At 38.7% G+C, this 72,089-nt stretch overlaps 1 protein-coding gene across 1 annotated transcript; it reads right to left on the bottom strand.

The window, feature by feature from the left end:
• Positions 1-25,081: 25,081 nt before the first annotated feature.
• On the bottom strand, positions 25,082-50,095 carry LOC126348459 (39S ribosomal protein L11, mitochondrial). The gene is made up of 3 exons (XM_050002356.1): positions 49,869-50,095; positions 33,109-33,298; positions 25,082-25,431 (listed from the first exon to the last, which is right to left on the bottom strand). Exons 1-3 carry the CDS (start codon positions 50,001-50,003, stop codon positions 25,166-25,168), a joined length of 591 nt encoding a protein of 196 aa, XP_049858313.1. The 5' UTR covers positions 50,004-50,095; the 3' UTR covers positions 25,082-25,165.
• Positions 50,096-72,089: the final 21,994 nt, after the last annotated feature.

The following is a 72,089-nucleotide window of genomic DNA, read 5'->3' as shown; positions in this document are numbered from 1 at the left end:
AATGATTGAATTTACAGATCAATATCACTAGTGGTTCTGAGGTACCAGGTATCGACCCATACTGAAACACTCTTATTAGTACTTGTTGTAGCCTCCACAGGCAGCAATGCAATCTCTGACTCTGGCATCCAGTCAGTCACACAGATCACTGGGATCTATTATGCCACACCTGCTCAACTTGTTCACATAGTTCTGTAAGAGTTGCTGGTTGACAAGTTGCACGAGGCACTTCTTGTCCCATTATCTCCCACATGCGATCATTTGGAGACAAGTCAGGAGATGGTGCTGCCAGGGAAGTTGGGGTAAGTTTACCCTTTTTCAGTCTGCCTTCTAAGAATGGAGTCTGAAAAATGGCAAACTTACATTTCTGGCATATGTAGATTTAAAGTAAATTTTAGACAATGTTGACTGGAATACACTCTTTGAAATTTTGAGGGGGAACAGGGAACCGAAAGGTTATCTACATTTTGTACAGATCCAGACTGTAGTTATTAAAATTGAGGAACATAAAATGAAGCAATAGCTGGGAAGGGAGTGTAGTGGGGTTGCAGTGTACCACCAGGTTATCAAACTTGTACATTGAATGAGCAGTAAAGAAACTAAGAGAAATTTGGTATGGAAATTAAAGTTCAATGAAAGGAAATAAAACTTCAAGGCCTGCAAATGACACTGCAATTCTGTCATTGATGGCAAAGGATTTGGAACATCAATAGAACAGGAAGTTTCATATCAGTGCATACTCCGCTGATGAGTGAAAATCTCATTCTGGAAACATCCCCCAGGCTGTGGCTAAGCCATGTCTCCGCAATATCCTTTCTTTCAGGAGTGCTAGTTCTGCAAGGTTCACAGGAGAGCTTCTGTAAAGTTTGGAAGGTAGGAAACGGGGTACTGGCAGAAGTAAAGCTGTGAGGACGGGGCGTGAGTCGTGCTTGGGTAGCTCAGTTGGTAGAGCACTTGCCCGCGAAAAGCAAAGGTCTCAAGTTCGAGTCTCGGTCCAGCACACAGTTTTAATCCGCCAGGAAGTTTCATATCAGCGCGCAATCCGCTGCAGAGTGAAAATTTCATTCTGCCACTGATACAGTCTGAAAACTGGAATGAAGACAATTGTATTTGTATGCACCTATACGTGTGAAAAATGAATTGAATCACAAACCAAGATTTTGCACGAGCCAAAATAACCTTAAGATTGTACCACATTTGGCAATGAATGAATGTCTGGCTGTGTTACAACATTCAGCTTCTGGTAATCAAAACAAAATCTGCTGGCAATTGTTTTCTTAACAGATGCTGTTGGCAATGTCCAAAATAGATCTGATTGATTTTAGAATTCAATGAAATCCCCTTGTATATGTTGCTTAATCATCTCTTTGACAGAGGAAATAATTTTTTTTTTCATAAAACAGTAATTGATTTAATTTGGTGACCAGTTTCTGCACAACTGGTCTGAGTAATTTCTCAGTTGACTTTCAGCACAGTCACTTGATGGAATAGAATTTACAAACTACACACACTGCTATTTAATAGATACTTTAATTACATTTTATGGGCCTTTGTTAAGTGACATTGCAACGGTAGTTTCCCTTGGTTGATCCATTTCTGTGTTGCTCACATTAGCAATGCCTACTGGCATATGCAGCTTCACACTTGGCACTTCTCCGATCACTTTGAGTTCTTACAATATACCAGTAATGATTTCTTGAGTCTAACACATAACTGTATGCTGATGGCTTTGGCATCTGCACTTTGAAATATATAATTTTTTTCCCCAGTGGGATGGACTCACTTTCTGTAAGCAGTATGTCAACTCTGAATGGTATAACTACACTGCTACTCATTGTGTGCATTACCTCAGAAACACAAACACCTATAAGATTGACTTCTTTTTAGCTTCCTTTGCATCTGTGTCTGCCTGCAGTGCAGCATAAGTGGTCACTTTGTATAGATCAATCACATTTTAAAGTGGGAATGTTTTTCTTGCACTGGCTCGAGTTCATGGCACTCAGGCAGAAAGAAAAAGGTTCTGACATGTATGTTGAAGTTATTTCTTATCTATAATACTTTGTGCAGACAGAGATATTTGACTGCAAGTTAGGAAACAGACTGTTTGTATCCAGTAACTTTTTAATAAGACAGGAAAAACAATGGACGAAATGAAATTAGGTATTCCTGTATTATGGAAAGGCTGAATTACTGTTCTTTACCAATGTGTGTTTTCTGACTTAAACTGACATTTCCGTAATCCATATCTACTAGTGATTCTTAAAATAGAGGGAACCTCATTTCTCAGAGCACATTTCTGTTTGTATATGTTTGAGTTTGAATAGCAAGCAGTCTGTTAACATAAGTTTCACCCCCTAGAGATACTATGTGCTTGTAAACAACGGCAACTTGTACCCTCGTTTGGATTCGATGTTACATTGTATAGTCACTTGTAACCGGTTCTCAGATCAATACATGTTAAAAATTTATATTTATAACTTCCTATATTATCATGTCTAGTAATGTGCTGTGGTGTGCAACTAGGCTGTTAGTAGCCGACAGGTTTATTCTAACCGAACATTACAACTGGTTCACTACACACCTTTTAGTGTAACTGATAGTTTTGAAGTCCTCTGGTAACCACAAACAGAGATCAGTTTGTACAATTGGTTTGAGTTGAGGGTGCACTTGAAAAGAGACCAAGTCTTTTATTAAATGGAAAGACTGAATTAGCTATTATTCAGTTTCTTGTGTATGAATGCTCTGTCTTACTATGATTACGTGGTAACAAATGGGAAGCAAAACAGGAAACTCTTAATAGCTTGAGATAAGTATCAGTTTTGTAAAACTGTGTATTGATTAATGTCATGTACACCAACACTATAAACCATGAGAATACATGAACAGCTGTTATTAGCCAAGAAGTCTATATAATACATTTCATATTGTTTGTCATGAAGAGAAAACTAACATCAATATAACAAAATACTTCATCATTGAGCAATGTACTGGACTAATGAGTGAAGCAGGAGCAATACATCCTTCAGTAAGCAACCTATATGGGCCTTCTGATAGTTACACAGACAAGTTCTACTGAAGTTTTCATTTTTCTGCATACAGAAAGGTATCACTTAGTAAGCAATATGGTTTAGTGGGTTCACCAAGATTTGGAAGAAAATAAACAAAAGTGTTTTGCACCAGAGCAGATGCACAATGCCATATTGTTTCAAACAGACACAATCAACAAAAGAGTTTTTAAATTACAATGAAAGGTATCATGTAGAATGGACAAAATTAATTAAAAATTACTGGAAAACTCTAATGAGTGTAAAATGTAATGAAAGGATTAAAACTGGAAAGTGCAGCCTTATGGTTGATGTTTAGTACACAAGAACTACTATGAAGAGCCAAAGAAACTGGTACACCTTCCTAATGCTGTGTAGGGCCCCACAAGCACGCAGAAGTGTCACAACATGGTTTGGCATGGACTTAACTAATGTCCGAAATAGTGCTGGAGGGAAATGACACCATGAATCCTGCAGAGCTGTCCAAGAGAACAGCACAGAGCAAGGCATCCCAGATGTGCTCAATAATGTTAATGTCTGAGGAGTTTGGTGGCCAGTGGAAGTGTTTAAACTCAGAAGTGTGTTCTTGGAGCCATTCTGCAGCAATTCTGGACATGTGGGATGTCGTATTGTCCTGATAGAATTGCCCAGGCCCATCAGAATGCATAATGGACATGAATGGATGCAGTTTGCTTACATACGTGTCACCTGTCACAGTCGTATGTAGACATATTGTCACTTAGAAGAAGGTGTAATTAGATGAATGACAAACACTAGCTTCACTTAACGAAGGTTTATTCAGTACTTACACATACAAGAGTGCAGAACGCACTTCCTCCAGCCAGAACACATACAATATATATACAGTTACAGGACATTCCAGTGCAATGATTCTTGGCATTTGTGGATACTTATAGAATGTACTCGAAACGAATACAGAAATTAAAATTGTACAGTCCAGGTGAGTTTTGAACTCTTGGCCCTCCATGCAACAGTTTAGTATCATAACCACTACACCATCATGCTACTCAACTTCTTCTGCGACATTGCTCCCTCCTTAAGAGAACAGCGTCTCGGTGTTATGTTGTCCTAGTCCAGGAACGAGTCGTCAGTCCTGCATACTCCGACTCCTGTTGACTGATTCTTGCCCTTGCAATGATCTTGTTAGAACTTCTTTTGCCGCTATGCTCTTCATCACCTTTCTGCTTGATGCCTGTCCCTGGAGCTTCGAATTTACCCTGGCTTGCAGGATCCTTATAGGGCTTCATCCGAAGGACGTGGACCTTATCTCTGATCTTTCATCATCTTGTGTCGGGGTCGAAATCTTCAACTTCATAAGTATCATTAGACAACTGTCTTACAACCTTATAAGTTCCAGAGTAATGCCTGAGGAGCTTGTCAGGGAGACCAACCTTCTGAACAGGAGTGAAGATCCAGACAAGGTTACCAGGCTGGTAGACAACAGGCCAGTGGCTCACGTCATACCTTCGGCAATCGTTTTCTTGAGCCTGCAGTGTGCAGAGTCAAGCTAAGGTTAACACCTGGCCAATGTAATTGTCGTCCATGTCTTCAGGAGATCAAAACTCACCTGGACTGTACAGCTTTAATTTCTTTATTCGGTTTGAATACATTCTAGAAGTATCCACAAATGTCAAGAATCATTGTACTGGAATGTTCTGTACTGTGTGTGTTCTGGCCGGAGGCAGTTTGCTCCTCGCTCTTGTATGTGCAAGTGCTGAATAAACCTTCATTAAGTGAAATTAGTGTTCACCATTCATCTAATTACACCGTCTTCTATGTGACATTATTCTGTTGGAGGCGCTAGGTATTGGAACTTGTGGTAGTGCACATTATCGACAACACAGTGGCTCCCATCAGGCCATGACAGAGCTGCTGTTTACGTGGCAAGAAACCTGAGGTCAGGCCATATTCAACAGATCACAATCTAACGGAGACAGAAGAAGAAGATGCCACAATGACAGCAACTGTGTGCCACCACATGAGACATCCTTCCAGATTCTCTGGTGATGATGGCCACGATCCAAAACAAGTGGCTGAAGGTATATGAGCGTATAGCCAAATTTAACAAATGGGATGACACCATGTGTTTGGCTAACATATTTTTGTACTTGGAGGGAACTGCCAAGCAATGGTAAATTAAAGCTGTACAGTCCAGGTGAGTTTTGATCTCACGACCCTCCATGCAACAGTTTAGTATCATAACCACTACACCATCGTGCTACTCAACTTCTCCTGTGACAATATCACGAATCCCATATCAAACCAGCTGCACATGCCCCACACCATTACAGAGCATCCACCAGCTTGAACAGTCCCCTGGTGAGATGCAGGGTCCAAGAATTCATGAGTTTGTCTCCACACCTGTACATTTCCATCCATTCGTTACAATTTGAAATGAGATTTGTCTGACCAGGCAACATGTTTCCAGTCATCAACAGTCCAATGTCAGTGTTGATGAGCCCTGGCAAGGTGTAAAGCTTTTTGTTGTGGAGTCATCAAGGGTAGATGAGAGGGGCTTCTGCTCTGAAAGCACATATCAATGATGTTTCATTGAATGATTCACATCTGATACTTGTTGATGGTACAGCCACTGAAAACTGCAGGAATTTGTGAACGATTCTCTTCAGTTGTCGTCGATTCCATTCTTGCAGGGTCTTTTTCCAACCACAGCTATGTCTGAGATTTGCTGTTTTACCAGATTCCTAATAGTCACAGTACACTCGTTAAATGGTTGTACGGGAAAATCCCCACTTCATTGCTACCTCGGAGATGCTGTGTCCCATTGCTCACGCACCAACTATAACACCACATTCAAACTCACTTAAATCTTGATAACCTGTCATTGTAGCAGCAGCAGTTACTGATCTAACAACTGCATCAGACACTTGTTGTCCTTATATAGGGACTGCCTGTTTACATATCACTTTGCAGCCCTGAAACTATCGGAGCAAATTAGGCTGTAGTGCCGAAGATGTATTAGATATACTATTATTACCCAAGCTGTTTGGAAGAGTATACAACATAAATATTCATGAATTCAGAGAAATAAAATGCCCTAATCCTAAATATCAGGGCATGCGTAAGTCCAGAAAATAAACACTAAAGTGATGGCATGTGGAGAACAGTACTGCAAAGTTCCATTAACATGCTGCCTATCCAGAATTTCACGCATTAGATGGTGGATAAAGGGTTGGAAGCTAAGAGCAGTATTTTTACTGTACTATGAGAGTTTTCCATTCCATCAATATGTTTTTGTTGTTGTGGTCTTCAGTCCTGAGACTGGTTTGATACAGCTCTCCATGCTACTCTATCCCGTGCAAGCTTCATCTCCCAGTACCTACTGCAGCCTACATCCTTCTGAATCTGCTTAGTGTATTCATCTCTTGGTCTCCCTCTACGATTTTTACCCTCCACACTGCCCTCCAATACTAAATTGTTGATCCCTTGATGTCTCAGAACATGCCATACCAACCGATCCCTTCTTCTAGTCAAGTTGTGCCACAGTATTTTTGCTGTACTATGAGAGTTTTCCTTTCCATCAATATGTTTTTGTTGTTGTGGTCTTCAGTCCTGAGACTGGTTTGATACAGCTCTCCATGCTACTCTATCCCGTGCAAGCTTCATCTCCCAGTACCTACTGCAGCCTACATCCTTCTGAATCTGCTTAGTGTATTCATCTCTTGGTCTCCCTCTACGATTTTTACCCTCCACACTGCCCTCCAATACTAAATTGTTGATCCCTTGATGTCTCAGAACATGCCATACCAACCGATCCCTTCTTCTAGTCAAGTTGTGCCACAAGCTCCTCTTCTTCCTAATTCTATTCAATACCTTCTCATTAGTTACGTGATCTACCCATCTAATCTTCAGCATTCTTCTGTAGCACCACATTTCGAAAACTTCTATTCTCTTCTTGTCTAAACTATTTATCGTCTATGTTTCACTTCCATACATGGCTACACTCCATACAAATACCTTCAGAAACAACTTCCTGACATTTAAATCTATACTCGATGTTAAGAAATTTTTCTTCTTCAGAAACGCTTTCCTTGCCATTGCCAGTCTACATTTTATATCCTCTCTACTTCGACCATCATCAGTTATTTTGCTCCCCAAATAGCAAAACTCCTTTACTACTTTAAGTGTCTCATTTCGTAATCTAATTCCCTCAGCATCACCCGACTTATTTCGACTAAATTCCATTATCCTCGTTTTGCTTTTCTTGATGTTCATCTTCTACCCTCCTTTCAAGACACTGTCTATTCCATTCAACTGCTCTTCCAAGTCACTTGCTGTCTCTGACAGAATTACGATGTATCAGTGAACCTCAAAGTTTTTATTTCTTCTCCATGGATTTTAATACCTACTCCGAACTTTTCTTTTGTTTCCTTTACTGCTTGCTCAATATACATTTTGAATAATGCTGGGGAAAGGCTACAACTCTGTCTCACTCCCTTCCCAACCACTGTTTCCCTTTCATACCCCTCGACTCTTATAACTGCCATCTGGTTTCTGTACAAATTATAAATAGCCTTTCGCTCCCTGTATTTTACCCCTGCCACCTTCAGAATTTGAGAGTATTTCAGTCAATATTGTCAAAAGGTTTCTCTAAGTCTACAAATGCTGGAAATGTAGGTCTGCTTTTCCTTAATCTTTATTCACAGATAAGTTGTAGGGTCAGTATTGCCTCACGTGTTCCAACATTTCTACGGAATCCAGTCCGATCTACCCCAAGGCCGGCTTCTACTAGTTTTTCCATTCGTCTGTAAAGAATTCGCATTAGTATTTTGCAGCTGTGACTTATTAAACTGATAGTTCGGTATTTTCACATCTGGCTTTGGGATCCATCAATATAAATGCTATATCAGAAGGAAATATGCAATTTCCAAAGATATTTAACGTATATTAATATTAAAGGTAGCAAGCTTGGTTTGGTTTCTGTGGAAGCATACTGAGAATTGTCTTTGGAATCTTGATGTACAAAGATCTTGTTGAAGTAAGTATCAAATTAGAATTGTTTGAGGAGGAAATAAACTCTAATGCTGTGAAATACTCTGAACTTTTAGTAAAGTTAAGTAATAAGAACAGTAAATTGCCAATAATACAGGTGAGCCATTCAAAGTTTTCCCAGCACAGTAACGAGCTGCAAACCCTCTATGCACAACACAGAAATGTCTGCCATCCTGCCAAAGACCCCACTGTAAGCACGTGGGCAAGATGTTCAGACTTAGTTTAGTTTTCCTTGTTTAGAGGTCCCACTGCTGTGATCACATTGTATTCACTTCTGTGGCCACCAATGCCTTAGTGCCACACTTTGCTAAGCTTGAATCATGCATGTCTGTTGATTAAATCATTTGCTCTAAGTAGTTTGGCTGCTTCTTTAATTATAGAATCCATGAATGTGGAGGTGGTTGGTGAGATACTTGATGCCATGAACTGTACTAGACAGTGATCAGCTACAGCAGATTCTTCAAGTTGAACTAGTCTGGCGAGTCATTTATGTTCATTGCATTTGTCTTCGACATTATGACACAATTGTCCATTGTATGATTCCCAACACAGATACGAGTTCTTTAAAATTCTTGATCTCAGTAGACTGAGGTCATCTTTTGCAGAACACAGCGTTGTTTGCACTCATGCTGGAGAGCAGAAGTCATATTCCATTCAGGAAGACAATACTGGTTGAATTCTCCATGTCTTCTGGCTGCCCATGTTGTTCAATGTATACTGCTCAAATTGCACTGTGAATATGCTTCTCTGAGTACCCATTCTAAATAAACACAAAGTGGAGATAGCTAAGCTCTACTGACAGGTTCTCAGGATTGTAATAGAACATCGTAGAAGAACACTGACAGCATCCCAAACCCAGAGATAATATGATTAAATATGTGCATACACCAGTAGTGTAAAAGTATTGTGTGTTCACTTTTCAGTTGTACTTTGTTCAAAGAACAAATGCTGGTTTCACAGCACTACTACCATCTTTCTTCTCCTGCTGCTCCTCTTGACTGCACATTAGGCAGAAAGTGGTCTCAATTTTTTTTGTTATACAGATTGTATCAAAAGAATCATCCAATTTTTAAAAAAATCATAATTATTATATTACTTGAGATATGTGCATGAAAAATGTACTGTTGGAAAAGGCAAACTCTTGAGTTACACACGGTTCCCACAAGGTAGCAACAGTGTGTGCCCACTTCAGTTGTAGTAAAAATGGTGTCGGGACAACAGAAAGCACTTTGTGTTCTACATTTTGCGCAGTACACGTCCGTATTAACTGTTCAGCATGACTTTTGTACTAGGTATGGTGTGGATCCTCCTTCAGCACAGAGCATTAGATGATGGCATGAACAATTCCGAGAAACTGGTCGTTTATGTAAAGGCAAATTGCTGGGCCATCCCAAAGTGTCTGACACAGACTTTGAACGCAGCGGCCATGGTTTCACAAGAAGTCTGCAGAAACCCGTTTGCTGTGCACCTTGACAGCTCAACATGCCACTGACATCCATCTCGCATGTGTTTTTGTCAACGTTTACATGTGAAACCATACAAAATTCATCTCCTGCAAGCTCTTCATGAAGGCGACAAACAACAATGCATGCTGTTCTGTAATTTCGTTCTTGGCAAGATGGAGGATGACAGTTTTCTTCTATACTGAAGTGCTTAGTGATGAGGCAACATTCCATTTAAATGGAATGGTGAACTAACATCATGTGAGAATATGGGGTACGGAAGAATCACATTAAGTTGTACAACATGAAAGGGACTCACCAAAATCTAATTTATTTCGTGCATTTTCATAGGAAAAGGTGTATGGTCTATTTTTCTTTGCTGAGAATACTGTTTCAGGTAGCACATATCTCAATATGCTTGAGAACTTCCTTTTCCCATACATGGAAACTGATTCGAATGACTTCATTTACCAACATGACAGGTCACTGCAATAATGTCATCTGGAAGTGCAGGAATTTTTAAAACAAAGGATTACTGAACGATAGATTGATTGCAGTGGATCAAATGATTCAGCCTTACATTACTGGCCTCCAAGGACACAGGACCTGAGTGTATGTGATTATTTCTTGTGGGGGTTTATAAAAAAGACTGTATATGTGCCTCCATTACCGACAACAATGAATGAACTGAGACATTGCATAACAGCAGCTGTGGAAGCTGTAACTGAAAATACACTTGCTGCAGTGTGGGCATGATTTTAATACCGCATTGACATATGCCAAGCACCTCAAGGGGGGGGGGGGGGGGGGGGCATACTGAACACCCACGGAAAGGTATGAAGAAGATCTTTTTGAGTTTCCTGTTCATCAAAAAACAAAATTCATTGTATATGTTTATTAGCTTCAGAAATATAGACATGCTAAATCAGATGATTCTTTTCAATACACCCTTTATTTATTATGATAATAGGCTATTTTCCTGTGTTAAAAATATGGTTCAGACTGTTGTTATTCTGACTGATTATGAATGCAGTAATTATTTTAATCTTATCCTCACAACCCCTATGTGAGAAATACATATGGGATTGTAGTATATTCCTAGAGCAATTATTTAAGGGCATTTTTCTTGGGATAGTTTATGTCTATCTTTAAGAGTCTTCCAGTTCAGTTCCTTCAGCATCTCTGTGACACTCTCCCATGGATTAAAGAAACCTGTGACCATTTGTGTAGCCCTTCTCCGTACACAAACAATATCCCCTGTTAGCGCTATTTGGTATGGGCCCCACACACTTAAAACTTTTGCTGCAGCATCCACGCAGGCACGCAACTCTCCAGTGCGGCCCGGCAACGTGCGAGTGCGGGCCGGTAAGACTCCAAAATGGCAGGTACCGGTCATAACCAATACTCCTAAGCACATCTGAGCTACAGGATGACGTCAAGACCTTGTAAGATCTGTAGGATCATATTCTATACTGACTTAATTATGACACCTTAGATGCATTACTTTAAATAAGCTTCAACTATATTGTGGTCATGTTTTGAAGTCTGTTTGTTGTCTGACACCTATAGGGGTCACACAGGCGTCATTCAAATGTTCATTAGCCACCATTACGGACAATATACGTTCGATAACTGACCACACAAAACAAAAGTTTACACGCTATGATGCTAGCTTAGACACTGCAACTAGACTGAGTAATCCGATAGTGAGCGCCGGCACTTATAAGCATCAGCAGCACTGGCTCATGGCTTTTTGTGACGCTTATAAGCGTCAGCCGAAGCGAAAGTGTTAAGCAATATTCTAGAACTGGCCACATGAGTGCTTTGTAAGCAATCTCCTTTGTACACTGATTGCACCATCCCAGTATTCTACCATGTGCTCTATCCATGACTGAACCTATGTGATCATTCCATTCCATTTCATATCCCTACAAAGTGTCACACACCGGTTTTTGTATGAGTTGGCTGATTCCAGCAGTGATTCATAGATATTATAGTCATAGGATAGTTTTTTTTTTCTTTCGTTTTATGAAATGCAAAATTTTACATTTCTGAACATTTGGAGCAACCTGCAAACTCTGAACCATGTTGAAATCTTATCAACATGTTGTTGTTGTTGTTGTTGTTGTGGTCTTCAGTCCAGAGACTGGTTTGATGCAGCTCTCCATGCTACTCTATCCTGTGCAAGTTTCTTCATCTCCCAGTACCTACTGCAACCTACATCCTTCTGAATTTGCTTAGTGTATTCATCTCTTGGTCTCCCTCTACGATTTTTGCCCTCCACACTGCCCTCCAATAGTAAATTGGTGATCCCTTGATGCCTCAGAACATGTCCTACCAACCGATCCCTTCTTCTGGTCAAGTTGTGCCACAAACTTCTCTTCTCCCCAACCCTATTCAACACTTCCTCATTAGTTATGTGATCTACCCATCTAATCTTCAGCATTCTTCTGTAGCACCACATTTCGAAAGCTTCTATTCTCTTCTTGCCCAAACTATTTATCGTCCACGTTTCACTTCCATACATGGCTACACTCCATACAAATACCTTCAGAAACAACTTCCTGACATTTAAATCTATACTCGATGTTAAGAAATTTTTCTTCTTCAGAAACGCTTTCCTTGCCATTGCCAGTCTACATTTTATATCCTCTCTACTTCGACCATCATCAGTTATTTTGCTACCCAAATAGCAAAACTCCTTTACTGCTTTAAGTGTCTCATTTCGTAATCTAATTCCCTCAGCATCACCCAACTTAATTCGACTACATTCCATTATCCTCATTTTGCTTTTGTTGATATTCATGTTATACCCTCCTTTCAAGACACTGTCCATACCATTCAACTGCTCTTCCAAGTCCTTTGCTGTCTCTGAGAGAATTACAATGTCATTGGCGAACCTCAAACTTTTTATTTCTTCTCCATGGATTTTAATACCTACTCCAAATTTTTCTTTTGTTTCCTTTACCGCTTGCTCAATATACAGATTGAATAACATCGGGGAGAGGCTACAACCCTGTCTCACTCCCTTCCCGACCACTGCTTCCCTTTCATACCCCTTGACTCTTGTAACTGCCATCTGGTTTCTGTACAAATTGTAAATAGCTTTTCGCTCCCTGTATTTTACCCCTGCCACCTCCAGAATTTGAAAGAGAGCATTCCATTCAATATTGTCAAAGTCTACAAATGCTAGGAACGTAGGTTTGCCTTTCCTTAATCTTTCCTCTAAGATAAGTCGTAAGGTCAGTATTGCTTCACGTGTTCCAGTATTTCTACGGAATCCAAACTGATCCTCCCCGAGGTTGGCTTCTACTAGTTTATCCATTCATCTGTAAAGAATTCATGTTAGTATTTAGCAGCTGTGACTTATTAAACTGATAGTTCGGTAATTTTCACATCTGTCAACACCTGCTTTGTTTGGGATTGGAATTATTATATTCTTCTTGAAGTCTGAGGGTATTTCGCCTGTCTCATACATCTTGCTCACCAGATGGTAGAGTTTTCTCAGGACTGGCTCTCCCAAGGCTGTCAGTAGTTCTAATGGAATGTTGTCTACTCCCAGGGCCTTGTTTTGACTTAGGTCTTTCACTGCTCTGTCAAACTCTTCACGCAATATCGTATCTCCCATTTCGTCTTCATCTACATCCTCTTCCATTTCCATAATATTGTCCTCAAGTACATCGCCCTTGTATAAACCTTCTATATACTCCTTCCACCTTTCTGCCTTCCCTTCTTTGCTTAGAACTGGGTTGCCATCTGAGCTTTTGATATTCATACATGTGGTTTTCTTCTCTCCAAAGGTCTCTTTAATTTTCCTGTAGGCAGTATTTATCTTACCCCTAGTGAGATAAGCTTCTACATCCTTACATTTGTCCTTTAGCCATTTTGCACTTCCTGTCGATCTCATTTTTGAGATGTTTGTATTCCTTTTTGCCTGCTTCATTTACTGCATTTTTATATTTTCTCCTTTCATCAATTAAATTCAATATTTCTTCTGTTACCCAAGGATTTCTACTAGGCCTCGTCTTTTTACCTACTTGATCCTCTGCTGCCTTCACTACTTCATCCCTCAGAGCTACCCATTCTTCTTCTACTGTATTTCTTTCCTCCATTCCTGTCAATTGTTCCCTTATGCTCTCCCTGAAACTCGGTACAACCACTGGTTCTTTCAGTTTGTCCAGGTCCCATCACCTTAAATTGCCACCTTTTCAACATCTGACTACATATTTACGCAGCCTCTTTCAGGCAGTACTTCATTATAGATAACTGCATCATCTGCAAAAGCCTGATTTCACTATCAACATTGTCTACAAGGTCATTAATATACAATATAAACAGCAAGGATCCCAATCCACTTCCCTGGAGTCTACTTGTAGTTACTTTACATCTGACAACGACTCTCCATCCTAGATAACATGTTTGTCCTACCTACCAAAAAGTCCTCAGTCCAGTCACAAATTTCACTTGATATCCCATATGATTGTACTTTTGACAATAAGTGTAGGTGCAGTACAGAGTCAAATGCTTTTCGGAAATCAGGGAATACTGTATCTACCTGCCTGCCTTGATCCAGAGCTTCCAGTACGTCATGTGAGAAAAGCACAAGATGAGTTTCACATGACTGATGTTTTCAAAATCCTTGCTGGTTGGCACTGAGGTGGTCATTCTGTTCAAGATACCTAATTATGTTTGAGCTCAGAACACATTCTAAGATTCCACAACAAATCAATGTCAAAGATATTGGACGATAGTTTTGTGGATCACTTCTAGTACTCTTCTTGTAGATGGATGTGACCTGTGCCTTTTTCAATAAGTGGGCACAGTTTTTGATTGAGGGATCTACAGCAGATGATAGCAGAGAAGCTAACTCAGCTGCAAACTCAGGGTAGAATCTGACTGGGATTCCATTGGGGCCTGCAGCTTCATTCAGTTTTAACGATTTCAGCTGTTTCTCAAACTCCACTAACACTAATACTTATTTCTTTCATCTTTTCAATGGTATGAGGATTAAATTGTGGGAATTCTCCAGGGTTTTCCTTTGTGAAGGAACACAGATTTTGCTTTGCTACCCTCAATTTCAATTTTTGCCTCTCATTCTCTAGGGCTGGTGCCACTAACAACTTTTACATTCGACCTGAATTTCATTGAGTGAAAGATCACTTGAGAATATTTTGTTATGGTAGTCATTGAAGGCATAACATTGCTCTCTTAACAGTCAAATGTGTTTCATCTAGCAACTATATCTATAGGCCTATGCTATGTTTTACACCTATTATACAGTGATCTCTGTTTCTTTAGGAGTTTCTCTACAGTGATTTTATGCCATGGAGGACAAGAAACAAATCCATCAAGGTAAAAATTGAAGCTGCATGCAGAGTCAGTATCAGGGGTGGGCATAAAAAGAAAATTGGATCCTTTTATCGCCCAACACACTCATCTCTTGCTGTAATCGAAAACTTAAAAGAAAGCCACAGTTCACTTGTACCTAAGTTCCCCAATCATACCGTAATCATCAGAGGAGACTTTAATTATCCAAACAATTTATTGGGAAAATTACAGTTTTGTTAGTGGCAGGCATGACAAGATATCCAGTGAAACTTTACTAAATATCTTCTCTGAAAACTACCTAGAACAGATAGTTAGGATCCCCACTCATGATGGAAATATATTGGATCTAATGAAAACAAATAGACCTGACATCTTTGAGGATGCCCATGTCGAAACTGGTATCAATGACCATGACATGTTTGTGGCAACAATGATTACCAAGAGAACAAAGGACAACTAAAACAAGCAGAAAGAGATTAATTTTATATATGTAGCATTTAGAGTTAAGTGTTGGGCTGCATGTTAGTTGCGTCACGTGTTACTGGGAAAAGAACCTCCTAGTGCTTATAGCACGTCAGCTGAGAAGCTGACAAATGAACATGTGCACAGGAATTATTCTGACAATCGAGAAATGGAATCAATAAAACAGAATCCCCTTGTCATAAAGTGAATGTGAATAAAATCACAAGTATGAAAAACTGAACTATGTTTATTAAAGGATGGGTTTAAGAATTAATACACTTGAGATTTGATGAGTAAATCACACACATATATAGTTCATAATATGACTGATAAGGATTAGGAGATATTTACACATATCACTTAGAATTCATCTAGGTAAGTACCAGTAAAATGGTCAACAATATAGGTATATTAGATTAAGAAAGCCGGAACCACGCGACTGCTACGGTCGCATGTTCGAATCCTGCCTTGGGCATGGATGGGAGTGATGTACTTAGGATAGTTAGGTTTAAGTAGTTCTAAGTTCTAGGGGACTGATGACCTCAGATGTTAAGTCCCATAGTACTCAGAGCCATTTCTTGAATTAAGAAAAGGGAAAGGATGAAAAAAAAGTTCAAATATGTTGATCATATAATAAGATGACCATACTTACAACATAGCAGAGTTGGAACAGTTTTTTTGGCAACACTTTAGGTGCAATATCTTCACAGATCTGTTAAGAGGTGTAAAACGAGACCTGAGGGAGTTGGGACTATACACAAGACAATGAACACTAGAGTCAAACATAGAATAAGTAACATCTTCTATTATTGAGAGGCTAAGCAGTGTAAGATGCTCTACAATGAAATTGAAAAATGATGGTGCAGTATATTTAAAGGCAACATGTTAGAAGGATTAAGGGTAAGTGGATCTGTGGAAAAAGACGACTACCTTAGGTCGGGTGGATCTGCAAACGGAAGGACCCTTCTAGGTTTCATGAAGGAAAGGTTGTAAACGGGCACTGGCATTGTTGATGGAAATGTAATTGAGAAGTATCCATCCTAGAATGGGATGTAAATGTGCACAGGGAGTTGTTCACCTTCAAGAAGCATTCTCCAGACTAGAGTAATGTGGTATGGACCTGGCTGATTGTACTTCATAAATTTGAGTATGGTCCCCAAACACCAGCATCGTCACGAATAAAACAGTGACATGAATAAAGAATAAATTTCCTTTCTTTTGCATCTATGGTCACAAATTTTTTGGCATCAGACTACCAGTTTCAGTCTATAATGACCATCTTCAGATCTGCAGCAAAATATGGAAAAAAACATAACTACAGTAGCAGATTGCCTACAGCTTAAAACAATAAAATAGACCATAATGAAAAGTACTACTGACATACATGTCCATTTGTGTACTTTAAGTATGAAGAGGCATACCTGTTTTATATAAACATGTCCTAATGTACTGGAGCCATAGTGCCATCATCAAATGTTAAACACAAAATCAGCACCAGGATCGTCAGATATATATGAACAACAGCATATGAGAAAGTCATCTTGTCAGGAGCACTACTGTTCAAAACAAACTGCCGTACAATAGGAACAAAATGTTTCTGTTGCAAGTTCACCAGATATCACTACTGTAGGCATACACATATTCTTCAATGATTAGTTGAACAACGTAAAATAAAGGGGGATACAATCAGTAAAGTCTGTAATGGGCTTATAAGGTGTAAGAGGCATTATAGTAATAAAAAGTGATGAAATAAAACACAACAAAAGTTAGATTGTTAGAAAGGGGAAGAGTTAAGAAACAATAATCAACATATTCTCAAGTGCCAATATTATAAAAAATAATATAAATAATAAACAGTTTTCAGAGTGCACAGAATAATATAAAAACTATAAAACAAGTAGCTAAATAAGCCACAATCAGGGGGACGGTGGCTGGGGAGGGGGGGGGGGGGGCAGATAGCCACACATAATCAGCACCCTATGTTAGCGCTAATGCCAGAATGCTGCATAGGCGAGAAGTGGCTAGAGGAAAGTGACCGCCAGAGGATCCCTCATACCCTGCAGCAAACCATTGCAAGAAAAGAATGATAAAACTCTTTACTAGTGCATGAACAAGATTATTTAGTTAATGAAGTATATTATATAAGCAGAAAAGGAACAAGAAAACAAAGTAAATATGTACGGTACTCTATACTACCTTAAACTCTCAACAAACTATATGAAAAAAGAGGCATTCAGTAATTAAAATAGAACATTGTCAAACAAAGCAAAGTAGGCATTGGGCACAAAATTGCTCTGCCAGTTAAACAGCTTTGTTGGTTCTTTCTTTTTTGATTTATAAATTTCAAGCTCCTCTGACGAATTACACGGCGGCCTTTTTACACTCTGTGATGAATACGCATACTATTCTCAGTGTTCTGCATAGAATGACCAGTTTCAGATAAATGCTGTCCCAAAGCAGTTTTTGTCTGTGGCTGTGAGCATTCTTTAAATGCTAAGTTAAAAGAGCAGCCCATTTCACAGATATAATATTTGTCTGTTACTGCACTCAATCCTGTATACTCCAGATTCATCAAATTTGTCTTATGTCATTTTCAGTTTATGTTTTTCTCACAGTTTTTAAGAGTGTTGTTAACTTGAAAGCCACATCTGACATCAGATTTCCTAAAACTTTTTTTCTATTTGCTGGAACATTTTGCCATTAAATTTCATAGGAATGGTTTTCGTTCTGCCTTTGCGCGCACTTTTTTGTTATACATTTCTTTAGCCTGCTTTAAGGGCACGTGACACCATTTACAGCAAAGCAGTTAGCTACCGTAATCTGCTTTAAAATGCTGAGTTCTTTACATATTTCGCTTTCGGTCAAGTGTAGACGAAGGAGCCAGTTAATCATGGAGTGAAATGGCCTTTTTGTATTGGTGAGGATGGCATGACAGCAAAGCAGTTAGCTACCGTAATCTGCTTTAAAATGCTGAGTTCTTTACATATTTCGCTTTCGGTCAAGTGTAGACGAAGGAGCCAGTTAATCATGGAGTGAAATGGCCTTTTTGTATTGGTGAGGATGGCATGAACTGGCATTGATGATACTATGTGTACAAATAGGTTTTCTGAAAGTCAAAAACTTATGTTTGTTGTCATCTTTCCTAATAGTAAGTTCACGGAATTTAATGGAGCTCTCTTTTTCAACTTCAGTAGTAATAGTTATTTTTGGGTGTATGCTACATATTGCTTGTGCAAATGCATTGACCTCATAGGTGTCGCTTTCTATCAATAACAAAAAGTCGTCAACATACCGTTTGTAATAAATGGGTTTATCTATTAACTGTGGAAACATGGCAACAAATTTACTTTCTAAATCATTAACAAAAATATCTGCTAAAGTACCAGCTAGACTATTACCCATCCTACGCCCATCTTGTTGATTATATATTTTGACATTGAAGGTAAAAAAGGCAAATCCTAGAAATTCAATTAGTTCTGTACACTCTACAGTACTAAACTTGCTATGGAATGTGAGATTACATCTAATAATGTCAATAGTTTCTTTTACTGGGATGTTATTGTAGAGGTTTTTTACATCCAAGAATGCTAATGTTGCATTATTTGGTATATGTATATCCTTGATTGCATTTGCCAGCTCTGAACTGTTTTTGACCCCAAAATAATTATTGAATGTCTAAACTGATTTAAGTTTATTTTTGAGAAACATTTAATTTATAGCATGGTGATGACATATTGTTCATAACTGTAGTGTTTTCTTGTTTATTCTCTGTTTATATAATATACTTCATTAACTAGCTAATCTTGTTCATGCACTGGTATGGAGTTTTATCATTCTTTTCTTGCAACAGTGTGCCGCAGGGTATGAGGGATCCTCTGGCAGTCACATTCCTCTAACCACTTCTCGCCTATGTGGCATTCTGGCATTAGCGCTAACAGAGGGCACTGATTATGTGCGACTGGCTGTCCCCTCCCCTCATTGTGGCTTATTTAGCTACTTGTTTTATAGTTTTTATATTATTCTGTGCACTAATAGGAATGGTAAGACTAGTATCGTCTAATCAAGCGAATGTGAATGATGTATTCCTTTGAAGAACAAGTCAATATGCTTCTCATTTACAGAGAATGCTGAAGTGATAAGGAATACCACTCAATCCATGATAAGAAGATTGCAGCACCGCACTGATACCAATGGTCATCACTTCTAACACCTTCTGTAAATGGGCATTAATGCCACCTTTTTGACCTACGTTTACCTTCCAAGACCTTATTGTTGCACATCATTGGATTTGTCTTGATAGCCACAATCAGAAAATAAGCACCAAACTATAGCATCCCATTATATGTAAAAAAAAAGGGGGGTGGGGGCACAGTTGAACTTCCTATCTCTGATGCGACTCCACCTAGCAACAAAAAACCATCATCATATTATGGCCCCTCTTGTCCTGTGCAGCATTTGTCCCACAAACTTTTCAGCTAATATCATACTTTCAGAGTTATTCTAGGTAGTAATAGTTAGTGACTCACCCTGTAAATGTTCTTTGCCATTAATTTCCATGCATGTTCTTTACTTTTGTTCACATGTGTGCTTTTCAAACAGGGCCGGCTTAATCGCCAAGCGACACAAGCTGCTGCTTGGGGTGCCAAACTGGGAGGGCAGCAAGAGGCACCACAACTACAAGATCTATATACAGTATGTATCACAATTAGTTGTAGCCATTGGGGTGCCCATGTGCAACACTTGTGTATACCCACAAGCTGCTGCTTGGGGTGCCAAACTGGGAGGGCAGCAAGAGGCACCACAACTACAAGATCTATATACAGTATGTATCACAATTAGTTGTAGCCATTGGGGTGCCCATGTGCAACACTTGTGTATACCATGTATATCCCTATTACTAGCATAAACTGACATGGGTGAAAGTGTAAGAGGGGACAGGGGGGAAGTTTTCTGTGTGTGTGTGTGTGTGTGTGTGTGTGTGTGTTTTTTGTATAGGGGCAGGGGGAAGATGCCAAATGGTACAACATGGTACAACACTTGGGTGGAAAAATGTTTCTGAACTGACCGGCTTCGGAATTGCATTAGTACAATAAAATGTTCCTTATGTTCTACTTCAATCTGTGATCAATTTGTTGAATTTCAAAGTAAAGAATGAAAGGTTACCAGTCCAGTCTACCCAGTAACTGTAGTTTGCTAAAAATTACAAAACAAAAAATAACTAAGTTTAGCAATTTATTTTAGCCAGAATTATGGCTTTAAATTAATTACTGCTTGTCGAAAAACTGAAAGGAAGAGCGAACTACAATACATGGCAGTTTCCAATGAAAACATAGCTTCAATTTGAAATGCTATGGGAATGCATCCCAAGTGAAATAAAGGTAAAGTCGCAAGTGAGTGATGCTAGAGCAAAAATAGTATTGTCAGTTCATCCAGCAATTTGTGTGTACTTGCATAACACAAGAACTGCAGAAGTTGCTTGGGACAAATTAAAAGAGGTGAATGAAGACTTCAGAGGATAACTGGTTTGCTGACTACATGCCACATAAATCAAATGGAGAACTGCAAATCAGAAGCAGCATACCAATATTAGCAAAAGGATAGTGGCTACTCACCATATAGCGGAGATGCTAACTTGCAGATAGGCACAACAAAAAGATTGGCACAAAATAAACTGTTGGCCAACAAGGCCTTTGTCAAAATTACACAACTGACGCACGCACGCACACGCGCACACACACACACACACACACACACACACACACACACACACACACACACACACCTCATTTTCTGGCAGCTGAAGCCAGACTATGAACTACGTTCTTTACTTGCCACAGTCAGTTAAGTAAAAATTTATTTTCTGTACAGGAGATAGTGGAAAAGGGACATTCCGTCACTTCTGATTAACAAAACAGTTGCATTTATAATAACAAAATAATCTATTTGCAACAGCAATGCTTGATAAAGACATGTACAAATTGGACCAACCAGATACTACAAAATGACACAAACTTGTGGCATAGGAGATCAAGAGCAAAAAGATTTGGTTGCAGCAGTAATTCTATGGGAACTGCTGAGCCTCCATGTGGTACATGTGTGCTTGGAGGGTAAACAGAAAACTTTATCATTCCAAGATTCTAACTCCAGAACAAAGGTATCCTTGAATTAATACAGTCTGACTTGTACAAACCAATGGTAGCAATATCAATTGATGGAGCCAGATACTTTGTGACTTTAATAGCTGATTATACAGGGGCGATATTTTTGTACACTCTAAGTGACAAACACCAAGAACTATTAGACTTTTCAAGAAGTTGGTGGAAAAATAAGCTACTTGCAACATTTGTATCTCACACACAGACAGTGGGAAGGAATATGTGGAACAAGGACTAGTAAACTTGTTAAAGGCCATAAGAATAATTCATCATAAAATAGTACCCTAAACACTGGAACAAAACAGTGTATTAGAAAAATATAACACCACATTAATACGAAAGGCAGATGCTTATTATCTGATGTAGGTTAACTACCAAAATCATATTGTGTGTGTGTGGGGGGGGGGGGGGGGGGGGAGGAAGCAGTCTCTACAAGTGCATACCTCATTAATAGATCAAACATCTTTAAAAAGCACGACACCAGAAGTAATTATCTGGAAAATACCTTGTGCATTTAAAAATATTTGGCAGCAAGGCTTTTGTTCATCTACCTAAAGCAAGCAGGTATAAATGGGATAAAAAGACGTTTACACATACTGGTAGCATGTCGTGAACAGAGCAAAGCGTATTGCCATATAATAGTGCCTACAAAGCTTCAGGAACTGGAAATTACTCCTGAAATTAAGCAAAATGAATCAGAAATAGCTGAATCTGAACCTATTACTAATGAGAAAGGTGATGACCAAGATGTATTTTACCCGGTCATCACAGTTCCAATGAAAGCAGCTGAGAATGTGAAAATTCATCAGCTACAAACAAAAATTCAAAGCAAAGTTGAACACTCAAAAGATCATCAAGAATCCTGAAAACAACATAGACGAATGATTATGTGACCTACTACTTCACAGATACAGAGAATTTGGATCCATCATCATTACAAGCAACTTTACAAAGTACACAGTCACACAACTAGCTTCAGGCAATCACAGAAGAATTGCACTCACATGCTGAAAATCAAATATGGGAAAAATCAAACAATGGAAAATCCAGGATGGAATAATGACAACATTAGGAAAAGCATAGTTGCACAATTCTCACAAAAATGACCACTCTCTCTGGCCACTGAGGCCGGATCGTGAACAACTGCTCCTGATGAGAGAAGCAATGTGGGTGGTGGAGACAAGGAGGGGCCCGGGGCTGGAAGTGGGCGGGATAGCAGTGCAGGGGTGGGGGAGGGCGTAGTGCTGCTTGTTGGAGCAAGCAAGAACATGGAGGTGGGAGCAGGACAGGACAGGGGTACTATGTGGAGTCGGGACAGGGACTAACAAAGGTTGAGGCCAGGGGCATTACAGGAATGTAGGTTATACTGCAGGGAGAGTTCCCACCTGTGCATTTCAGAAAGTTGGTGTTGGTAAGAAGCATCCATATGGCACAGGCTGTGAAGCAGTCACTAGATTGAAGTATATTGTGCTGGGCTACTGGATGGTCCAGTTTTCCATTGGCAATAGTTTGTCGTTGGTCATTCACCTGGACAGACAGCTTTCTGCTTGTCATACCCACATAGAACACAGCACAGTGGCTCCAGCTTCATTTGCAGATCACACGACTGCTTTCACAGGTAGCCCTATCTTTGACAGTGTAGGTGTACGTGGTGCTGGTAGTGGTCGTAATGGTGATGATGTTGGGAGGATATATGGGACAACTCTTGCGTCTAAGTCTGTTAAAGTGACATGAGCCATCAGGCAAAGGGTTGGGAGTTGGGGTAGACAAGGCTATTGCATAGGTTCAGTGGGTGGTGTAACACCACTGTGGGATGGGTGGGTAAGATAGTGGGTACAATACTCCTCATTTCAGGGCACGGTGAGAGGTAGCTGAAACAGTGGCATGGATGTGATTCAGTTGCTCCAGTGCTGGATAATACTTTGTCTTGAAGGGAGTGCTCCTTTGTGGCTGGACAGTGCAATTGTGGGAGGTAGTGGGTGGCTGGAGGGACAAGACCCAGGAAATCTGTTTCTGTACAAGGTTGGGAGGGTAATTTTGGTCTGTGAAGGCCTGGGCTGATGACAAAGAAGATGGGCAGCCAGTCGTTGGTTTTCTGTTTAAATTCAAGGTGTTATTACCTACAGCAGCGAGAAACAACTTGCAGTAGCTTTATCAACTACTGAAGCTGAATGCGTAGCCATGGCGTCAACTTGTTGAGATGCATTCTGGCTACAGAAGTCAAAAAAGAAATCTCTTCATGCCCTGAAAGTGACCCCATTAAACTTTATTGTGATAATAAATATGTATCTGGTGTATACAAAACAAGTGATTGCCGTGGAAGAATAAGACATACTGATATCAAAAATCATTTTATTAGAGAAAAGATAAAACTCAGGGGAACAATTCTCAATGCAGTAGAAGCTGGCTGATATGTTAACTAAATCACTCAAAAGAACAAGGCTTCTTCATATGATTAAGGAATGTCAATGTTTTCTTTATTAGGTAATGATTCCAGTGGAAGTGTTACAAATGAAAATCTATGCATCTGCTGGTTCTTTGCTGTTAATTTTCAAGCATGTTTTTCATTCTAGTTCATTTGTATGTGTGTGTTCCAAGTATTATGTGTGTGTGTTATAGCAATGATATGTTTCTCATATTCTACTTCAAAAGATCACTTTGCTTAAGTGTTTTACTGAATATTGAAGCAAAAAACAATAATAATAGTTTTTTATGTAACAGAATTAGCTAGTTCAATGAGAATGGAAGTAGGCATGATTAACTCCATAAGCAAATAGTACCATAATAAATATTAGTGGTAACCGTCTGAATTTGAGCTTCACACTGGATCATCAATCTTTTAATAATTATGGATGTATTTGTATGTTATTTTATTTGTTCATGTTTGGTTACCTAATATCAAGCCCTTGACACTGCCTGAATGTAAAACCAGTACCATGGTTAATATAATAGCAGGTATCACTATTATTCTGAATTAGTTATTGTGTGTCGAGAAAGAGAGCACACAATGTTTTTATTATAATCCTTAGTTATACTGGTAACAGATTTACTTAAATAAGATACCCTTGTTGCTCAGTTTCTCTTTAGCAAGCCAGTCTGTAACAGCATTCTTATTTTTTTGAGCAGCTCAAGCTGAAGACACTGAGGAAATAATTGTCTGCACTCAAGCACAACAGTCACATTCCAAAGCACTGCTGGTATTGTACCGACACCATCCATTGCATGCTGGCTCGAGCAGGCAGAAGGAAGTCGTCTACCTAAATCTGAGGTGAGGACTTTATATGTTATATGTCTTTTATATGTTATATGTGATATGTATTTTATATGCTGTATATCTTTTATACGTTATATGTCTTAGTGCAGCAATGAATAACTTGCATGGGTTGTCATGGTAGTGACCATGAATCTATATTTACTGGTCCGACCAATGACAAGAAATCACCTGAAAATTAATGTGATTATGGCTGTTAGTGCTGGCCACTTATTCACCATTTCACAACTTCATACGTCACAATTCATCCATCCTAATCATTTTCAACAAAGACTCACTTAGACAAAAATGTTACCTCTATATCTCTTGGGCTTGCAAAATTAAGGAGTTACAGGTGTAAAAGAAATATTTGTACATATCTCTTCTGTTTTTAATAACAGCAAACTTTCTTTGTACAACTACACAACACAGGAAGATACAAAGAGAGAGTGATTAGCCTGTTCTTAACATCCGAGCTTCCTTTTTCTCTTGAAGTTCTTTCTTCTGTTGTTCAACAACTTCTCTCCTTTCTTCCAAAAATTCACCATATTCAACTGAGTCAATATTTCTTGTTATTTCAATGCCACATGATCTTGCAACACCTACCAACATTATACATATTTGTTCTAAAGTATAACATGCCAAAGGAGGATCTTCTGATTTGATTTTTGCTATTTCATACAAATGCTTTAGTGTTATTTTTCCCGATATTTCTTTTCCTGAAACAAAAATCCATTTATAACTAAGCAGATCAAATGCAATGCAAGGTTGGAACTGTTTACCTCTAAATATTTATGAAAACATGAGGACTATTTCTAAAACTTCAAAGGGAAGTTACACTTTAATAATATTTCATGCATTTTGATGACATGGTCAAGAGCTAATTTTCTTATGAACAATAATGTTTCACACTCAAGTAGAAGTGAATTTTTTTATTTTGCCTAAAAACTCTACCTGTAATCGCGAGTGTCTCTGACTTCTTCTCATAATTGTTAATTCACTATTCTAGTGCCATGTGCTAAGAGGAGTGAGAAGGGGCATTAAACATTAGAAAAGTAGTTCCTTTTTCAGGACAAAATACAAGCATACAGGGCTCACAATAAACATACTTTACTGGTCTCGTGTTCAAAAAATTTGGTTTTCACTACTTTTTACTCACTCTCAAATGAAAGCTAAGTGAAAGGCTAAATGTGAAAAATAATCCAATTGTTCAAGAAAACCTCTTACAAGGAACTCCTTAAGTGTGAGGTCGTAAGTTCAATCTTTAGAAAGGCTCATTAGAAAGTGTTGTGCTAACAATTATGACAGGAAAAATATTAGCTGCCAATGACTCAGCATGTGCTCGAGGAAATGTATCTGAGAGGTCCAGAGATCAACCTTCTATGGGATGTATGTATTAAGCTCCACAAACTGGGTATCGTCAACAAACAAAAAATTGTTCAAAACAAACAATAAATTTGCACCATGAACACAAAATGAAAAATGGCGTACCACAGTGATCAAAAACGTTCGCACCATCAAGATCAAAAGAAAACTCCTTGGGATTTACAAATCATGCAGGATGTTCAGCTAGGTATCCACTCTTAAAGAATGCATATAGAATCATATTGGTTTAACGGGATGATAATAACTGATGGAGTGTGATGACATGCAACCAAATACGAAACAGTCTGTCGTGGAGCTTATGAAACTAGCTATCTTTTAAGGCATAGTTGCACATAGTGCAACACTATATAAGTACAGAAAAAACAAATCCAGAGGCTGAATTTGTCCTGTGGTTTCAGATAGTATGAACTGCAATGTCACGCGCTTCTCAGGAGAGAGAGTTTGCTGTAAAGTAGTATGATTTTTAAACACAGACCAGAAATCAAGCAAAAGCAAGTTATTTTGACCAGCTACTGGCCTAAAGCAGTGCTCATACCATATTTGTAGTTCTCTTAAGCCCATCATGTTGCACCTCTAACAAGTAACTCCTTAAGTGTGACGTTGCAAGTTCAATCTTTAGAAAGGCTCATCTGAAAGTGTTGTGTTGTTTTTTGGGACTATAATATTCCATACTGGCCTTGAAAGTCACACACACACACAAGATAGAATTGTGGGGGCAGAGCACATCCAATTTCTCACAGCACATAAATAACTTTCCAGCCAATTGACCATCCTGATTAACAGTCAGTGTAATTTTATACAAATATGTTAAAGCACTGATGTTAATTTATCTTGATACCACTCTCTTAGTACCCTAATATCCAAGGTTCCTTTCAAATCCATTTCCTCTTCAAATCCCAGTTTGTCAGAGTTGAATACAAATTCCTAATGAACAATGGGATAAGTTTATCTCAGCTACTACCAATTTTCAGGCTGATTCTGCAGTTTGCTATATCGAAAAGTTGATGCTTTGTATGAAACTTTGTTATCTTACATCTTCCAATTCTGGAGCACTGTTTGAAATTATGTAACCATCCATTGCTTCCCTTAAAATCAATATAATATGTTACATACAGTATGATGCGCATCCTGTAAAACATCCATGAAACACACAAACACTAGTTTTTGTAACAAGTATGCCTTATCCTCCCTCAAATATCCATAATTTTTCTTATGCACTACATGATCATATTGCTGTGGGCTTATTTGAAATCTGTTCATCACTAATTTTTTACTATGCTGAGGATTATCTTCCACGTACGTAATTATGTTTAGTACCCGCTCCTCGGACACTTATACTTTACTACATTTCACTGGAGACCTGATATGTGGCTCCCTGTCCAACAAAGACGATGAACTCACTTTCACTCGTTAGGCATGTATTATCGTCACTGTACTCCTCGTGTACATTGTCCACAGAATCGTGCATGACACCACCATACATTCCACTCACTCATCCCCCAGACATGTTAATATTTCTTCTGCCAATTCTTTCTTAATCTGTAAAATTCCTTGGATTTCTTTCTGATGAAACATCAACTTTGGCACTGTTGTTGCAGATGTAATACAATGTTTGCTCTGTTTATCTTTGCCATTGTTCTGCTTTGGATCAACACCAGTAACACTGTAATGAGTTACTTGTCAACTAAGCAGTTCAACTGCTATCCATAATCTCATGCTGTGCTCCTCATTGGATACCCCCAGTCCTTCCCCTGTTGTCATTAGCACCCAATATTGTGGGGCACTGAATGCCATAAACAAAACTGGCCTTTTGCGACCTCGCACTCAAAGGGTTCTTTGCTAGTGAGGCACAGTAAACTAACAAGGAGCAATTTCATGGTTATAGCTTGCATGACAGAGTCACTACAAACTGTGTGGCAACTAGTTGGAAGATAGTGATGGTGAATAACATCCAGGTACAGCAAAAAATTACCGAAATGAGACATTTTGGCAGTTCTGATGTAAGACATGGCACATAGGATTAAAAGGCATGAAAATTAGTATGGGGTCATTCCACATCAGAGGGACCAATATTAAAAAGTGTCCCCACTGAACTGTCTCCAAATCTAATGAAATTTGGTGTGAAGGTTCTACATGGTCTTTGATGGTTATATACCAAATTTCACACCAGTATCTTCTGTGGTTGAATTCTTAGGGGATTTTAAAGAGAGGCACTCACCTCTTCATCATGTACCAAGGTGCAAATGTGCCAGGTGTTTTTTTTTAATTTTTTTTTTATGTTCTAGCAAACATTTGCTTTAATATACATAGACAACTTCTTATGCTGAATTCCACCATGTCAAAAATTTGAGATTTAGCCATATCTAAATAGAGAAACAAGCCTCTAAAGTGGCAAAAAAATTTGTGGCACTATTCGGAGAGCCATGGTTGCCCAACCACTGCTACTTTTCGTATGAGCCAACCATGCCAAAACTTCAGATGGCTATTTCTACCTATGATGTCTATATATCAGACAAATTTAATTGGCACTGGGCGCCCAGATGGAAAGATATGCATCTGCAAAGTTAGCCCATTTTTTCTAATTGCAAATTTTAGGGTTGTTTGTGGTTTTTTTTTTTTTTTTTTGGGGGGGGGGGGGGGGCAATATCTCAACTGCGTCTTCTTCAATCCTTTTTTTCTTGCCACAGCTGGATAGAGCATACTTTAAGCTTTCAAAGCTATACTGTTTAATTTCTGTATCTTGTATATTGATGATTAAGAATACCTATCAATAGTAGGGAAAATGGATTACTAATAAATACAAAAATTAATATGATCTGAAGTTTTAAATAAAAAAAAGTGTAATTGTAGTGTCTTTTAATAGTATAAGATTTTCCTGTGGCTTAGGGAAAGTAACTATGCTGATAAGAAGTGTTTTACATTATTTTACAGTGTAAAATATAATAAAACCTCAGAAAGTGCTCTGAGGATTATAAAATATAGAAGATCATAACGAAGTGTTATGTTGCTTTAGAAGTTTTAACCCTACAGTGCATTGTCACTCTGTTTCCATTGGTATTCTAAAGCAGCAATAATTTTTTAAGGCCCTACCTTCACAGCAGTGATATACATTGCTGAATCACCACTTTCAATTGCTGCTTCCATTATTGGCAATTTTCAGTGTCAGTCTTTTGTACGGTGTAATCTTTGATGTTGACACTGTACAATCTTACTATTGAGTACTGAGTGTTTGAATAATCAGTAATCATTGTTGTAGCTGAAGGTACGCACTAAAACAATATGTTTAATAGCCTAATTAGTATATTTTATATAAAATCAATACTGACTATTGTCTGGAGTCATCACCATTCTATCATGGCAAAAGGGAACTACAATCAGTAAAGGACATGTCCCCAATTAACAAGGAGCTTCTTCAGTGTAGGTCTGAACTTGATTTTACTGAAGATGCCCAAATTTGTTCATACCAGAGTGCCTTGTTGACAACAAAATTTCAATTCCAGAAGAATTTCTACAACCCATTTGGTAAAGAAAAACAAATAACACTTGTAAATACTGCAATGTCTGATAGGTTAAAGTCACTGACTAATGATGTTTTTAAACTGTGTCAGAAAATTTGTAGCAAATATAGACATCAAATGCCCAAAACAATCATCCCACCAGGATAAGCAAGAATCACCATCCACAGAAGACGTTGGTGGCATCGATGCTTGGCTTTACTGCTAAAACTTCTTTATCATCACTTGGAGAATCACTACAAAAGCTTCAACAGATCAGCAAAAGGGATTCAATGGGATACATAAAGTGCAAATGTCAAATCCCGAGGCAGCATTACAAAGATAATTGCCATGGCTGTTGGTGTGAGCCAAGTAGTTACTGCTCAGATACAAATGGAAGAGTGTAATAAATGTAAAGGTATGGACGTCTTAATTGACCAACTTAAGATTAAACTTCAGACTTCAAGCAATAGCAGTAAAGTTCACATTTTGACCCTGGCCCCAAATAACTGCACTATTGAAAAAATGGCTAAAGAATTTGCTGTTTCAGCTAAGATGAAGAAGGTTTGGAAACTGAAGATGGAAAATGGGGGAAAAGCTCCTTCATGAAATGAAACAAAATGTCCTCACTTTCTTTGAAGATGATGACTCTTCTTGTTTATGCCCGGGCAAAAAGGACTGTGTTGTTGTAAGAATAAATGGGGAAAGATTCAAAGGAGAAATGCCTGCTACTTTGTAACTTTGAAAAATGTTCATTGCTTATTGTAAGCAATTTGGAAATGAACTAAGCTTCTCAAAATTTTGTAAGCTCAGGCCGAAATGGTGTAGTACAGCTGGTGCTTCTGGATCACACTCAGTATGTGTATGTGCAATTCATCAAAATGTCAAATTAATGTTGGATTCAGCAACATCCATTCAAGATGACTACAAGGATTTGACGGAAAAAAAAAAACTGTGAGCACTTTGGAATAAAAAAAATTGTGAGGAATGGCCAGGAAAAATGCAACTAGAGGCTTTTCTTGAAGACTCTTTTAAAAAAGACTATGATTCTGAAGAAACAATGGAATACAAGCAATGGGTCATGCTGACCCATGCTGGCAGAGAGACATTGGAGACTTGCCAGAGAACTGTTGAAGATTTCATGGAAGCATTTATTTTGAAAATTACCAGTTTAAGAAGCCATCAGTTTGAGTCAGAACACCAAAGTTTATACCTTAAGCAGCTACAAAGAAATATTGCAGAAAATGAATTAATTATATTGATAGATTTTGACAGATTTTGCTGAGAATTATTCATTCATTGTTCAGGATACTGTGCAAGGATTCCATTGGGAGAATAGTCAGGCCACATTTCATCCATCTGATGTCTAATTTGATGGCAACGAATGTCAGAGTATTAGAATTCGTATGATCAGCGACTGCTCTGTCATAACACCATTGCTGTCCATGCTTATCAAATAAATTTGATAGCATATTTAAAGGCAAACACTGAAAACATTAAGAACATTTATTGCTTTAGTGATGATTCAGCTGTTCAATATAAGAATTTCAAAAATTACGACAATTTATGCCTGCTTGAAAAGGATTTTGGCATCACTGCCAAATATTGACTCCATATGATTTATTCAAATTCTGTGATGATAGTATTCCAGGTGTAAAGCTTTTTTATGTACCAAAAGAAGGAATTGAAAAAATCTACCCAGATCGAGAAACAAGTTTTACCATGGGACATACAGTATCTGGAACAAGAGAAAATCAATTAATTGTAATCTTTTCAGAGTAAGCAGAGTTTTCAATGATTCTACAGCATTCACAGTTAATGCCTTCGAAGCAGATGAAGAAATTCCAAGTTTGCAAGCAGAATAGTATGTTACTTGATTGTATGGCAATTTTTGGTGTGTTGGAAACATGTGAAGTTTCACATGAACAACAAGATGTCGTCATCAGCTTTACGCACCCACAGAGTCATGCTCATTCCTTCCACTGATCGACTGCTAAAGATACCTGCTGGATTCCCGAGCAACATATCTTCATGACTTTGGAAGCCTCATCAGCATCATCACCAGGAAGACAGTACAGTTGTCCACAATCTGTCATTAACAAAATTGTAGAAGTGCTTAACCAAACATGGAACTGAATCTTTAGTATTTTTGTTCTGCAAATTTGCTGTGTTTTGTACTACACTTGTTTTCATGTCATGTGCTAAATTACTGTTTGAAACTGGCTTATACACTTGAATAAAAATAATTAATTATGGGACTTCATGAGCACAATATTTGATTTTTCAGTCTTCTCAAAGTGCTAAAATAATAAGTTTTGAAATGTGTTCTTACTCGTCAAACTGAAAGATCCAAAAATTAAATAATATTTCTTTGAAAGCTTAAAGCATGCTTTTTCCAGCTGTAGCAAGAAAAAGAGGATTGAAGAAGACACAGTTGAGATATTGCCCCCCAAAAATAGCCTAAAATTTGCAATTAGAAAATTTTGACCAACTTTGCAGATTCATATCTTTTCATCTGGGCATCCAATGTTAATTAAATTTGGTCGATACATAGACATCATAGATATGAATAACCCTCTGAAGATTTGGTGTGATTGGTTCATATGAAAAGTAGCAATGGTCAGTCAAACCGTGGCTCTCCGAATAGCGCGACAAATTTTTTAGCCCCTTTAGAGGCTTGTATCTATATTTAGGTAAGGCTAAATCCCTAATTTTTTCCACAATGTGATTCAGAATGAAAACTTGTCTGTGTATATTAAAGCAAATGACCAAATGTTTGCAAGAACTTTTAAGAAAGCCTAGCAAAGTTGGCGCATTTGCACCTTGGTACATGATGCGGAGGTGAGTAGCCTCTCTTTAAAATCCTCTAAGAATTGAACGACTGAAGATACTGAACTGAAATTTGGTATGTAGCCACCAAAGATGGATTTGGAGATGGTCAAGTGGGGACCCCTGGTCCCCTTGACATGGAATGACCCTATGACCTACATGGTCACAGTTTAAAATTCTCTGCAATACAAATTACAATGCACAATGGAAAGTCACAACTTGTAAAAGGAACAAAAATGGAGTGTCTCATGACCAGTATTAGATTCTGTCTCTTAAGAGGGAGAATGCATCACCCAGAATTCATCTGGAATTGCGTGGCTGAAATTACTTTTTTGTTTGTTGCTTCTATCCTGAAACTTTGATTTTTGTACTATCATTCATCATTCAGCAATATATTCTGGTTATGAATAACGCAAAACTGAGATGAAAAGAAATGTGACAACAACTACAATGAAATTTGAAAGCATGTGTCCAAAGACTCTCAATTTAAAATATGCAACCATAGATGTAACATATATGTACTGACTACTAACTATAAAACTGTGATTGTTATACATGACAAACATTTTAAAATTTTTCATGTTGACATTGAGGAAAGATTGATATTTGTCATTTAATTCACTCAATGTATCCTAGTACAGTTAGCAATGAAGTACAATTTAAACAACTACTGCCAAACCTTCGTACCTGGTTCCATAGCACCCCTTTGTATACCAGCAGCTTGTTTTAGGAAAAATGTAGCAGGTGGCTTATGCATAATAAGCTGATAACTCCTATCAGCATTAACTGTAATTCTACATGGAAGAGGTATTCCCTCTTTTAAATCCTTTGTTCTTTCATTGAAATCCTTGCAAAAAGCTGCAATATTGATTCCATGCTGAAGACAAAAGAACAATAGAATATCAGTTTTGTAATGTAAAACATAAAATGAGCCATAATACTCTCAAGAGGTCATTTCTCTTATGGTTGCAGACAAAAAAATTAGTTCTTTTCAGTATCAGAACAGTTATAAACTTAATGTGCCTAAGAGGACCCAACCAATGAACATCTTAATCCTGCACAACACTGTTCATTAACCTGCAGTATTGGCAGTGGGTGTAGTGGTATTAATAATTATGAAGCAATCATTGGAATAAAACACTACTTAAGACTGACATGAAAAGCTAGAGGAAAAGAATATTAGGGTTTTATGTACTGTTGACAACAAGGTGACTGGAAATTGATTTCAAGGTTGGATAGAAAAGGAAATCTGATGTATTCTTTTCAAGACAACCACCCGCAAATTTTTCTTTATCAGATTTTGAATGAGAATTCTGAGGGGGAGGGGGGAGGAAGCATGTGACAAGGAAATGTGAGTTATTTATTATTTCTTTACTTACATTCATATGTATGGTTAAATATTACATAGATTTAATTCTACATATAAATAACACTTCAATGTTTTAATAGGAACTTCTAACCACCAAGCTTATTCAGCAAATAGTCTTATTATTAATTGTTTCTTTTTTATTTGTTAATTATTTCAACTTTACAAAAACATCAGCAATAATGTTAGGCAAGAAAAAATTTAAGGTGTCAAACAAAGGAATTTCAGATTGTGAACAGCTTATGCTAAATAGTGCGCCACATGTATTACTCTGAGGAAGATTTTTAACCAGTAATTTAAGGCAACCTTGGTAAAAGCTTAATAACAAACATCTGTAGTGTCCAAAGCTTAAAATAATGTTAGTTTACTTTAGCTTCCATCATTATCAATCGTTTGACATCCACTGTTAAATAGAGGCCTTGTTAGACTTTTCCACACTTTGCAGTCTTCAGCTATAAGTATCCATGTTGCTCCTGCATGGCTTTTAATTTATTTTGTGATCATTCCCCAGTGCCACATACAGGATGAGTCAGAGGTGATAGTATTAGTAATTCTGAACAAAAACTTCACCTGGACAAATGCTCTATTCTGAATAGTTTCTGAGATGCAACACATTCAATATCACTTGTTTACGTTTTCCTCGATTAACTCAAAAAGTGCATCCTCCAGTGAAAACGGGTCACAGTACAAAATTAAACTACATAAGTTTCCGAAACAATATGCTGTTCATTTGTTCTCTAGGGGGTAATAGATTGTGAGAAGAGAGCATGAGAAAGTTGACAATCTCACACAACGCTCAGGCCTCTAACATAGATGGTTTATGTAGGCCAGGTTGAAGTAGTTTCACGACTTGATAGACACAAGTATCCTGTATTAAATTATTCACCCCAACTTCCTCTACACTACTGTGGTATGCTGTAAAGAATGTCAATATTTGAGTAATACCGAAAACAAACAAGAGTGTACATTAAATGCGTTCTCTCTATGAAACCATCCGGGATAGTCCATATGTCCATATAAATTTTTTTGTTCCGAATCACTAATACTGTCACCCCTCAAACCATGTACCTTTCCTCCTGACTCACCCTGCATATTTCTTTTCTTGTCCTACAGCTACACTCCATTCCTAATGGATCCTTGCTCCATGTAGCAACATTACTTCACGGTACCGCTATGTATCACAAAAATTCAGAAATGCTGCCTAATTCATGGAATCCTCCAAAATAGCCAGACTACAAAAATCCCATATCTGGATGCCAACTCTCCTTTCGCAAAGGCATTGGATGTTCAGATTCTGCCATTTATTGTCAAGCACAAACATAGCACAATGGAAACAAATTTCCATGGCACAGGCATCCTTGAGCTACCTCTTCTCCCTTTGTAAGATATTTCTGTTATACATTTCCAATTTCCTACGCATCTCCCTAATCCTCTTACAACTTCCAACAGTAAGAGAAGGCCTTGCCTTTGATGGCCTGTTCTATCTACCATACCCCTCCTAATATTCCGTAAAGGGCAAACAAATCCAGAACACCATTATTAATCTATTCAGCAGATCCTTTATCCAACAGAAGTTTTACTGCATTCCAAGGGCTTCACACTCAGCTTCACCCCAAAACTCAAACATACTGGACTGATCAAAAATCTACTCTCCTTCCTACACTGGAAACACACTTTTACCTTCAACCCTTCTTCTTCTCTCCCTTAAAACCCACATCCTTTCGTCTTTCCCACTCCTTCCCTCTTTCCTGATGAAGCAACCGTGGGTTGCGAAAGCTTGATATTTGTGTGTTTTTTATTGTGTCTATCTACCAGCGCTTTCCCGTTTGGTAAGTCACCACAACTTATGGAAGAGATACTTGAAATAAATATTTCATTTCTCAACAAATTATATCAGCATCACAATGGTATGCATTTCACACTTGAAAAGGACTTAATCTGCAATATTCTAAGAAAAGAATCAAAATGTCACACATGATATGGCGATGAAGACAGGACACAGGAGACAAGGGACAGGAAATGTGTTACTGGTTTTCTATTTAAATCATAAACAGCTGTAATTTCCAGGAGCAGCAAGAAACAGCCCACAGTAGCTTTATCAATTACTGAATCACAATTAAATAAAAAAAAAGAGCACTTCACATATATTAGAATAGTTCACAATGAACAACTTAATAATAAACACACACAAAACAAACACTATATATCCAAACAGTGCAGAATCAACAGCCTCTAACTGAACCATAGGACTGTTAGGCAAAATACTTGAAACCATAAATAGCACCAGATTTTTAGAAGTTTGGCCCCAAGAAGATCTAAAATGGCAGAACCACACACAACAAATAAATAAAAAAGCATAATTGAAATTGATTGAAACATTGGTGACTCATCAATCAATAATTCTATGCCTACCTAAGTATGCCTTAAAACAAGATACATTAAAAGAAAGCATATGGATGCTCCCAGAAGCACATTACAACATTTGTATGTTACATTTCTTCCGGATTTTTAAAATTTTATACAGTGGTTTAAAATATTTCTTTTTATGTGTCTTTCATGTTTGTTTCTCTAGTTTATAAATATGGATATATCTAAGAGCACTTACTTCCATAAAAGAACTATATGTATACATCTAGAAATATAGATACATAGTTTACAAGTATGGGCACAAATGAAAAGAACATATTATTAAATAAATATTGCACATCTTGAACTCGTCCATAATTAGTTTTGTTACACCGGTTGCACAGACAAATTATGTTGTACATCATAAGTTACAATTTTGTTAGTTCACAATCAGATTCGTAATAATAGGGCATCATTTTTTGTTATAAAAAAGAGCATCATATTTTTCATTATATACAAGAGCATCATATTTTTTTCATTATGTATGAATTCACTTGTGCTATAGAATGCTTTCTCTTTCAGCCATGTCTCTACCACCGTTTTAAATTTATTTTCATGCACCATGTGATATAGTGTTCAAAAATGTTTTGCCAGCATGTACAAAATTATTTTGGACTTCACTCAAACACATCCAAGGAATGTCTAATAAGTTCCTGTTTCTGGTTTCATATGAGTGTACATCTGACCTCACAAATGTAATATGTCCTACTTGCCTTCTTCATTTATAAAATCATCAGCACTACATTTGTGTTTTGAATATTTTTCAACGTTTGCACCTGTGGATTCTAGCTTGCAGTCCTTGAGCTCTGAATACATTTTATTGCTAAGCTTCAAAACCACATACATTGGAGTATTTTGAAAAAAATGTTAGTCTGTGGCAAGGTAATAAGTAATGTTGTTTGTGCCTTGTTTCATAAGCACGTGTAAACAAATTTCCTTCAAAAAGATGTGGTTTTTTTATCTCAATTAGAAGTGTTTCATATATAAACATAGAAGGAATTGTCAATAAATCAAGGCTTGGAAATACAGGTTTACATGATTGTCTATTGTTTGTTCCAGTCATAGCTCTGATAATTTTTTCCTGTAGCTAGGACATTCAGAGGTGGCTTCCTTTTTCAACACCCCAAAATATTATGCCATATCTTACAAGTGATGTAAAATATGCATGATACAGAAACGATCAATAAGCAATCCACATGATCAATCCATGCCAAGTTTCTGTTTATGGTCACTCCATGAAATTTAACAGATTCTGCAGTGATTAGTTCTCTGCTTTCATAACTTAACTGTGTTATATATACAACAGTTTGGTTCTGAAGTGTACAATTTGTGTTTTTGTTAGGTTTAGTTTCATAGCATTATTATTTATTGGCATTATCTGTATCACTTCAGGCAGGGGGTTACCCCAGAGTCTCAGTTGTTATTGAATTCAGCATATATTAAAATTCTGGAGTAAGTAAGAAAGATTCCCCCCCCCCCTCCCCCCCCCCCCCGAAAAAAAACTGCCTCGAGAACAAGCCTCCAAAGATGACACTGCAAACAACATTTTGAAGATGTGAATTTTGAAAAATTTTTAAAATGCTGTATCTCTGTAACAGTTATAGATATTAGAGTTTTTTATTTGAAAGATAATTTCTATATGGTTACAATGGTATTCTCTGTTTGAACATATCTGTCAAAGTTCTTTTACTGTCTCCTTTTGAATTTTTTAAATAATTTACTGATTTTTTTTTCTTTCTTTCTAAAATGCCAATTCAGAAAAGTTAGAATTTTTTCTGTTGATTAGTACCATGTAGTACTATATTCTCTGTAAAGGAGAGCTCCCACTTTTAAGTTGGACAGGTTTATTTATGTCTGTAGTGAAGTTGTTTTTTTACTAATTTCTTTGTTATAATGTTTATTTCTAATGCTTTTGTTGCAGTTATTTCTTATACTTTCTTTGTTGCAGATATTTCTTACACTTTATTGTAGTTTCTACTCAGTTTCTTTGTTGTGGTTGTTCATTGCGGGTATTTGTACTGTAGCTATTCAGAGCTAATTTGTTTACTGAAGAGGCTTCTAAGAAATCTGAGACCATCCACTGAGTGTGTATTCGTGAGATGATACAATTGCAGTGTGATTTGTGAAAAGGACTGTTTGAAATTACTTCTGACTGGGGCCATAGGAGAGCTAAGTGTGCTGACTATCTGAATATCCATACAGGAGTGATTTTATATGACACAATAAAAAAACACAAACACACACACAAAATTTCGAGCTTTCGCAACCTATGGTTGCTTCGTCAGGAAAGAGGGAAGGAGGGGGAAGATGAAAGGATGTGGGTTTTAAGGGAGAGGGTAAGGAGTCATTCCAATCCCGGGAGCGGAAAGACTTACCTTAGGGGGAAAAAAGGACAGGTATACACCTCAATCATTTTTTTTTTTTTTTTTTTTAGGAATGAATTAAGGAAAGAAGATAAGGATCTTTATTGTCTATAATATATCATACAATCACCATTAATCTTTATTTTACAATTGCCATTACCAACTTTGGCCCATATAAACAAGTACTCACCAGCATTTAATTTCTTCTTCTTCCTAGTACTCACAACAAATGGCATGCTTGGAACTAGAGTACCATAAGGCTGTTTAGCCAACAGTCCTGTAGTCTCCGAAATACTCCATGTCTTCCAAGTGAGGATATTAGCAATGCCTCTGCAACGTGCATGGCGTCGTCGCTGGCGGCGCAGTGTACCTGCCTATCGCAGCTTGAAGGCTATTGATATTGACCTTGCTGGTCAATTTAATAAGCAGCAGTTAATTGGAGGCCCCAATGTATTTCGTGGACTACATCTGAACTTTACCTGTGATGTACAGGCAGTGTTTGGAGGTAGTACTTGGCTCACACTTGCTGTTGTGTGGGGCAATCAAGCAGATTATGGTGGCCTTGAAGCTTTTCCTGATGCTAATATTCTCACTTGGAAGACATGGAGTATTTCGGAGACTACAGGACTGTTGGCTAAACAGCCTTATGGTACTCTAGTTCCAAGCATGCCATTTGTTTTGAGTACCAGAGCAATGCCTCTGCAACGTGCATGGTGTCGTCACTGGCGGCGCAGTGTACCTGTCTATCGCAGCTTGAAGGCTATTGATATTGACCTTGCTGGTCAATTTAATAAGCAGCAGTTAATTGGAGGCCCCAATGTATTTCGTGGACTGCATAAAGTGACTTAGAGCCTCAATATGGTAAAAACCTCAAAGTCCTGCTCAGACACACAGCCGTAGGCCATCCTAGTAAATGGCCTCACGAGTAGTGAGGTCTCCTTCTCAGGGTGATTAAAGTAGGTCATTAAATAACTACTTACCATACAGGGTCCTTTAAAAATCATCATTAATACCTGTTTATATGGGCCGAATCTAGTTCCAAGCATGCCATTTGTTTTGAGTACTAGGAAGAAGAAGAAATTAAATGCTGATGAGTACTTGTTTATATGGGCCAAAGTTGGTAATGGCAATTGTAAAATAAAGATTAATGGTGATTGTATGATATATTATAGACAATAAAGATCCTTATCTCCTTTCCTTAATTCCTTTCTAAAAAAAAAAAAAATAAAAAAAAAAAATATTGATTGAGGTGGTTATGGGTCGCGCCAGACCGCTCTAGAGATTTTTTTTTTTTAAAAAGCCGGGCCTCTGGTTTGCTCGCTACGCGGGTGACCTTGAAGCGGACTTACACACACACACACATATATATATTTTCGTGTAAACTCGTGAATACTATTTCACAGCTTCAGTTCCTTTCACCCATTACACAACCATCTCAGTTTTTTTTCCAACAACTTTCGTTTTATTCCCATTCCCGTTTTTTCCCACAAAACCGATCATTTTCTAGCAGCTTCCCACAGGTTTACACGTTATTATTTCTTCATCAAATAATTGTTAGCCTCATTATCATAACCTGCCAGTACATAACCAGTCCTTTGAATACATTTACACACATATTCTTCGAGATTTTATTCAAAAATTTTTTTCGAATTTTATTTTTTCGCCTATTATTTTTTCGAAACTTTTTTCGAAAAAATTTTTTTGTCGAAATTTTCTTGAATTTCCCCACCCTTTAAAGTGATCTGGAGACAACATAACTACCCAACCTTTGCACCCATTGTTGTTCACCAACCTAAGTTCAGCACATGATCAACATAGCTCATCTCAAACCAACACTTTTTCGACTTTTTTCACACCTTTATCTCTCCCTATATAAATCTCTCTTTACTTTCACTTTAACCTCATATTACCCCTACAACGACCCCATTAAATTTTATTTACATTCCCTCCGCAAACATGCCTTCACCCTAGCCAGATTACACTCCCATATTTTATTTACTCAGGCTTGTCTGACATTTGGCATTACTCCCAAAGGCCTCACACTAAAGTTCCCATCTCTGGCTGCAATCCTTCTTTCCATCAGTCCTTATACCAGTTCCAAACAGCACAATCCATAGCCCTCACCCGCCTAATCCTTCACCTATACATCGACTCGGCCAATGAACACACCCGTCAACTCCTATCCCAAATCAAAGTCCTCAATCTTTCCTCTCCCGCATCCACACCGGCTGTACATAGCATCCTCCTACAGGCCAACCGCAAATTAGAACAACATGCCACCCTCCACCTCAAAAAACTATCCAATCTCCTGGTTTCCCACCTCCGGAAAGGCAACTCACTCACCCTCCACAACCTTTCCAACAAACCTCAACCTCCTCTCATTGCACACAGACCCAGTCTCTCCCATCTACTCAATCTCCCACTTCCAGCTCCACTCCCCCCAACACCTCAAAATTCTAGTCAACACAATCTGGAACCACAACACCCCAATTCAGTAGTTAACCTTTCCTCCAAACCCCTCTCCCAATCCGAAACCTCTGTCCTATCCAAAGGCCTCACCTTCAGCCCCACTCCCAGGTTCAACCAAACTGCCCTTGTCAAGGATTTACTGTCCTACACTCGTAGTCTCTGCTGGAAATATCACTTTGCCACGAAGAAAAACAATCCTGATCCCACTCCTAATGATCCAACTCCCCAAGACACTATCCAAATTGAACCCTGCCTGCAACAGTTCCGTCCTCCATCACAGCGGGACCCACCTCCTCTTCCTCAAAATCACCCTCTCCAAACCTTCCAGGAATTTCTCACCTCCAGCCTTGCCTCTCAATCTTTCTTGAAAAACCTTAATCCTACTCCCAACATCACCACAGCTGAATCCCAGGCTATCCGTGATCTGAAAGCTGACCGATCCATCATCATTCTTCCGGCTGACAAGGGTTCCACAACTGTGGTACTTGATCGTCGGGAGTATGTGGCTGAGGGACTGCGTCAGCTTTCAGACAACTCTACGTACAAAGTTTGCCGAAGTAATCCCATTCCTGATGTCCAGGCGGAGCTTCAAGGAATCCTCAGAACCTTAGGCCCCCTACAAAACCTTTCACCTGACTCCATCAAACTCCTCACCCCACCGTCACCTCGCACTCCTACCTTCTACCTACTTCCTAAAATTCACAAACCCAAACATCCTGGCCGCCCCATTGTAGCTGGTTACCAAGCCCCCACAGAACGTATCTCTGCCTACGTAGATCAACACCTTCAACCCATTACATGCAGTCTCCCATCCTTCATCAAAGACACCAACCACTTTCTCGAACGCCTGGAATCCGTACCCAGTCTGTTACCCCCAGAAACCATCCTGGTAACCATTGATGCCACTTCCCTATACACAAATATCCCGCACGTCCAGGGCCTCGCTGCAATGGAGCACTTCCTTTCACGCCGATCACCTGCCACCCTACCTAAAACCTCTTTCCTCGTCACCTTAGCCAGCTTCATCCTGACCCACAACTTCTTCACTTTTGAAGGCCAGACATACCAACAATTAAAGGGAACAGCCATGGGTACCAGGATGGCCCCCTCATATGCCAACCTATTTATGGGTCGCTTAGAGGAAGCCTTCTTGGTTACCCAAGCCTGCCAACCCAAAGTTTGGTACAGATTTATTGATGACATCTTCATGATCTGGACTCACAGTGAAGAACAACTCCAGAATTTCCTCTCCAACCTCAACTCCTTTGGTTCCATCAGATTCACCTGGTCCTACTCCAAATCCCATGCCACTTTCCTAGATGTTGACCTCCATCTGTCCAATGGCCAGCTGCACACATCCGTCCACATCAAACCCACCAACAAGCAACAGTACCTCCATTATGACAGCTGCCACCCATTCCATATCAAACGGTCCCTTCCCTACAGCCTAGGCCTTCGTGGCAAACGAATCTGCTCCAGTCCTGAATCCCTCGACCATTACACCAACAACCTGAAAACAGCTTTTGCATCCCGCAACTACCCTCCCAACCTGGTACAGAAGCAGATAACCAGAGCCACTTCCTCATCCCCTCAAACCCAGAACCTCTCACAGAAGAACCCCAAAAGTGCCCCACTTGTAACAGAATACTTCCCGGGACTGGATCAGACCTTGAATGTGGCTCTCCAGCAGGGATACGACTTCCTAAAATCCTGCCCCGAAATGAGATCCATCCTTCATGAAATCCTCCCCACTCCACCAAGAGTGTCTTTCCGCCGTCCACCTAACCTTCGTAACCTCTTGGTTCATCCCTATGAAATCCCCAAACCACCTCCCCTACCCTCTGGCTCCTACCCTTGCAACCGCCCCCGGTGTAAAACCTGTCCTATGCACCCTCCCACCACCACCTACTCCAGTCCTGTAACCCGGAAGGTGTACACAATCAAAGGGAGAGCCACATGTGAAAGCACCCACGTGATTTACCAACTGACCTGCCTGCACTGTGATGCTTTCTATGTGGGAATGACCAGCAACAAACTGTCCATTCGCATGAATGGACACAGGCAGACAGTGTTTGTTGGTAATGAGGATCACCCTGTGGCTAAACATGCCTTGATGCACGGCCAGCACATCTTAGCACAGTGTTACACCGTCCGAGTTATCTGGATACTTCCCACCAACACCAACCTATCCGAACTCCGGAGATGGGAACTCGCCCTTCAGTATATCCTCTCTTCTCGATATCCGCCAGGCCTCAACCTCCGCTAATTTCAAGTTGCCGCCGCTCATACCTCACCTGTCTTTCAACAACTTCTTTGCCTCTGTACTTCCGCCTCGACTGACATCTCTGCCCTTAACTCTTTGCCTTTAAATATGTCTGCTTGTGTCTGTGTATGTGCGGATGGATATGTGTGTGTGTGTGTGTGCGAGTGTACACCTGTCCTTTTTTTTTTTTTCCCCCTAAGGGAAGTCTTTCCGCTCCCGGGATTGGAATGACTCCTTACCCTCTCCCTTAAAACCCACACCCTTTCATTTTTCCCTCTCCTTCCTTCCTTCCTGACGAAGCAACTGCCAGTTGCGAAAGCTCGTAATTTTGTGTGTGTGTTTGTGTGTTTTGTTCATGTGCCTGTCTGCCGGCGCTTTCCCGCTTGGTAAGTCTTGGAATCTTTATTTTTAATATATATGCCTGCCTGGGTCTGTACACATGTGGACCGATGTGTGCGTGTGTGCGAGAGTATACCCATCCCTTCTCCCCCCAAGGCAAGTCCCTCCGCTCCCGGGACCTGAATGACTCCCCACCAGCCCCTCAAAAAAAAAAAAACATCGCCTCACCCCCCCTGACGAAGCAACCATGGGCTGCGAAAGCTCAAATCCCGCGTGTGAGAGAGTGTGTGTGTGTGTGTGTGTGTGTGTGTGTGTGTGTGTGTGTGGGTGTATATAGAAAGAAACTTCCGGATGGAAAAATATATTAAAAACAAAGATTCCATGACTTACCAAGCGGGAAAGCGCCGGTAGATAGGCACAATAAATAAAACACACAAACACACACACACACATAGAATTTCTAGCTTTCGCAACCGACGGTTGCTTCTTCAGGAAAGAGGGAAGGAGAGGGAAAGGCGAAAGGATGTGGGTTTTAAGGGAGAGGGTAAGGAGTCATTCCAATCCCGGGAGCGGAAAGACTTACCTTAGGGGGAAAAAAAAGGACAGGTGTACACTCACGCACGCACACACACACACACACACACACACACACACACACACACACACACACACACACACATATCCATCCGCACATACACAGACACAAGCAGACATTTGTAAAGGCAAAGAGTTTCCACTGACGACTTCTTGTGTTCTAAATGTTTTGACAGCACAACAACAATGATAGTATCTGAACAAAGTGAAGCTCCCCGTGATGCAGGTGATCCAGATTTTGCATCAACAGAGGAAGAATTAAGTACCCTGATTCAGACAACTACAGAGGTAGGTGTTAGTCCTGTTAAGAAACCGTGGTCAGTGAAGTTGAGTCATAAGTTTTATGCATCAAGAAAGCACAGAGAGATTACTAAAGCTATGGGTGAATACACTACAGCAAAATTGACCACACTGTTTAAAGTAGAAACTCCATCTTCAGAAGAAAATGAACCAACGCACTCTTGCCAAGAATTGTTGACAAATATCAATTCAGCAATTATTCCACAGACATTTCCAAAGAAAACAATTTTTATCCACATTCCATCAGTATCAAAGTACACGGCAGACAAATCAAGAAATGCGAGGTCTGTAAAAGGAGTCTTGGAAGACCAGATCCCTATTATAGTCATCCTGTAGAAGCAACTGAAGTTCAAATTGTGCAGTCATTTTATCTGGAAGATAAATGGGGCTGTTCTCATCAGAGTGCCAACAGAAAAGCCACTGTAACAATTGAAGGTCAAAAAATTGTGAAAGTGAAGAGGCACATCACTTGCAGTATTAAAGAAAACGTTTGCAATTTATAAGAACAACTTCACATACTGGAATACCAAAATTTTATGCACTACAATCTAAGTGGGTAGTTCCATAAACACCTAGAGATGTCTGTTTATGTATGTACTGCATGAAATTTGAACTTACTGGAGCATGTTGCATATGACACCTTGGTTGGGTGTGTGAAGTCATTAGTAGTCTGTGATGTAAAGCAAGAGACTTGTGGTGACTGCCCTGAAAAGGGACACTTGGCCCGGAGGACGTAGCAGATATTTCTGCAGAAATTACATATGTGACACGGGAGGAAAATAAACTAATTAAGAAAACTGTTGCCTCTGACAGTTTCATTGATGAACTTCGTAAATGGTCAGTGAAAGCAGTAACATACCAGCATCTGAAGAAAGTGACATAACAACACATTGCAGAAGTGAAAGGGTGTGTACAGGCTAAAGAACTATGTTTATTACTTCACAGTGATTTAGCTGATTAAACGAAATTGTGGTGAATTTTATGCTACCACATGGACCAGCTTCTGGATACATGTTTCCAGCTGAAACACAGCAACGACGCTATCTGTGATCACTTCCTGTTCACAAAGATTTGACGATTATAAGTGCTCCAGTTCCTATTGGTTCAACAGGAAGTCATCACTCTATATCAAAGGAAGATACTGAAGCAGTGGAACACATTTTTAGTTCATTGACTGGCTAATTTCAGTACAAAACTGAGTGCACAGTTGTTGTATAAATTGAAACCTTTAAGGATTTAGACCTTTCACATACATTTTTGAACCATTTAAATTGCTTGAAAAATGAGTATCTTAGTCATCTTTCAAAATTAAAATTATGTTAAATAAGGATAGTTTTTGATTTTTATGAGCTTGTTATGTGATGATAGAACATGTTTTATGCATGGAAAAAATTTCAATTGTTTATAAAACATGCTTAGCCTGAAAGTGGAAGCTCTCCTTTCCAGGGAATGTAGAACTACATGGTTCTAATCAACAGAAAAAAAAAAAAAAATCAAAGTTTTATGGATTGGTATTTTTGAAAAAAAAAAAAAAAAAAATAATTCAGAACACTATAGTAAAAGAACTTTGGAAGGTAAGTCCAAATGGAAGATTTCTTTGTAATCATAAAGCATTTAAAAAAAAAAAAAAAAAAAAAAAAAAAAAATAAAAAATAAAATAAAATGTCTAGAACTGTTCCAGAGATATAGAATTTTAAATTTTTTCCCAAAATTTTGCATCTTCAAAATGGTACGCACAGTGTTATCTTCGGAGGGCTGTATCATAGAGGAGAAATTTTTTTGGAGGAAAAGAAACAAAAAAATGCATGTTCCTTACTTAGCCCTTAACTTTATCATATTCTGAATTCAATAACATCCAAGGCTATGAAGTTAAGATTTTTTTTTCTAGCCTGCCTGAAATGTTGTTGTCTATGCCTATCCAATTTTCGAGCTCTTGAAGGGTTTGTTTTGTTTTCTGTGTTAATTCTTCAATGTTTTTACAGCAGACTACTGCTGTTGAGTCATCAGCCTACAGGATCTTATCTGAAGTTACCTTACCTGGCATGTCATTTATGTAATACAGAAATAGTAACGGGCCTAGTACGGACCCCTGGGGTACAACTGCTTGAATTTCCTTCCAAACTGAGCAAAATTTCTGAACCTTATGATGTTTCACTACCTTCTGTTTCCTATTCTGGGATAAGATGTGAACCAACTTAAAGATTTGTCATGGAAGCCACAGAAGCTAATTTGAGGAACACCTGCTTATTGTTTACCATATTAAATATCTTACTGACATCACAGAAGATACTGGACACACTGTCCTTGTTATTGAGGCATTTGGTTATTTTAGTGATTAGTTCATTAATAGCGACATGCACAATGCTTTGGTCCTGCGAAAATCCATACTGAATATTAAAAATAATGTTTTTTGTTGTATTTTTCGGAAATACGGAAGCATCAGATCCTGCCCATCTGCTTTGACCCATGAGATCACAAATAGGCGGAATCGACCATGAACCACGATTCCAATAAGGCGCATATAAAGTCGTTACGTACACATTATGAGGACGAAAATACATCGAAAAACAAAACACACATTCCACAAAAAGCCTAATGACACTAATGGGACAAGCACGGGAAATAGTGGGGGGGGGGGGGTATTAGGTGGGGACAAACTAAATATAAACAAATTTAGACACCGATTCCCATACAAAACCACCCACAATGACGAAAAAAACCAACATCACAAAACCACTAGACACAATATCACCTGGAATCAGACACTTCCCTTGACCTATATAGCTCAACAGCAGCTCCCGATCTCATAAATTAGGACCTAACACTTCCCTTGACCTATATAGCTCAAAAACATCTCCCGATACCAATACCAACACAGCCACCGAGCGAGGTGGCGCAGTGGTTAGCACACTGGACACACATTCGAGAGGACGACAGTTCAATCCCGTCTCCAGCCATCCTGATTTAGGTTTTCCGTGATTTCCCTAAATCGTTTCAGGCAAATGCTGGGATGGTTCCTTTGAAAGGGCATGGCCAATTTCCTTCCCCATCCTTCCCTAACCCGAGCTTGGGCTCCGTCTCTACTGACCTCGTAGACGACGGAACGTTAAAAAACACTAACCTAACCAACACAGCCACACGTTGGGATCGAACACTTCCCTTGACCTGTTATCCTTACGACATCTCCACATACAGCCATCCCTGGTCCGAGACGCCGGAGCTCTAAGTAAGCCTCATTTCTTCATGACATATTGAACACTTCACGACTTCATCCAAAAATCTGAATAGTTGAAGAAATTTTATTAGAGACAACACACTGTCCCCGACGACTGAAAACTGTTGACCTGTGTCATATCCATACCTATCAAAGACATAAAAAAAGCAATTTACCAAAATTCACACAAGTCGCCACATCAAAACGACACCTACAAACACGCTACTCTCACAAACTAAATTCCGTGCCATCGTGATGTCACACACCACAACAGCCTTATGTCACGGGTCAAAGCTGACAGGTGGGATCGGACGCTTTGGTCGACCCTATTTTTCTAATAGGTTACACAATATTTGCTCAAATATTTTAGAAATAATTTGTGGTATTGATATTGGACAAAAATTTCCTGCCTCCTCTTGTCTGCCATTTTTATGGATAGGTAGAACTTACGAATACTTCAGCCTGTCTGGAAAGCAGTCCTCATCGAACAATTTATTTATTATGTGACAGAGTTGAGGATGCAATATAATCACATTCTGTCTATATTATTTTTCTTGGAATTTCATCCCAGTCAAAAGATTGAGATTTTTTTAGGGATTTGATAATATTAGCCAAATCACAGCAGGATAAATGAATAAATTTGAATTCTCCTCATCTGTGTCGCACTGTATTGGGAATTTGGGTGTGAAGGAGGGAGATCATCAGTTTTGTTAGAATTTATAAAATACCTGTTGTATTCTTCGCATATATGTCTGATTGTAATCACTTCCCCGTTATTTCTAATGTAGGGTTTAATGCTTTTGTTTTTCAGTGCTCATTCCAGTCTTGGCAATCTGCCAAGCTTCTGATTTATTTGTGGCATCTGATGTGTTTTTATTGTTTGCCATTTGTTTTGCCTGTTTAACTATTCTGCCAAACATTCTTTTGTATATCCTTACATAGCTGACAACCACTGAATCATGGTTGTTCATTACTTCCACACGCAGCAAAAAACAACAGTTCAGACACTAATTGAGTCTGTGTTCGTAGTATTATAAGCCAACTTGTTCGTATTAACATTTGTACTTACATGACCACAAACTAATCTGAACTTAAGAAATATAAGCATTGTATGTTAGTGTGTATGGATTTTTACTCACTATTTCTCTTGGTATTAAGCTGAAAGTCTCTTGTAAAAGGAAACTAACTTCATTTAACTGATGAGATTAATATAGATGTTGATATTATGTTACCTTCCAGATTAAACTATCCAAAAATAAAAATTAATTAAAACCTTACAGAGCCAAATGTTGTCCATATATCTTTAAAGAATATTTTGGAGCAAGGTACTGAACATTGAACATTCACAAACTAAAAGTATTCCATTCAAAATAACAGGCCTACACACACATTTTTGTGTGTGTCTGAGAACACCATTTATTTCGTTTTCAGTTTGAAAAACCTATGGAACAGAGCTTCTGCTTTGAAGCACAAACGGAGTAAAAAAAAGAAAGAAAAAAATGATGATGATAAAAGTAATTTGAACGAAAAGTAGTGTTTGCTGTTTGTGCGCTATTAGAGCACAACTGTATGAAAACGACATTTTTATACACACCTATACTACACCGGTTATGAATTATAGATTATTACTGATACTCTTTTTCATGGGCTAACAAGATTGTGTGTTTTTCGATTATGGGTATTAGTGCTGATCAGTCAAACTAGTACTTCTAACTTTCGGAAAATGATGTGTTTTGTGGTTTTTTTTATTATTTATTATTATCTGTAAAACCATTTTCATATTTTGGTTGAATCTGTGTGACTTTGAGGGGTGTGGTATCATGGTAAAATACTATCGAAACATAGATGCTGCTGCTACCGGCGGTACTACAATGAGCAATATCTAATAAAATTCAAGTTGACGGCGATGTTGGTTTATGAGACTCTCTACATCGTGGTCATCAGTGCCTGCACAAGTTCCCATTCATTCCATTTCTCACCACTTCCCGAATGATGAGAGATGATAAGGACACTCACAAAATTTAAGTTGCCTCTGATATTAAACATTTTGATAAACGACGTACGCTATGCATCAAAGGCTGTTGTACGGAAAATGATTGCGGTCACAATATACAAATTCAAAATCGTTTTTACCTGCCCAAGCATTGGTCCTAACGGAGGACCGGCAACTGCCATTCCTGCTGGGATATTGGTTCGAATTTTATTTCCATGTTGCACCTTGTCAACGGCCTTACGCAAGGTCTTCAGCCTACCAGCAGCTTTCGACATTTTTAACTGTTCACTGAAGTCTACTGCTCTTCGTCTACATTATTTACAAACATTAGGCATCTGTACGACGTTTCGATACCCTCGGGCAAAATCGAACGGAAATACTTTCGATAGTGAAAATGAAATTCACACAAAATATCTTCAAGAACATTGGTACAAGAAGAAAATGATTACCTTATAATTAATATCACTACTCACCATATCCTCACTGTCGACATTCACTTACCATGGAATTTTAGAAAATATCTTCATCTCGACTTAAGCCAATTTCTCCCTTACAAAGCAACCCTACTCCTCTCAATTGTACGATATATTTATTTTCCTTACGACTACAGTCATTCTAGACCTCTGTGCATACATTAAAATTTGTGATAACACGAAGCCAACATAAATTACCTCGTATCAAAAAGCATTTAGTCACCACGTCCTTTACGACAAAATCACACTTTCCGTCAAGTTAAAACAATACGCAGTACAATTATTTACTTAAGTATTTCAAATGGCGGCATTCGCACAGGTAGAAAATTTATAGCGACAGAACACAGCTAAACACACTATATATATAAATGTGTACACCCACACTGTAGATAAATGTGAACGTAATTTGTAGCTGTTTTCACTGAAGAGCGTTTAACGTATAAATCTCCACTCTACATTTGTTTACAATGTTATTAGTTAAGTGAGGAAAAAACGCAATAGATAATATGAAGAGACTCTACTTATTCTCTTATAAATATAGTTTGATGTGTTTATATTTGTGTGTTTTCGTCAGCAAGTATCAGTGAGCAGAAACATTGTCTCACTTCCTAGCACCTTACCACACAAAGCCGATCAAGAACATACTATATGAGCACTATAACTTGGCATGCAGACTACCTAGTTCAGACTTGTAGCAGTCAGGAGACTTTGTTGCCAAATGTGCAACATATCGTTAGCCGCTGTTGACTGCATTTTCGCGTACCTTGTTGCTGAGCTATGCTGTCGCTGTCTGTGTTTTGTTGCGCTATTTTCATTGTAAATTTTTCGAATAGGCGTAAGAATCCGGTTGCTGGCCCATCATTGTGTTTATCTTATACTAGTTACAGTTCCGTAAAGGAAACTAGTTATCAGGAGCTTGTAGAAGAATCACAGGTTTCTGTTGCCTGCACAGCGTACTTACAGTACATGGAAGTGGAATCCCCCTACCATCTGCATCACACCTCACCCGGCAGCATACCCTAACCGCTCACCCCACCCTCCAGAATTCCTGGTAGCCTGATGCCAAGTTATACTTTGTGATTAATGAACTTCACTTTAGCCATTAACAAAATTTATCCAACTTTTTCTATCACAGTTCATAAAGAACAGTTCACAATGGCCGTCACGTCACAGCACATCCAAAAATTCTACAATTCATTTCAAATGGTGACATTCACAATGACCATCGATCACTTTATGGCATCCATTTATTACCACGTCTTCGTCATTCACCAGCCATGGCTGGACAGACTGCATCAAAGTTACAATCAAGTGATTTACAATATAATGAATTACAGAATAACATCTAAACTTACGTTATGCCTCATTCTGTAGGTGTCTAGGTTTTCCCTTATGTATATGAGGCATAATAAAACATAGTGGCTATAAACAGTCATTATTCCCGATGTTCTGAACAATGTTCTGCAGCGTTCCTGGCTGCTGCTCGATGTAATAATTCTTATTGCCTTCTTTTGAAGTAGCAACACATCCTTGCAGTCTGCCAAACAATCTCATAGCTGCAACCCATACAGAATGTGGCTGTGGAACAAAGCATAGTAGACAGTTACCAGAAACTGGTCTGTAATGGCGTTTTTCAATCTTCGTAGGAGAGAGCTTCTTGCATACATGCACAGTGTGTCCATTCCATGAGAGTTAGTGGTTTATGGTGAAGCCTATCATTTTCACAGATTCTACATCGTCAGAGTATGTGTTTTTTCTAGGTTGCATACCATACACTGGGTTTTTCTTCATTTACTTTCATCTTGATGGCGATGAACAATTTTTTAGCGTTTTCGAAATGTACATCACATTTTGACTGCCTAGGAAGAATTTTCCTCTTTGGCAATAAGAGTGGTGTCATCCGTAAATTGTAGCGTCTCATCAACTTCACTTAGATGATTTACAAAAATGAGGAAGAGCAGTGGGGGCTATGACTGAACCTTGTGGCATGCCGTGTTCTGCCTTCTGCTCCTGGGATGTTGCCCCTGGGATTGAAACAATTTGCCTTCTGTTCTCCAAGAAAGACTGAAGTGTAGCTAGGGCTTTACCTCCCACATCATAGCATTTTAGTTTTTTGAGCAAAATATTGTGGGGGGATGCAGTCAAAAGCTTTGCTTAGATCGCACAGTGTGAGTGCCACAAACTCACTCTCCTCAAATGCCTGCATTACTTTTCTTAATAAGCCTAATACTGCAGTGGTACAGGTCTTTTCATTCCAGAACCTGTGTTTTGCATTGTTTTCTTCAAAATAAATTAGGATCTGATCTTTAATAATGGATTCCATCACTTTTGCTAGTGTAGGAATGATTGATATTGGCCTCAAAGTTGACTCATTATCTGGGTACCATCCTTGCAAGTTTCAAGAAATGTGGAAAAACTCTTACATATTGGCACTTGTTTACAGCTGTTGCTAATGGCTGAGCTATTTCTCCAATAATTTTCTTTAGGACAGTACAGGACATCCCATAGATATCTTGACTCTCAGAAGTTTTGTAGGATTTTACTATTTTCACTATGTCATTTGCATGTACTTTTCTTCCATGTTTCAAATTTACTGTGAGCTTTATTTTGTAAGTAAACAGAAGGATCTGTAGCCGAGTCTGGGATTTCAGCAACAGTGTTTTCTATAACTTTGGTAAAGTAGTCATTGAAGTCATCAGGACAGAGGAAGTAGGCTTCTTCCTATGTTCATTTACTAGAGTCCAGTCTGCTTTGCACGGATTATGGGCTTCTCTTATGAATCCATCATTCCCCCTCCTTTTAGTTTCTTCCACTTTTTTCTGTAAAATCTCTAGGCCTCTAATTGCTTTGTAACAATTGTTTACTGTTTGGATCTGTGGCTGCTTTGGCAGTCATTCCACATTAGAACAATGTTTTTTAGATTGGCTAGCTCAGATGTGTACCATGTTTTTACATTAACTATTTTCTGTTTTCCTTGTGCTTTACTTGTGTGGCTTTTATTTGGTATCAGCGGGAACATCTCATCAAATTTGGTTCTTCGTGTCTGGAAAAGAACATTTAAGGCATAATTGGGTTTTGCTTCTGTAATTAATTGTTGCTAGTTTATACTGGACAGTGAGGCATTGAAAGTGTCTAGTTTTTCTTTTAGCACTATTCTTCTGTGAAACACGTAATTCGATTGCCATGTATTTGTCTGTTGGTTACCTGAAGTCTTTGTTTGTAGTGTCATGACTAACTCACTGTTGTCTGTTACCATTGCATCAACTACTGTTATTTTGTAACTTCAGGTATCTATCTTTGTAATAATGGTGTTGAGGTAGGCATCACCTCAAGTTGGAAGTTGCTATAAAGACAACATAACTATTTACTAAATTCAAGAATGTCCTCTCTTTTGTGATGTAAACAACTTTACAAGTTCTCGAAATTTCCATTTGCTAAACAGTACACTGGAATAATAATCATATCTACTAGTTCTAAGCCAGCCAGTTCTAAATACATATCTGAGCAGTAATTTCTCAGGTCCCCACTCCTAGTGTTGAGATTTTTTTATTGGCATACACAGACACTCCTCCATGAGTGGTAGTTTCTCGATACCATGAGCTCACCATCTCTAGGTATTCAATGCATCTGTAATTTTCACTCTCTTCTTTGTCAAGCCAGTGCTCACATATCACTTCTGGCTTTGCATCTTCTACAAATACAGGTAACAGATCATATTTTGTTCGTAGACATTGAACATTTACACTAGCTTAAACTATGAGCGCATTATTTTGATTCCAGTTTTATTGACCTGGAGTCGCAATAGTAGACTCTCTCGTACTGCTGCCTTGAATGTTCTCCGAAGAAGAAAGAGAGAAAAAATACACCGCAATACTACACTCTTAGGCCATATAGAAATTTCCGTTACTTTTTCCTTTAGCTCGAAGTCAACACCAATTTTTGAAAATGCTCTTTAAACCTTTTGCAGCTAGTTTTTCTACTTCAAACTTATTGAACTCAAGGAAGGTTTTGCATAGGAACTGATTACATTTTCAGTTATTGTGCTGTTTCTAACTTTGCTCAGGTGAAACCAAGCCTTTTTTTTCCTCCGTATAGTTGTTCTTGTTTTTCGCTAGTGCCTATTATGCTTGTCTGGTTGTTTTTAACATTGAAATTTCTAGCTGGTGGTGTAGAAGATATATGAAGAATGGGTATTTCGAGGTTGTCATGAGTGGAGTGTTTGGGTCATGTAACTGTACCAGGGTACTTTCTTTCCTTTTTTGTGACGAACTTGTTGCCAATCAGTCTGGATATCACAAGAATGTTAGTTTACTGGATACTTCTCTGTGTTTCCCACAATGTTTTTATTTTCTTGCATTAGTTCGCTGATAATCCGTGAGTTTCTAGGGTTCACTCAGTGTTTCCCCAGTAACTTCATTTTCCGGGGGCAGTGTTTTTAGTTGTGTAATTTTCCACTGTGTATTGCTTTTCTAAACTACAAATTACATCATTTGTCGCGGGTTCATCGAGTCCCTCTGCAATTTGTTCCTTTTCTGAAGACATGGACTGCTTGTTTTGTTTATTTTCGCTGGATATTCCTGGGTTATAAGCAGAGTTTGATTGATCTTTTCCCAACCCAGGATTTTTAACATACTGTATTTTATCGAGGTTTTCTTTTACATCAGGATTGTCTTTTATGAGTATGTTCACTAGTTTTAATATTGTTCCCACTGATTCACTTAAATTTGCACACTGTTCCGTCTTTTTTGCCTCAAGGATAGGACTTAATGTTTGCATTTAGCTGGACTGCAGGATAGCTTCTGTGGAACGATCGATTTACCTGTATTTGCATATTTATAAATAGGTTTGGAATCGTCACATACCTCTGCAATTTTGGTTTCGCCATGTCCATTTGACCACTGTGTAGCTTCTAGATCCGTTGCAGGCAGTACCTCTTGTGCTGTTTCGATCTGTAGTGTGAGCTGACATGTTTCACAACGGAACATGATTATGTCCTTTGAACTTTCCACAACGCGCACTTCGCTGCTACTTAGCCTGACACAATCAATGTGAAATTGTTTTCGACACCACAGTCCACAAGCCATTATCATTTCGGTAGTTTTCAATAACGTTTTGCACTTTCGGCACAAATTACTTTCGTCAGTTGCCGCCACCCTGCATTATCAAAGTTTGTCAAGCACCAAGTTTTGGAGGTTGATATCATCTGTTATTGAGCATGTAACCCTAGAAGTTCATTTCCTTCTGATATACGGCCACTCTTTCATCCTCCAAACTTCATTTCACCAAGCTTTTGTTAGTTTGTGGTTTTCGTAGTTAACAACCGTTGTTATTCTATGTCTTCGTTATTTCTTGTCATTTTTTATAGGTTGAAAAGTGTTCAGAACATTCTCGCATGTTGAGATCTGATTTGACGTGACGGTGGTGTAATTGCCAGTGTGAACTGGCCTTTTAACTCAACTTCTCTCTCACTGTTCGGTAGCGGGTTAAAAGAATTGAATTGGTGTTATGTGGCGGAGGGCACATTATGTGCCACTGCATTATCTCCCTTTCCTGTTCCAGTCGCATATGGTTTGGGGGAAGAACGACTGCCGGAAAACCTGTGTGCGCGCTCGAATCTCTCTAATTTTGCATTCGTGATCTCCTCAGGAGGTATAGGTTGGGGAAGCAATATATTCGATACCTCATCCAGAAACCTGGACAGCAAGTTACAACGCAATGCAGAGCGCCTATCTTACAGAGTCTGCTAAACATCTCCGTAGCGCTATTTCGCTTACCCAATAACCCTGTGACGAAACAAGCCGTTCTTCTTTGGATCTTCTCTATCTCCTCTGCCAACCCGACCTGGTAAGCATCCCACAGTGATGAGCGGACAGTATAAATCCACTATGACTTACTGTTGCCGTGATATGATAGCCAGTGTGTACTGACATCGGGTTGTGCCACTCATTGTGTGAAATAGTTTTGTATATGTCTTTAGATTCTACGCCACTTGAGTTTCGTGTTTTTGTGAATGGTTTGATTGTGCAAATGAAAGTTTTGGCAGTTGCATGACTTGTGTCTGAGTTCTGTTTGCGTGAAATTTAGACACCAGAAAAAAGGTAAAAAGATGAAAAGATGTGATTTTGGTTTCTGAGCGACATTGCTGAAAGAAATTGTTGTTGTAGGAGGCCCTAGAAGCCTTTGAGAGCTTCATCAGATCAATTGATATTTCTTCCAAATACAGTTAATAATACAGCAAGAAAGATACTGTAATATATGAATAATTGTAACCAAAACTGAAATTACGAATCACACTGCATTTTTTTGCAATTGCGTATTTATATCTGATTCTCTGGTATATCTATAATGTCCCAGTATTCACAATTACCAAATTTGTTCCATCTGTTTGTGACACCCTGTAGACTGGACTTGCAGAACACATGTAGGTAAAGCATAACACCATTTAATTATGTATGGATTATTATTACTTAATGTGCTATGTGGAACACCATTACATTTTAATTTCATTTACAGTCCTTCATTGTGGTGTCATAGTACATGGTGAGGGCTTAAGACATTGATAGCACTCCTACTCTACCCAGTATTTACTCAATAGCAACAAACTGCCTTGAGTGGCCTGTACTTCCTTTTACCTTTTGGCCAACAAAAAATTCCATTTATAGCGCTTTAGGAACTGCATTTCCTGAAATAATTTGATGTTATACTATTCTGGCAATTTTCTCATTTGCTTCGCAGTTCTCTTGCAAAAGCTGGCAATTTCATCCTCCTCCTCACGCTGATGTGTGATTGAGCTTAGGGCAGTGGTCATCCAGTTCTCAGCCATATTTTATAATGACATATGGCTGAGTACCGTTAAACACACAAACACTTCAAAACTGACATGAGTAACTTTTTGAGAGCTATGCTTGTAAAAAAGTTGTGGGTGGGGAAGCACATTCTTGAGCTAATCAGCATTCTAATGTAGGTATGACTTTTAGTTATTTTGGGAAAGCTTTTTAATAAATTTTGGTCAGAAACATAAACTAGGATTAAAAGTGACTTCTTAAATGGAGCTGCTTGTAGAGGCAAACAGGTCAACATGAAATATTTATCTGAAAAGCATCAAAGAAAATTAATACATTTAGACAAACTGGTTTATGAGCTTACTCAGACAAATGCATTAGAGAGGAGATTACCAGGAAAAGTTCAATAACTTGGACAGAGCATTTCAATGAAATGAAAGATACAACTTCCACTGAAATGGATTTAGAGATAATCATAACTACGAAGGGGTGGGGGATCAAAATTATAACACCACTGGTACTTATGGGAGGAGTTAAGCGGGAAATTTCAGAAAAAGTCATTTTCATGAAGCAGGGGAGATAAGAGAATCACAGTGGAATAATAGAAATAGAAATGATAATATACTATATGACAGAGGAAACAAAGCTTGGGAAAGGGACAATAGGCCATTTAATCACAATAAATACGAAAATATAGATAATAATCTACTAAACTAAGGGTCATCGTATTGGGAGTATGTCAGTTTGGGCCTAGTAGAAACAGATATCAGGATAATAATTATAACAGGGACATTGAGGGGAACTTGGAGGAGAGAAGAAATGTTGAACCACACTGGAAACAAAAGAAAAGCAGGAATATATATGGAATGAGTAGATTACATTTTAATTACAAGTTTTGAAACGCTATGGGTACTGATATATGTGAAAATGATCAGAAGAAGCTTACCCATAGTGTAGAAATAGCACCACATGCAAATCTCTAGCAACTATTTACATTGTATCAAGAATTGAAATTTTAGTGGGAGGGGAGAAAAGTGGCGATGAGTTTGCTTTATATTAGCTAATGACTAATGATATAGCAGATGCAGACAAAGATTTTACTGTTTCCAATGTTAATGCTGTTGAACATTATAATGATGTACCTGGAGGGGAAGAAATTATTTTATACGTTAGTAGTAAAGTAGTGAGTTAAGAAGATGTATTATGTGATTGTGATGAGATAAGGGGTGAAGACAAAAATTACTAGTAATGAAGCCGGTGAAAACGTTATAGATGGCATGGAGGAAAAAACAGGAAGCGAGAGAGACTTATATAGATAATTAAATGGTATGTTATATGTAGAAGTTAATAACAGTAGAAGGTAGTTGCGAGGAAAGTAATAATAATTATACCCAGACAGGCCAGAGCTGTGACAGAAAGGCACATGACAGTGATTTTTAAAAGTTGACTACAGTAGAGCAGTAAACCATCATCCGAATGAAGAGTACTGTGGAACCTCCATAAGTAACCAATTTTAAAAGTGACTTGAGATCATTATAGTCACAAAAGACAAATGACAGAATAAAAGATACACTGGAAAGTTTGCGTCCAGAATGGTAGAAAGAGAAGAAAATCAATTCAGATAACTTAGAAGATACTAATACATCTTGAGTACCAGGCAACCAAAAGTAGAAAACATGTACAGAAAGATGAAGTAAAGGAAATGAGAGGGATCTCGTGTATGAGGAATAAAATAGAGATGATAGTGAGATACAGTGAAGTTCATATATTCATCTCGAAATGGTGGAGTGGGAAGATAATTGTTTAACTGTTACTGGAAATCCAATTTTTGGTGTGTCTAAAAAGTAAAAAGAGAGAATAAAGCACAGTCCAGATTTTGTTGAATTGCCAGTGGTGGGGATTAAGATTATATGAGCAATAAGGAGATATTGTAAAGTTGTGAATAAGCAAACACTACAGCATTTAGAATTAATAACGTACCATTTATCCAGAGATGCTTTGTGATACCTGATCTGAATGCCACAATTGATTTGGGGATGAAATGAACGGTAAAGGTTAAAGTAGGGTTTTGTTGGACAACTAAAGAGAAAAGTTTCATTGAACCAGGAGGTGGTACTTCCTTTCAAACCAAATTAATCACTATAAGTGACAATATCACTAATGAAATCACAGGGGTAAAATATTTAGATTATGAAGGATACATTAAAAAGAGAAAGATAGTTTAAATGAGAGGGAAGATTTGGAATATCATCGTCATCTAGTTGGAAAAGACGAGATACTTAATGAGAGTCAAAATGAGGGTTAGAGGAAATTTTTGTTTGGATAATGTGATATTTTCAGTTAGAGGACAAGGAGAGTAAAGAATTACCAATGTAAATTTAAGCTCAGACCTCATGAACTATTTTTATTAAACCATACGGAATGACAATGTGAAGAAGGAAAGCAATAGAATATGGATTACAAAAGATGGAAAGTTTGGAACTTATAGAGAGGAGTTGCCGTGAGTATAATAACCCATTCGCAATATGCAAACAAAATGGAGGGCCATTTTAATAAAATTCTAGAGAGAGAAACTTACCATCCTGCTATTGTATAATTGCAAAGATGTAAATTACATGACCTATCTTAATGTAATTTCTAATGTTAACCAGATAATATTAGAATCCAACTCTAGCAACTACACTGTTTTTCTATGTAGTGGCAGATCCTGTCAGTAATCAAAAAATCGAAAATCCAGGATGGGATGTAACAATAATATATAAAGGAAAGTTGCTACTCACCAGATAGCGGAGATGCTAAGTCACAGATAGGAACATCAAAACGACTGTCACAAATAAGCTTTCAGCCAACAAGGCCTTTGTCGAAAATAGACCCCCTCCACACACGACGGGAGTGGCAACTGGGTGGGGGTAAGGAGGAGGCTGCAGTGAGGAGGAGGAGGAGGCGGAGGGGTGGAGGGCAGTGAAGTGCTGCTGGGAAGAGGGTAGGTCAGCTAGGTGCAGTCCGGAGGTAAGACGGACTGCAGGGGAGAAGTGGGGAGGGGGGGGGGGCAGTGGAAAAAGAGAGAAGTAAAAAGACTGGGTGCTATGGAAGAATAAGGGCTGTGTAGTGCTGCCCATGGCCTTATTGCTGTTGAACACTCCCTTTCCCAACACCCAACGGATTTCAAACCAACAACCTTCTTTCTAGTCGCCATGTCCCACCATATCCTCAACACAATTACTTCTTCTTCGAAGGCATTACCTACAAACAAATCTGGGGTAGGGCAATGGGCACCTGCATGGCACCATCCTATGCCAGCCTCTTCATGGCCCATCTAGAGGAATCCTCCTTAAACATCCAGAATCCTAATACCCATACATGGTTCAGAGTCATCAATGACATCTTTAAGGTCTGGATTGAGTATGAGGACACCCTACCCACATTACTCCAGAACCTCAACAGCTTCTTCGCCATTTGGTTCACCTGGTCCCGCTCAAATCAACAAGCAACCTTTCTAGATGTTGACCTCTACCTCAAAGATGGCTACATCACTATATCTGTCCATATCAAACCTACTAACCAACAACAATACCTCCACTTCAACAACTGCCACCCATTCCATACCAAGAAATGCCTTCCACATAGCCTAGCCACCCACAGTCATCACATCTGCAGTAACGTGTGGCCCCTCTCAAAGTATATCAAAGGTCTCACTGAAGCCTTCACAGACCGTAATTATTCTCCCAACCTTGGGCAAAAACAAATCTTCTGTGCTTTATCTTTCCAGTCTCCCACCACCTCCCAAAATCTCAAATCCTAGACACAGAGTAGCATTGCCTCATAACTCATTACCACCCAGGACTCTAACAACTGAATTACATTCTCTACTTGGGTTTTGACTACATCTCATTGTGCCCTGAAATGATAAATGTACTTCCCACTATCCTTCCTACCTTCCCACAGTGGTATTCCGCCATCCACTGACTTTACTGAACATGTTGTGTCTCGATTTCAACTTGTTGCAGAAAATGGTGGACAGCATATTGAACATGTTTTGTGCCAGTCACATGGAAATTAATAATCCAATTTGATTTTGAGTGGTGCTTTATGTGCAGTTTTTGGCCTCAGGACAATTAACTACCGATATGAGCGATGCTTTTTATGCAGTTTTTGTCCTCAGAACAATTAAAAACCGATTTTGCCCATCCAGTGTAATATGACATTGTCATGGTGGATGGGCTTACGTAACTAACAGCATCACACCTGTACCCCCATGTACACTGAGTAGTGTGGCGATACCTGTAAGACACCGCTAGCCCACGCCTCTCGCGGTGTGCGTTTAACCCCATTTAAATGACGCGCCAAGCGCGCGCCCAGCGGCTGTACGATTAATTAAATAATCGGCGTGCTAATCAGAGTTGAAATCTCTGGTCCAGAGGGACGTGAAGAGGCTGTGGTCCAGAGAGAGAGTAGAGTCAGTCGAGTCTTGTTCAGTCTTAAGAGTCAGTCGAGCTAGAAAGTGTCTTGTGAAACGATCATTCTGTGAATAATATTAGTGTGATGATTTCTTTTATATGTGTTGTGTTGTCTTCTTCGATGAGTAAAAAAAAAAATAGGTAAAAATAAAATTTTGTGATGTCCATCAATAAGTTCATTCCAGTAAAAATAGAACCACTTCCCTTCACCTTTATTCACCCTTTTTTCTTTCTTTCCTTACAACAAATACAAAAACAAAAATATTATCACCCTCCCTTTTTTTTTAATTCCGGACATCACACTGGCGACCGTGACAGGACGCCAATCTTCGGATTTTACTGGAATGAACTTAACAAGGGCAAATTAAAGTAAAATCATACGTGTAGTAATATTTATTGTCTTGTACATTGGCTAAAAAACTGTAATTTTCTCTTTCATGCCCAATATGAAAACGAGAGCTAACGTTGTTTCAAGATTAACAAGATTTCTGCAAGCTTCAACGCAGTGCGGTGAGTAGTGCAAAAGCATTTGTTCTGCTATGCCATTGTCCAGCGTGCGCCTCCCGCCTATGCTAACTTTTATTCCCATTTCCCATGCCTTTCCCTAAACAAGAATCATACCCTTTGCCAATGGAATTTCTATTATTGTAACATTGAAATTCAACAGTAAGATATGCAGAAGTCATTGTTATGAGTCAATCCTGTTTGTTACGTCATGTCACCACTTTCAGATTAGCTACGTGAATACGGTTACAACCACAATAATAATTCAGACATTTTTGGAAATTCTATCAAGTAATAGTTATTACCGTCTAACTACTTAAATTTTATTTATCTTTTGTACTTTGCAAGCCATCGCCATTCTGGGTGTACTATTTGTATATTTCACGTTTGTTAATTATTGGCAAAAATGGAACAACAGCAACAGCAAACTGATAACGGTGATGCTACTGTATCATCAGCATCCCCTTTCCTAGGCTTTTCCAGCCCAGAATCTATGGAATTTACTGCAGGTGTATCACATCAAATAATACTAAGTAACGAAAGTAATTCATCAGGTGACACACCCAATAATCCTGACCCTATGGAAAACGATAGTAGACGTGTCCAACTAGGGATTTCCCACTCCGATCCTAATTTGCACAACTCTAGTGAAAAGAACAATGATCCAAACATTTATCCGAATCAGTACGGAATTTTAATACAACTTCTTACGCGAAGTATGGATAGCATCCTTAATGAAAGGTTTGATAAACTAGACACTAGATTTGATAAACAGGAGCAGAGTACAAAAGAATTAAACAGCAAAATCGATCAATTGTCTTCTGAGGTAACATCTACTCTGGAAAAACAGGCTAACCAAATCTCAGAACTTAATTCAAAAACGACACAATTGACCGAAAGTTTCAATGAATTGTCATGTCGTGTAAACACTCACGAAAATTCCTTTGTTAAATATCAAACAGTGACAAATTCCGAAATGCAGTCATGTAAAACCAAGTTGGATCAGGTCACGAACGCTCAGGCTCAGGTCAATGATCTAGTTCAGAATTTCGTGCAAAATCAAACCACCTCACAAAATAAAATTTCGATGGATATCGAAGGTATTACTCAACAAGTTAGCGTAGTATGCTTACAACAATTAAAAATGAAAGAAAAAATTTCCCATTTGGAGGAAAAAACAGAATCGCTTTCTTTAGAGTGTAACGCAAACATTGCAGAAAAATTAGTGCACGAATGTGGTATTTGCAACAAGCTCATTGAGCAAAGGGTAGAAACCGCTACAAAAGAGATTTTACACCAGGCCATGTCGCAGGTGCAAACCGAGACCAACACTTTAAAAAACCAAATTTCTCAGTTATTAACTCCCGATTCTAACGTAGTTACTGTTCCGCCTACAACCCCACTCACAACGAGTTCACCGCCTAATTTCACTGTGCAGTTTGTTCCACAGTCTAACAGCGAATCACTTGCGAGCGAAAAACATCAAACAGAGCCGCTCTCAGTGATCGCACAAAACAGTAATTCTCAACCACCCTTGTGCCATGAAGTTTCACCAGGGAACAATAGTTCAGGCCCTATAGTGCCTGCCGGTATTGTTGACGGTAACATGATTAAACATGCCTATTTTCCAACGTTCAGTTCCGATGATACCCAAGCGGTGCACCCGATTGTTTTTATTAGGTCTTTTGACGGAATGTTTCCGCACATCTGGTCAGATGCGGAAAAGATTTTTTTGTAAGTAATCTGTTGAGGGGGCGAGCATCCAGATGGGGAGCTGAAATAAAAAGGCAAAATTTAACTTTCAAGCAATTTGAAGAGGCTTTTCTGCAGGAATTCTGGTCAGAACATGAGCAAAAACAACTTCGACGTGAAGTTCACAATCCCGAACCATACAACCCTCGTAAAGAAACTTTGCGTCAATATTTTGAAAGATACCTGGACAAAACACTTTATTGGTCAAAACCGGCCGATCTTGCCGATGTGATTAACACCTTAAGAAGTCATTTACCCCTGCCTTACCGGACACAATTAATTGGTGTTCCGGAAACTAACATCAAGAAATTTCTAGATTATTTGAATGAAGTAGACCTTGTGTTTAGAGGAGATTCAGGGAATACTCCACATATTTATAATGCTAATTCCAACTCTCGCCAAAACAATTGCCATAATTTCAATCAAAATAACAACAGCGGTAACATGTGGAATGCAAACCCGCTTCCTCAAAATCAGGGGCAAAAATCACAACAGCCCAACTTCACACAATATTCGCAGCAATCTTGCGATCCCCTATTCCAAAATTCCAACAATTACAACAGTTTTGGTAATGGTCAATTTTACCGAAAAAGTAATACTAATGGCAACAGACGCTATGGTAGTTTCAACAACAATCAGTACTCCAGAGGCAACAACAACCGTAACCGAAACAACAACAATCAAAACAGACGTCAGGATGGAAGATACAACCCAGGTTATTTTGAGAGAAATTCGCCATATCAGCAGAATAATTCAAATTGTCAAAATTCTAGAGTCAGTTATCCACCCCCGCAGTGGGGAAACCCGAACTATACACCACCCAACTACAATTATATGTTTCCGAATGCACGACACTTTGTACCAACAAACAATGCTAATAATCAGGACTGCGGTAATCAAACTCCACCGAATACCAAACATGTCCATGAACAAAGGATAAATATTATTGAGGTAAGTGATGACCAAAATGCGTCGCCTAATAACGCGGCGGAAAACATGAGCAGACCGGCGTAAGCGCCCAACCCCCGGTCGAGAACGTGAGCACGGGCGCAAATAATCTTGCAAATTGTTTTTTGAGATTCCAAGACGGACACACTATGGAACATGACCTTCTTGCCGAGAATAATAAGTCTAGTAATAACGAGAAAGTAAAGGTAACGGTTCAGGCAACTGCTGTTTTATCGTTAGAGAAATCCATTGTAGAAGTGTTATTCGACACTGGAGCGTCAGCAAGCGTGATTTCTAGTTCCCTGTACTTGGATCTAGATAAAGGTTCTAAACTTCCGACGTTTCCAGTGCAGAACTGCCGAATCATCGGTGCCACTGGAAACAAATCAAAAAATGTCAAATTACAAGCTCTTCTAACTTTTGTTGTTTCCAACGTGCATTTTGCAAAAACAGAATCTGTTTCACCTTCTTCAACAATTTTCAGTAGTCTTTCAAGATAAACCTGGTATCATACGTGGGTATGTGTACAAAATGGATGTCAAACCCCACCTAACATTTTGTCGTACACACTACAATATACCGTGGTCTAAAAAACCAGCGGTTATGCAGGAAATTAACAGAATGCTACGTTGGAAAATCATAGAGAATTCGCACTCGCCGTATTGCAACCCTTTGTTGTCAGTTTCGAAACCCGATGGAAGCGTGCGTCTTGTTCTCGATGCACGCGAAATCAACAAAATTATTATACCGGTAAATACTCGCCCTGTAAATCTGGACGAACAACTCCTGAAATTTCACAAGGCCAAATTTCTGACTAATATCGACCTACGATCGTCCTACTACCAGGTTCTTCTACATCGTGAATCACGTAAATATACCGCATTTTTGTGCGAAGGACGATCATACCAATTCCGTGTTTTGCCATTCGGGTTACGAATAAGTGCAGGAATCTTTATCGAGGCGCTTGACGCCGTCCTCGGGCCAGATTTACTTTCACAAATCACTCCCTATGTGGATGATTTAGTTGTGGCGACTGCCACCTGGGAAGAACATGTCGATCTTCTAAGACAAATTTTGATTAAATTCGCCGATGCAGGCGTGACAATCAATTTGGAAAAATCAAGGTTCGCCCGACAACAGATTAAGTTCCTTGGCCACATCATCACGCCGGAAGGCATCAGGCCGGACTCTAAAAAGACTGAAGCAATTCGCAACTTTCCTGCACCCCGAACCAAAAAACAACTTAAAGCATTTTTGGGTCTTTCGTCATTTTTCAGAAAGTTCGTGACACAGCAAGCTCTTAACAGCCCACATCTTCTAAATCTTCTAAAGAAAAATTCCCTTTGGCGATGGACTACAGAATGTCAAGCCGATTTTGAAAAAATTAAACAATAATTAATCCACGCACCACTCCTCTGTCATCCGGACATGTCGAAAGACTTCTGCCTATCGACCGATACGTCATCTTATGGACTTGGGGCCATTTTGTTTCAACTGTCTGTTGAACATGATCGAACAATAGTAAAACCTATCAGTTTTGCCAGTCGCACCTTAACTGAATGCGAGAGATCGTATTCAGTTACGGAACGCGAGACCCTTGCAATTATTTGGTCTAAGCGAAAATTTCAATATTTTCTCTGGGGAAAACATACACGCATCTATACAGACCACCAAGCTTTATCATTTTTACTGTCTTGCAAATTACTTCATTCCCGGCTCACTCGTTGGTGTTTGTTGTTACAATAATACGATTTCGAAATTATTTACATCTCCGGCGAAACCAATATTGTTGCGGACGCTCTTTCTCGTCTTCCGCACGATGCGAAAAATCTTTCAGATTTGCATGAGCAAACTTCCGACTTTCAGGTCATGTTAATGTATGACGAATCCTACAACCGCTACTATCACCGAATCTGCAGGGATTTTGCACAGTTACAAGATGCCGATCCTAGGTGGTCTACAGTAAAAACAAAATTATGTCAGAATTCAAATTCTAATCTTCAAAATTACTACAAGATCAACAATGGTGTACTGTTTCATCGTTCCCATCTCGTGTCAGAGCGTTGGTTGGTATGTTTACCGGAAGCTTATGTTGACGACTTCATTTTGTTCACCCACAAAACCTGGGGACGTTATGGCATTAATAAATGTGCCGCCAAGATCCTACGCTTCTGCTATTTTCCTAACATGCGACGTAGAGTCCTGCAGGTCATTCGCAAATGTATCATTTGCCAGAAGGCAAAATATTTGAACAAACATGCATCAATTGAATTGCATCCCATTCTTCCAAAGCAACCGCTTGATTTGATTTCCGTAGACATTGGCGGACCCTATCCACAATCCCGCGGTGGTGCTAAATACATTTTGGCTATATTGGACGTTTTTACTAAGTATGTGAAATTGTACGCCTTGCGCACAGCCACTGTTGCGGCTATCATTCGACGCTTTTCGGCTGACTACCTAGCCCGCGTCGGAAAACCTGTCGCTGTCCTAAGGGACAATGCATCGTACTTTACGAGTGCAACGTGGAAATCATTTCTGCAAGATTCCGATATTAAACATGTTCTTACTTCCCGATTTCACCCACAGGGTAACCCCGTTGAGCGAATTTTTAAAGAATTTAATCAATTTATGCGCATCCATTCTTCTACAAAACATTCCAAATGGATAGAATACCTCGCTCCGTTCGAGTACATTGTGAACAATTTGCCACATAGTTCAACCGGATTCTCACCTGCCGAGTTATTATCAGACGAACCAAAAAAAAAAAACTCATGGTCAAGTCCCCTTGCCTAAGTTGTCTTCGAACGATATTTCTTTGCAGGAAAAGGTAAGGCAAGCTGCCATTACCCTGGCACACACTGCGGAACTCCGGAAGAAAAAATTTGATAAACGGGTCAGACTGACACGTGTGTTCGAAATTGATGATTTGGTATTGCTCACAACCCATCCCAAATCTACGAGGCTAAAACGTTTGCTTAAGAAATGGCAATTAGTTTACTCAGGTCCATACCGGATCGTCGATATTCCTCACCCTGGATGTTATTTATTAGCATACCCTACAACACAGAAAGTTAAAGGACTTTACGCCCACCACCACTTAAAGCGGTATGTAAAGTAAGAGAAAGAGAAAGGATGTGCTAGTTACAGCTAAAATGTTAGTGTTAATTGTTAGTCAATGCAAAGGATCATAACGCATTAAACTATAGCAAATCTACATTAAACATTACATGCAATCCAAGAACTATTTAATCTACGTTATATTTACTATGCTACGAATAATTTGACTACTAGCCAAGGACAACGAAGTTAGCGACCAAACTTACTCCTTAAACAGGCATTTTCTAAAACAGGAAACTATGTACAAGAAAAAAGATTTTATTATGTTAATAACTGTGACGAATTTGAGAGCCACCAGAATGCTATACTATACGCCAGCATGAGTGAATGATTGTGCTGAAATTAGTGTGAAAGAATGAATGTGAATTTTAGTTTATAAGGTAGTTTTTATGATGATGATGAGGATTTCGTTGTGTGTGAGCCAATGATGCCACCACGTAGTATTATTTGATGATTTGCGATTTATATTGAAGCTGCTCTATGAGAAGAAAGGTGAATATTAATTATATGAAGCTGTATGAATGAAAACGATACGTGTGTATGAATACTGATAGATGTTAATGAGAAATGATTCGCCGTGTAGGCAATAAAAAAGGAGAAAGAAAAACTTATTTGGTATGTGCCCTATTTAAAAAAAACCATTATCTCACGCTTGGCATAAAGAGTTTGTGTGCTCTCCATCGTAACAAACGTAAATTTTGTACATAGGTCATTGTGGAGGAAAAATGTTTATCAGCCACAGCGAAATAAATAATCTGCTTACGTAGCGAATAAAAATTGCTGTCGTTATAGAATCTCATTCTTTACACAGGCTAATTGTGTAGTACCATGCATGCAGGCTGCCTTCGTAAGATTCGTATTCTACATTTACAAAGGTCGTGTTTAATGGTTACGAACTTATGAACTCACTAACATTAACACTATTTAAAAAAAATGTTTTTATCCTGTGAAGTAATTTAGGTGAAATCTAGCACTCATTACTTGATACTGTGAGGACATGGACATATGTATTTGTGTAAGTGGGATAGTATATAAGTTATGCAATTTTATGTCGTCCTGTCTGGACCAGAGTTAAGAAAATGCGACTCTCATAAAACAATTGCTAGGATACGAAGTCTCCCGCTCTCTGCTCATGTTCTCGACCAGGAAACAAAAACTACACGACTACCGGTACGACGTACAATTCACGATTACAAGAAAACATACTTTAGTGTATGAGATTTTTCTTTCTCTTTCAGCAAAGTGGATAAGTTTTTGAAGATTTGTGTGTGAAGCAGTACGACGCAGCTGTCTTCGTGGACACAGCGATTTTCTTGTCTTTATGGAAACTAAAGCGCATTCATTTTCCTTTACCTACAGGAAATTCATATATTTATTTTACTACGTGATACTCACTAAAGTACACCTCTTATGGAAGGATCCTATAGTCATTTATTAGTACGTTTACTGACCGAATTTTTTTCAGGAATATAAACTACCGTGTCATTAAGCGCGTATTTACCTAAACATGACTGATTCAACGACTGAATTAAACCATATACGGTACTCACATTGATTCTTGCAAAAATCTTTGACTGATTTACAGGAAGTGATTGACAATGATCATTGAATTTCTTTTTGCTTAAACAGCAATTCGGATCAACTTTAAAGGATGAAACTGAATACAACATGAATGGGCTTAAAGTCAGTGACACTTGCGCAATGGCAAAGTTTATGATGCATACGTTACGCAAACAGATACACTATTCGTCGCACACGTGTGTGAAAACACTACTGTATTGATGAAGATTTTGTAAATATGAATATAACCCAATCCTTCTATCTTGATCCTACTCCCACCTCCTTGCCCACTGCTGGACGATGGATAGTGGGGTAGTGAGGTTTTTGCACTATTCTTTTGTATATTTTGTCCATTCATAATTTGCAGCACTTAGGGTCTCTCGTCGAGTTTTGCAGAATTCTTGATGGCAGATGCCATAGATTTCAATATTCTGTAAAGAAGGAGATAGCACTCCGTTAGTGCACATGCACAGCAAGAAATAGATGGCACAACCTGAATTTCATGTACATAAATATGTCATGTCATGTCTAATTGTAAAATTTTGTAAATGTAAACAACTAGCAATCTCAATATAAATCTGAATTTTGTAAAGTTTCACAGGACACGACTAGCAAAACATGTCTAATTGTAAGTTTTTGAAGATGTAAACAACTAGTATTCTCTATATAAATATGAATTTTGGGAGAATTTCACAGGTCACGACTAGCAAAGTATTTCAATGGCTATGTAGCAACTTAGCTACGAAGAAGTTCATTTGTATTATGTATATTGAATTTCATGTCTATAGTAGGTAATCATTTTATGTATATGTACATGTCCATTTTTTCTATGTAATTTTGAACTTGCCTATTCAAAACTTAAATGTCCTCTTGTGAAGGCTACACACAAAACAGTCTTACTATGTGCACCTAATGTAAAAAGAGAAAAGATGCAAAGTGTAATTTTGCTCAAAAGTGAAGTGTCTGTGAAAATGTGTTCTCAGAAGGAACAGGACGTCGAACCTCCCTTCTGAACAGTGTAAAAAAAAAAAAATCAAATAGTGTTGATAAAGAGAAATCAACCAGTCAAGAGTAAAAAATGATAGAAAAGTGTTTTCCGTACAAAGTGATAAGTTTAATCTCAAATTCTACGATAAAGTGCAATGACGCGTATCACAGTGATCCCTACCTTGGAAAGTGCTTGGAAGTCTGCGTTGTACGGTCTTCGGATGCGGCTACCAGTACTGTCGCGTCCGTCGTAAGGGGTGGCGCCGCCAGACGTGTCACCGCCTATTATACCTCAACAGCGGACCCGAGCGCGAGGCTGTACGCAGTGCCGCGGTGCGTGGTGGATGGACCACTTTATCAAAATTACTGCACTCGTGCACGCACAGCCACTCTTAAACACCAACAATACTGACATGAACTTTGTTGTCATCGACAACTTAAAACCAAATTGTATGACCTTTTGTGTTCTTTTGTCGTAAGCAGATTCATTACCTATTGTCCTGATGTGCAAACTGTAAAGTAAACAAAGTTGTGGTGCTGTGACTTTTACTGTGCTTCGCACGACGCACCACACTGAACTGAGGCAAAGCATAGTGCTCACTGGTCGACACAATAAGAACTGTGAATACAGGGTAGCAGCTATTGTTTTAATAACAGGATTGCCAACGGTGCAGGCATCTCTAAAAAAAAAAAAATGAATCATCCATTGATCAATTTCAAAGTGGCTATTTTGTAATGTGCAACAATTTATGTATATTTACTTAAACTTTGTACTTTAGGCTATAATTCTTTATATATGTATGTACTTGTCATATGTTTGAAAATGTTGTATAATGCTGGTGCAAACACTGCACAACCTTGTTCGTCAACTCAAATCTGGTACTGCCGCGAAGTTTGAAAAACTTACGCACCAGTAGAGGGGGCCTTGTGGCGATACCTGTAAGACACCGCTAGCCCACGCCTCTCGCGGTGTGCGTTTAACCCCATTTAAATGACGCGCCAAGCGCGCGCCCAGCGGCTGTACGATTAATTAAATAATCGGCGTGCTAATCAGAGTTGAAATCTCTGGTCCAGAGGGACGTGAAGAGGCTGTGGTCCAGAGAGAGTAGAGTCAGTCGAGTCTTGTTCAGTCTTAAGAGTCAGTCGAGCTAGAAAGTGTCTTGTGAAAAGATCATTCTGTGAATAATATTAGTGTGATGATTTCTTTTATATGTGTTGTGTTGTCTTCTTCGATGAGTAAAAAAAAAATATAGGTAAAAATAAAATTTTGTGATGTCCATCAATAAGTTCATTCCAGTAAAAATAGAACCACTTCCCTTCACCTTTATTCACCCTTTTTTCTTTCTTTCCTTTCAACAAAACAAAAAACAAAAAATTACTACCCACCTTTTTTTTTTTTAATTCCAGACATCACAGTAGTACAGTTTGTTTAATATCAAATGTACACCTTAGTCATTGTTGTATGATTCATTTGTCACTTGTAGTTGGCCACTATTAAATTATGATGCTTGCAGCTACTGCTACATTCTGTAACTAATGGTTCAAATGGCTCTGAGCACTATGGGACTTAAAATGTACGGTCATCAGTCATCTAGAACTTAGAACTACTTAAACCTAACGAACCTAAGAACATCACACAACACCCAGTCATCACGAGGCAGAGAAAATCCCTGACCCCGCCGGGAATCGAACCCGGGAACCCGAGTGCGGGAAGCGAGAACGCTACCTCATGACCACGTACTGCAGACATTCTGTAACTATTTATTTTTCTTTGTCAT

This window comes from Schistocerca gregaria, chromosome 1 (genome assembly GCF_023897955.1).
Source record: "Schistocerca gregaria isolate iqSchGreg1 chromosome 1, iqSchGreg1.2, whole genome shotgun sequence".
Classification (NCBI taxonomy): domain Eukaryota; kingdom Metazoa; phylum Arthropoda; class Insecta; order Orthoptera; family Acrididae; genus Schistocerca; species Schistocerca gregaria.
The sequence above is the reverse complement of the archived record's forward strand: the minus strand, read 5'-3'. Positions and strand labels throughout refer to the sequence as shown.

What these genes read in the sequence shown, in the direction of transcription:
- LOC126348459 (XM_050002356.1), bottom strand. Translation starts at nt 50,003, where the DNA reads ATGTCGAAAGCTGCTGGTAGGCTGAAGACCTTGCGTAAGGCCGTTGAC. An exon ending in TAGGACCAATGCTTGGGCAG is followed by an intron (nt 33,299 to 49,868) that starts GTAAAAACGATT and finishes TTTTGTCTTCAG; the next exon opens with CATGGAATCAATATTGCAGC. An exon ending in AAGGGGTGCTATGGAACCAG is followed by an intron (nt 25,432 to 33,108) that starts GTACGAAGGTTT and finishes TTTTTGTTTCAG; the next exon opens with GAAAAGAAATATCGGGAAAA.